The 57,752-nt window shown below is 47.8% G+C and overlaps 3 protein-coding genes and 1 long non-coding RNA gene across 8 annotated transcripts; 2 read left to right on the plus strand and 2 right to left on the minus strand.

The window, feature by feature from the left end:
* The first annotated feature begins 3,248 nt into the window (after positions 1–3,248).
* Positions 3,249–19,941, plus strand: RIN1 (Ras and Rab interactor 1). 3 transcript variants are annotated; one of them, XM_083477862.1, is made up of 7 exons: positions 3,249–4,134; positions 4,796–4,870; positions 10,279–10,459; positions 11,123–11,237; positions 11,389–11,461; positions 17,573–17,664; positions 18,811–19,941. In XM_083477862.1, the coding sequence occupies exons 2-7, from the start codon at positions 4,800–4,802 to the stop codon at positions 19,434–19,436; spliced, it is 1,158 nt and encodes a 385-aa protein (XP_083333988.1). In that variant the 5' UTR covers positions 3,249–4,134; positions 4,796–4,799; the 3' UTR covers positions 19,437–19,941. The 3 variants fall into 3 exon arrangements, with proteins under 3 accessions (XP_083333988.1, XP_083333990.1, XP_083333989.1); XM_083477864.1 differs by lacking the exon at positions 4,796–4,870 and adding an exon at positions 5,950–6,010 and having other exon boundaries at positions 3,282–4,134; XM_083477863.1 differs by lacking the exon at positions 4,796–4,870 and having other exon boundaries at positions 3,351–4,134.
* Positions 19,942–23,558: 3,617 nt separating this feature from the next.
* Positions 23,559–42,047, plus strand: LOC310694650 (uncharacterized protein). 2 transcript variants are annotated; one of them, XM_083477961.1, is made up of 12 exons: positions 23,559–23,981; positions 25,701–25,887; positions 27,808–27,963; positions 28,877–29,013; positions 30,859–31,004; positions 31,799–31,987; positions 32,757–32,846; positions 35,073–35,162; positions 37,289–37,411; positions 38,777–38,908; positions 39,885–40,001; positions 41,529–42,047. In XM_083477961.1, the coding sequence occupies exons 1-12, from the start codon at positions 23,972–23,974 to the stop codon at positions 41,640–41,642; spliced, it is 1,491 nt and encodes a 496-aa protein (XP_083334087.1). In that variant the 5' UTR covers positions 23,559–23,971; the 3' UTR covers positions 41,643–42,047. The 2 variants fall into 2 exon arrangements, with proteins under 2 accessions (XP_083334087.1, XP_083334088.1); XM_083477962.1 differs by lacking the exon at positions 23,559–23,981 and adding an exon at positions 24,459–24,571.
* On the minus strand, positions 25,449–33,733 carry LOC310694687. Of its 2 annotated transcripts, XR_014519785.1 has the most exons (4): positions 33,239–33,733; positions 30,999–31,235; positions 28,914–29,070; positions 25,449–25,613 (listed from the first exon to the last, which is right to left on the minus strand). It is a non-coding gene; the product is annotated as an uncharacterized lncRNA (long non-coding RNA). The 2 variants fall into 2 exon arrangements; XR_014519784.1 differs by lacking the exon at positions 28,914–29,070.
* Positions 42,048–43,270: 1,223 nt separating the features above from the next.
* LOC310694709 (serum amyloid P-component-like) lies at positions 43,271–46,097 on the minus strand. The gene is made up of 2 exons (XM_083478063.1): positions 45,914–46,097; positions 43,271–44,564 (listed from the first exon to the last, which is right to left on the minus strand). Exons 1-2 carry the CDS (start codon positions 45,978–45,980, stop codon positions 43,945–43,947), a joined length of 687 nt encoding a protein of 228 aa, XP_083334189.1. The 5' UTR covers positions 45,981–46,097; the 3' UTR covers positions 43,271–43,944.
* Positions 46,098–57,752: the final 11,655 nt, after the last annotated feature.

Below are 57,752 nucleotides of genomic sequence, written 5' to 3' on the forward strand. Positions count from 1 at the left end.
GAAATAAGCATGGAGCTATGGAGAGGCATTGGCTGGCTTCACGGTTTTTCCCATCTTGTGATTTTTGCCAGCGCCTCTCCTTGTGATTCTCTGCACCCCCTGCGTGAGGCAGGGGAGAGGTGAGCTGTCAGAGTTAACAGGGGCTACAGAAATTGAAGAGAAGCATTGGCTGGCTTCAAGGTTTTTCCCCACATTGTGATTTTCGCATAGCACACAGCCAAACACATTGTGATCTGTGGTATGTTGCCAGGTCAGAAATTATGAAACTGATATCACAAAATGGACTTCAAACCGGTTTTGGATATATATACTGTATTTTTCGCTCCATAAGACACACTTTTTTCTTCCTAAAAAGTAAGGGGAAATGTCTGTGCGTCTTATGCAGCAAATGCGTGGTCCCTGGAGCCGAATTGCCCAGGGGCAAAAAGCAGATCGTGCTTTTTTGGTGTTTTTTTGAAAGAGGGAAAGTGGGTGTTGAAACAAAGCTGCTAATCCGCAAGAGATCGGGGAGGGAGATAAGGGACACTAGGGATAAAAGAGGCAGCCTGGGAGGAGGGAGGTAAAAGCCCGTGGATCCTCAGTATTTTTGCATTGGGTCACCCCAAATTCACCATCAGATCACATAGCATGTCCATGGCTACAGCCGGCACCAAAAAAATCACACACCCACTCTTGTATGGGGCCACAATGGTGCAAAAACATGGTTACAAAGCACGGATCCACATGGAGTCTCAGGATTTTTGCACTGGGCTACCCCAAACTCACTGTCAAATCACATGTCTGTGGCCACAGCATGAACCACAAAAATCATACATCAACTGTTTCGTTCAGAATGTTTTTTTTTCTTTTCTTGTTTTGCTCCTCTAAAAACTAGGTTCGCCTTTTAATGTCAGGTGCGTCTTATGGAGCGAAAAATACGTTAGTTGCTCAGCCATGTGTGTGTGTGTGTGTGTGTGTGTGTGTGTGTGTGTGTGTGTGTTGGGCAACTGATATAAAAGATTAATGAAATTCATGGGGGGTGAGGGTATCCATGGCTACTAGCCATAATGACTTTGTTCTCCCTCGGCTGTCAAAGGCAACAGGCCCCTGAATTCTAGTTGCTGGGAACTGCAAGTGGGGAGAATTGTTGTTGCTCTCAGGTCCCGCTTTCAGGCTTCTCCAAAAATCTTCTGGCTGGCCACTGAGAGAACAGGATACTGCACTACACAGGTGTTTGGCCTGATCCTACAGGGCTCTCCTTAAGTTCTTAAGTTGTTTTTGCCAGGGAATTGGCCGAGGCAGCTGGAACAAGAGAAGAAAGACTCAAAGGGATTCCTGACTCCCACCAACCAACCGGATCCTTCCCCACCCCGCTCCCCCCACCCGCTCCCCGCCGTGGCTCCTTCCTTCCTTCTTTCTTCAAAGCTGGGCTAGACCTTTGTTCTGTCTCTTTCCTGCCCATTTCTCCTTTGCTCACAAGCGCTGCTTCTCAGAAAGCACAGAAACAAACGAGAAACTCTCAGGTGCTAAAACAGAAGAGATGGGAAAACTTTATTGCGGCTAAACAAGAAGAGCCAATTAAGGGTTGTGAGCAGAGGCTTTGACCAAGATGATCTTCAAGAAGACAAACAAAAAACAAAAAAACATCTGGCCAAAATGAAATATTTTGCTGAAGATGAAGAAAATTCCTTCCTGACCTCATATTAGCTGGGATGAGTGGTTCCCATTTGAACGCTGGACGGGCAACTCAAAGCAATGAGGCTGCTGTACAGGAAGCTATACAGTCATACCTCGGGTTACAGACGCTTCAGGTTGCACGTTTTCAGGATACAGACACGCCAAAACCCAGAAGTACCCATTTCTGTTCTCATCCTGAAGCAAAGTTCTTAACCTGAGGTAGTATTTCTGGGTTAGCAGAGTCTGTAACCTGAAGCGTCTGTAACCCGAGGTACCACTGTAGAACTTCTGCCTTGTTTTGAGCTCTGGGACATGAGCTATGGCACCCAGGTTCCTTTGTTCCTTTGCCCTGTAGAGATCTTCCCTTATAAAATGTGTGGGTGGCTTGGCAAGGGCAATGCAAGCTTTTCATGGAAGTTGCAACCTATATTCTTTGGTAGAGGGCGACATTCCTTCAGGGGTGACCTGTCAGGGAGCGGGGCTGCATATCGGCAGTGGGCGGAGCCACCAGCAATGGTGGGTGGAGCCAGAGAGGCAATGGAAACAGGGACTGTGTTGGGGCGGAAGATTAGGGCAGCTTCTGGACACACCAGGGGCCACACAAAATAAAGCGAGGGGCCACAGGTGACAGCTGAGCTGGCGGTTGCCCACCTGCACCCAGGATTCTGTTCAGCCCTCAGGGCCCTCCCCCAGGCGACGCCCCTCATGGACCCTGTTCCCAAGCCATCTTTAGGGGTTTTGGCCTGACTGGAATGAGTCCTTGAACTGCAATGCTTCTTACTTGCCTGGATGGGAGTATGTGGAGGGGAAGAGTACATGCACTCTTTGACCTTTTCCCTCTGGCCCCGCCCACCACTGAGCAGCGGCCCCTTGGCGGTTGTCCACAAGGGAGTGTGGCCCTCGGGCTGAAAGATGCATGCCAGAAATGTAGGTTTCTGCAATTAAAAGACATTTAAGTTCTCTGCCACCCTAGCACAATAAATCCACTTTTTAAAAAAAACCAACAACCTGACTTTTTGCTGTTTGGAAAGTGATGGGGAAATGTACTGCAAAGTGTAGGTTGAACAAATGATTAATGGGAAAGTGTATGGTCACCTCACAAGCAATTCAAGACGAATGCTCAGCAAACAGGTTGTCTGGAGGCACCACAAGTGAGACCATTTGCCCATTGGATTTAGTTTTGCCTGCACTGACAGACAGCTGCCGTCTAGGATTTCACACCGTGTCTCTTTCCCAGTCCTACCTGTTGCTGCCAGGGACTGAACCAGGGACTGTTCTGTGGCCCTTCCCCTAAAAATGACATAATAATCCTCACGATCCTGAATAAAGAGCTGGTTTAAACCACTAGCTCAGTATTGTCCCCAACTGGCAGATGTTTTCCAGGGTTCCATGTAGTGCTATTTTGCAGGCCTGTTTGGAAAGTGTTGGAAATTGAATGCTTCCTTATTACCCTAATGAAAGAAACGTTTTGCCTCTTTCAACATAATTTTAAAACTGTACTGTCAACAGAGCGCATGGCAATTTGATTCCAGTTTAGCACCTCTGGCCAGGTAGCACTCAGAGAAGATGCCTTCCTTGGCCTACCTTAGACTGTTTGGAAAGTCATTATTATTATTTCTCTCTTTTTTAGCTGTGATTCCTGCATTGCAGGGGGTTGGACTAAATGACCTTTGAAGTCCCTAACGATTCTGTGATTCTCATTACTCAGGAGCTGAACTCTGGGAACTGATTTTCCATTCTAGGGCTCCCTGACAAACCTAGAGAAGTAGCAAGAAGAAAAAAATGGGAGTGGGAATCTGAATAAACCTTCCCTGCTAAACAATAATACTTCTGGAGCAAACTTTGCCAATCTGGGACTCTCCAGATGTTTCTGGCTGCATATCCCATCATCGTGGGAGCCCTAGGTTGGTAAAAGCTATTACAGAAGGGTTTGAAACATGGAAGGCTTTCTGCACTTGCTCAGAGACTCCCCCCTTTTTGTGCTTTCTTCCCTTTTTCTATTTCCAATCAAACTGACCCAGATAGCTCAGTTGGTAAGAGCATGAGGCTCTTAACCTCAGGGGCGTGAGTTCGAGCCTCACATTGGGCAAAAAGATTCCTGCATTGCAGTGGGTTGGACTAGATGACCCCGGGGGTCCCTTCCAACTTCTAACCATTTTATGATTCTGTGAAATCTGCTGCTGCTGCTGCTGCTGCTGCTGCTGCTCCTTGGCATTTTGCAAAGCCAGCCGCCTCTTCCGTGGCAGGAGCCCTGCGGTGAGCTCAGCCTTCTCAAGATTTCAGCCCATGAAGTAAGAGTTTGTTGTTGAGAGCCAGGTGCCCACCCGCCTTCCCGGTGCCGCTTGCCCAAGCCTCGCCCCGGAGCTGGATCTCAGCCAAGACGTCTTCAGGCAGCTGAGATGAGCGCAGCCGAGAGAGAAACCGAGTGCAATAGGGGAGGCAAAGGAGCACGCCGTGGAGTTGCCGGAGAGAGGAGAGGTGAGTGAGTGGCGAGGATGGGGAGGGGGGCTTGCGTGGGGTACCCTGGATTGGGGAGGGGGGCGTTGGAGATGGGAATTCCCTCCCTTCCTCTATTGACCAAACTCGATTGCTGGGAACTGGTGCCAACGGCGCTTCCCCGCAGCAGTTGATTTCCTTGTTTGTGGACTCCTTGCTTCGGGGAGGGCAGTGCCGTCTAAAGGATACAGCTGGTCACGTGGAGGCCACCTTTGTAGTCCCGTTGCTAGAAAGTGTGCTGCGCGTGTGTTTTGTGCGGGGATGTTACACTAGGGGTGTGCTGCTGATCAGGAAGGAACTGGGAGCTGAGACTCCTGAGGTCATTTCCAGCTCTGGTTTCTCAGCCGCATGGCAGAGGTGGGAAAAGTTAAGATTCCCGTTGCTCCCCCAGGGGCTGTTGAAACCCAGCTCCCAAAAGCCGGCATGTGTGGCCAATGGTCAGGGCTGTGAAGAGCTGGATTTCAGCAAGACCTGTGGAGCAGTTGCCGGTTCCCCCATCCCTAGGGTGAAGGGACAAGCCTCCTTCTGTATCTGGCGCCAGAGGATGGGAGTCACTCTGGATTAAGTGGGTTGCTAGCGTCTGGGGGCACTGGGAAAGCTTTATTTTATTCTGCAGCATTTTATATCCTGCCTTTCCTCCAAGGGATATGATGTGGCGCACAGCACTTTCTCCTTCCCCGTTTTTTATCCTACAACAACGCTGCGAGGTAGACTTAAGGTGAGAAGTTGTGCCTGGCCCAAGGCTTCATGGCTGGGGATTTTGAACCCAAGTCTTCTAAATCGCATCCTTGACATGCTGAGCCACACTGGCCCTGATCCTACACTCTCTTAACCTGCCCCCCTACTCCAGAACTCGGTAGGGGGTTGTGCCTGAGTCAGCATGCATAGGGTTGTATCCAGCTCAGTCCTACGCTTAATAGACCCGTTGAAATCAAAACTTAAGTCAGTCGCGCAGCCATTGATTTCAAAGGGTTCTACTCTGAGGAGGACTGAGCGGGATACTTACCCATGTCCCCAGGGGGGGCATCTCACGGCTATTATATCTTAGATGGTCCCTGGGCACTAGGACTGTTGGGTTTGCAGAAACGGGCTTACTGGTGTTCACTGGTGAAAGGTGGGAGGTTTGGTTCCTGGGTTGCTGAGCTCAAGAGTGGGATGCTGGCCAGGGCATGTTCATGAACACCACAAACAAACACCCATCCCTGACCGCTGGCCTTGCTGGCAGGGGCTGATGGGAGTTTGAGTCTACTGTTTGGAGGGCACCAGGTTCCCCAGCCCAGGATTTGTGTATTATTGGCAAACAAGGCCTCCAATTGAAAGGCCCCCATCCCGGGCCCCCATTTATACAATGTCAGAAGGAAGGAAGGAAGGAAACACCATTCTTCCTCTTTCCCTCTTGCCGCATGTCTTTGCATGTGATTCTGCACCTCATCTTTGGCCTTATGTTGATGTCACTCCTGCCTCGCCCTCTGTGCATGTCAAGAGTTGTGGGGATGGATTATAGAACTGTAGAATTGGAAGAGACGTGAGGGTCACTAGTCCAACCCCCTGTACGAATGTAGGAATCTTTTTGCCCAATGTGGGGCTCAAACCCACGACCCCCGAGATCAAGAGTCTCATGCTCTACCAACTGTACTATGGGAGCCTACCCTAGATGAGCCCAGCATTTTTGGCTAACTGGCTCAAGTTCCCATCACCTGGAGTGGCTCTCTTTCCCCACCTTCCATCAACCCTGTGAGGTAGTTAGACTTCATTTTCTTTTGTTTCTTACATTTATATCCTGCTTTCCCACACTAGGAGCTCAAGGCGGCATACGTGGTTTGCCCCCCTCCCCATTTTAGCCTCACAACCAAATCAGGTAGGTCACCCACTGGGCTTTATGGGTGGCTGAGAAGAGATTAAAATCAGTCCTAGCCTGATCCATTCTAACAGATGGATCTGATAGGTTCCTCCCCACCCCCTCAAAAAAACCCCTAAATATTGTGTGAGGTGGATGTGTGTGTGTTTGGGGGTTGTGTGTCATAGCTGGGAAATGAAAGATTAACCCTTCCCTACCTGTGTGACCTTTCCCCCCCTCCCCCTCTTGTGCCACAATTAGGGTTGCAGCGGGGAGGGAAAGAAAACGCCTATTGGCTCCATTAGGAGGGTTTTTTGAGAAGAGGACATTGTAGAACTGCCAGGGCCCATGGTTTCCCCAACCACAAGCACTGCAGCTCAGGAGAGACCTTGATGACTGTTTAGTATTATTATTATTATGAATTGCCAGCTGTGAATATAGCACTTGTTGTCTCACACGCTCTGCTTGCCGCTGCTTTCATCTCATCGAATTTGTCGCTTCTGCTGCTGCTTTCTTTTGTCTCTCCTCCTGCTGGTCCATCCCCTGGAACTGCTCAAGGAGTGCTGCCATTCAGTCCTCTCACTGTTTTGACTTCAGGCACACTTTTACTCCCAGGCCTTCTCCTCTAGGAAACACAGATCTCACTTCTAACCCCCGTGTTGCTGGCAACCCCAATCTCTGTCGCGCAGGAGCAAGATTACAGGGCCCTTGGCACTTAACCAGGTTTTGTGCTCCTTTGGAATGAGGCACAGGGGAGAATGGTGTGTCTTTAAGAAATATAGTTCATTCACAAATATTTAATAATAATAATAATTTTATTATTTATACCCCGCCCATCTGGGTTTCCCCAGCTACTTTGGGCGGCTCCCAACAGAACATTAAAAACAGAATAAAAATTTAAACATTAAAAACTTCTCGAAACAGGGCTGCCTTCAGATGTCTTCTAAAAGCCAGATAGTTGTTTATTTCCGTGACATCTGATAGGAGGGTGTTCCACAGGGTGGGCACCACTGCCAAGAAGGCCCTCTGCCTGGTTCCCTGTAACCTCACTTCTTGCAGTAAGGGAACTGCTAGAAGGCCCTCAGCGCTGGATGGTCATCTGTCACGTATGATTCCTGCATCACAGTGGGTTGGGCTAGATGACCCTAGGGGTCCCTTCCAACTCTATGATTCTATATTTACATGGCCCGTTTCATTTTTTCCTTGATTTATTTTTACTATTATTTTAAAGGAGTTTTAGTGTATTTTATTGTTGCTGTTTTTATTTTCCCATGAGCTGCCAAATTAGCTAAACGAAAGCCATAAGCAAGAATATCACAGCTAGGGGGAGATTTAACCAGACTCCTTCCATCACCCTGTTCCCATGCTTGCTTTCCTCTTCCCTCCCCATTCCTTTTCCTTCTGTGTCATGCCTTTGAGATGGCTGAGCCTGCAGTCAGGAAACCGCCTTATTTTATTGTAAAAAAAATGTATTGATAGCACATGGAAAATGCCATGTGCTTTATACATGTGGTGGTGGTTAAGGAACTTGCCCTCTGCATCGGGACTGTTAGCGGGTGGGAGAGATGGCAAATGGAACAAAGGGGGGTCGTTAAGCCAAAGTGAGAAGCTTTTTCAGCTTTGTTTTGGGTTGGGGGTGAGGACAAAGGGGTTAGCTCTCCCCACCCCGGCGGGAGGCCCATTTCCACAGGCTTCTCCTTCCCCCTGTGGGGCAGGGCAGCTGCTAAGTGATCCACTCAAAGCTGTGCTCCTCCCTGTCTCCAAATTGCAGCTTCTCATGCCACGGAGCTGATTCACAGCCTGCCTTACTTTCTCGTCTCTCGCCCCCGCTGTGTTTTGTAACAGCTCGAGGATGGCTCCCGCCTTCAGCTCATGTTCGATCCAGCTGTGTCTCTGCAGAGGGTGGCAACTTTCTCCTCCCTGGCATGTTCCTGTGCTTAAAAATAAAAAAAGACCAATGCGACGGTGCTGCAGAAACTCAACAGGTATTTCCACACAAGGATAATCTGCACCTGTTGGATTTCTGCAGAGCATGAAAATAAAACGCATAGGACGGAGCTGTTTCTCCATCTAACGTAAAAAGAGGATCAGGGCCAAAGACCCATCTAAGTTCATTATCCTGTTCTCACACTAGCCAACCAGATACGTCTGGAAATCCTGAAAGCAAGATCCAAAGGAAAGAGCACTCGACCCACTTGCGATTTCCAGTAACTTCTATCATTCAGAGCCATACTGCCTCTGACAGTGGAGGAAGAAAAGGGCCATTGTGGCTGCTAGTATCCTTTGATTTTCTTGTCCTTCATGAATTGATCCAAGTTGGTGGGCTATATAATGTGGTCAGCCATGGGCACACATAGTCTGTAGGCCTTCCTTGGTGCCTGCCAGCTATCCTTCCCTCTCCCCTCCCCTTGATTTCTCTCTCTCTCTCTCTCTCTCTCTCTTTCGAGGTAGGGCTGGGGAAGACCTTTCTCTGCTGGAGAGATGCTGCCGGCCAGTGTAGGAATGGATCTACTGTACTATGAAACCAATGAAGCTTAAGCTTTAGAGACCCTCAATCCTGAAGGGGCCCCAGAAGCGACTTTTGCCCACGTTGCTTAAAAAATGTGGGTCTGGTAGACCCAATTTGAGTCGCACAATTCGAATCGACTCATTTTGTTGTTGTGGGTGGCGCTGTGGGTTAAACCACAGAGCCTACGACTTGCCGATCAGAAGGTCGGCGGTTTGAATCCCCGTGACGGGGTGAGCTCCCGTTGCTTGGTCCCTGCTCCTGCCAACCTAGCAGTTCAAAGCACATCACAGTGCAAGTAGATAAATAGGTACTACTCCGGCGGGAAGGTAAACGGCGTGTCCGTGCGCTGCTCTGGTTCGCCAGAAGCGGCTTAGTCATGCTGGCCACATGACCCAGAAGCTGTACACCGGCTCCCTCAGCCAATAAAACGAGATGATCGCCGCAACCCCAGAGTCGGTCACGACTGGACCTAATAGTCAGGGATCCCTTTACCTTTACCTTTTATATTTCAACAAGTTTGAGTCTGTAGCACCAATGTTATAAATGTGTGGTGATCTGTCATGGACAGTGGTGTAGCGTGGGGGGTGCAGGGGGGCCGGCCGCACCGGGCGCAACATCTGGGGGTTAGGGTCAGGGGGCGCAAATCCACGGGTTAGGGGGTGCAAATCCACGGGTTAGGGGGCGCAAATTACTTGCCTTGCCCCGGGTGCTGACAACCCACTCTACGCCACTGGTCATGGAACAACACCACCGAAGACGATAACAGTGGTGACCCAGACCTCGTTGCTGGTTTGAAGGGGCCCCCAAGACAGTTCAAGCTTCAGGGGCCCCAAAATGTAGGTCTGCCACTGAGTCAGCATAGACAATACTGAGCTAGGCGGACCAGCCTTTAGACGCCATGCAAGACAGCTTCCTATGCCCCAGGTATTCTGTCACATTTCAGCCACAAGTATACACTCAAAGGCTGCGTACACAGCAATACCTTTCAAGCGCATTCTTTCCCTCAGGAATTCCTGGCACTGCTATTTACCCCTCGCAGAGTTACTATTCTCAGCAATCCTTAACAGACCTACTACAGCGCCCATAATTCTCTGAGGGGGAAACATGCACTTCAAATGTGCTTCAAAAGCCATAGGCACCAAATCTATGGGCTTGCGGACACCCCTCAAAGTATGTTGGGACAGGGCTGAGCCCCCGCCAATCTTGAGGGGCCAGGCCTCGCGGAATCTCCCTGCGGTGGCAGCAGGCCTTGCAGCCTCCTCCCAACATGCGTGATGTCACAGGATAGAAATGGAATAAAGTAAGACTGGCAGATGAAATTATTAGGCTATGCAGAGATGGCAAGATTGACCAGGGATATCAGAAATCAGGAGGACCAAAACTTCAACAGAGAGTGGGGCAAATATAGACTGTATTTGAAAGACCACTGCAAACACTTGAGCTCTTTGGCAGGCTTTAAATAACTCTTGCAATGATACATAGACTTTGGATACACTGGAGGACAGTAAACTAGATGGATTTATAATACACAGTAGAAAAAGTTATTTAAAGAACCCGCAGGGGGGAGGAGGGAAGTCCTAGGATTTGGAAGAATCCTGTGTAAAATTTTAACTTTTGCAAGAATAACATTTGTGTGAATGAATTTGCAAAATCTAATTTAAAAAAATAACGGAATAAAGTAAAGTCATGCTAAGCAGGGCAGGTCCATTGGGTTGCCTGTTGTTTGCGCCCCTTTCAGTTCCTCACGCTGGACTCAGGGGAGGTTTTTGTTCCCTCTCAGGATGACTCGGAACCCGATCTACGACTATCCCGAGCCTTATGCCAACCCACGGCACGGGATGGTGGCCTCCCCCCGGAGCATCAGCCTCGTGGGACGACTGCGCATCACTCAGCCAGTTTGGCTCCAGCTGGGCATCAACTCGGCCGCTGCACTTCACATCCTTCAGCGTGAACCTCCCGGGGTGAGGATCGACAGGGTTTCATCATTAGCACCCCACTTTAGAGCACAGGAGTGATGAGAATAGTGCTTCTGAGCATACTCTGAGTGACCTCTGCCCCACTGGCTTGGGCTGCAACGTTTTTCCTTTCGACAGAGGCTCCTTTCCATTCAGGAAGCACATGAACGCCTGAAATACAGGCTGCAGTGTAGGAATGCATTTGTGAGGGAGACAGCTTCACCTGTTGGATGTCTCCATTTCCACAAAAGTGAGAAGGCAGAACTCCCAGAACGGTTTAACAGTCAATCCGTCTTCACAGGTGAATCTGGAAAATGTGGCACTGTGAGGGGAATAGGGGCCTCCTCTCAGCACCCTTAAAAAACTATAGTTCCCAGAATTCCTTGTGGCCATAGAATCAGAGTGGGCCTCACACGCCATCTACTTTAATCCCTTCGCTCATACAGGAAATTTACAACACCAGCATCCCACCTGCAAAAAAAAGGTAATCCAAATGCAGCCGTGATTTCTTGGTATATTCTTGGTATATTCTACAGATTTTGCATTTTTTTAAAAGTTAGCATTTGGAACCTCTTCCCACCTAATGATGCTGCTGTCTGTGTGTCCCTGTTATTATAGTCTACCTTAACCTGCTTTCATGCTTCTCTTCCCCCTTCTCCCCACTCCCAGACATTTTTAGTGCGGAGATCAAATACGCGGCAATGTCAAGTCCTGTGTTTACGCCTCCCCGACAATTCGTCGCCGGCTTTTGTGACGACCCATTGCTTATGCCAGGAGCGTGCAGGTGAGGGTGGCGAATGCATTTGCCTTGCAAATTCGGGGGATTATTCAAGTGTTCTGGGAATAATTTTCATGGAGGAGAGTTTTGGGGAGGAAATTCGTCCCAACTCTGGCCCGGGGTTAACTTTTCTCCATCCGTTTCTTATGTTCTCCAGTCATCTTCCTAGAGGGCTCGGATTTGACCTTCCCCAGCCTCCTGCACCTCATTGCTTCCTACTGCATAACCCCGTAAGTGGCTTGCCACCTTTGGAGACCACCATTATCCCCTATGGTGGTTCAATAACATCCAAGACTCCTGAATATATATATATATATATATATATATATATGCAGGTTTTGGTGTCTTCGGGTGTCTTCCCGTGTAAGAGTTGGGGTGTCTAGGCGACGTTTCGACGAGGTCTCACTCGTCATCTTCAGGCTGGTGCTTACGGCTTCTTGTTACTGGAACAGAGCAGGATCTCAGTGTTTGAGTTCCTATAAATACTGTGGAGGGGGTGTGGTGTATTCTGGGCAGAGAGGAAGTTCCCAGGATAGTGTGACTTTTCTTCTTTTGTTCCTTAATTACTTGAGGGATATCTTGAGTGATTTCTTGAGTGATATTCTGAGTACCACTTAGGAGGGTCATTAAGAGTGGATTAGTTGCTAAAGCTTTCGTGTCTTGACCTCTTGAGCTTGTGAAGAGTTTTTCTGAGAAGATGGCTGTACTGCACTTAGTTGTGTTCTGGCTTGGCTTCGTGTATAGGGGCGAGCTGTGGTTTTGTGCCCTGTGCCAGTCAGATCTGTGTAGGGATTGCAGGGGGGTGTAGCATCCGGAGGTGCCACTATGGTTTGGCTACTGGATGGTGTCTGTAATTTATCTGTGGAGAGGGTCTGGGTTTGGGTCTGGTGTGGTTGATTGGTGATGGTGTTCTGTGTGCCTCTGGTTCTGGTGTCGGTTTTTGTGGGGAGGGCTAATTTCCAGATGTCTGGCAGGCGGGACGTGTCGTCACGCTTGTTCATGTTGTGAGGGTGTTTCTCTATCTCGATGGCTTCCATGATTATTCTCTTGTGGTGATGTTCCATGTTAAAGAGCAATTTGGAATCTGCAAAATTAATTTCGTGTCCTGTTTCTTTCATGTGTTGGAAAAGAGAGGAGGTTTTTTCTTCTTTTTTGACGGCATTCTTGTGTTCTGCGATACGTGCATTTATTCGTCTGTTTGTTTGTCCAATGTACGTGGCTGGGCAGACTTTGCAGGGTATTTCATAGACCCCTTGGTTTTCCAACTGGATTTTATCTTTGGGGTTTCTGAGGATATTGGCTATTTTTTTGGTTGGTGCAAAAGGCTGTTTTGATATTGTGTTTATGGAGGATTTTGCTAATTTTATCTGTAGTGCCCTTGATATAAGGAAGGAGGGCCATGCCATTGTTTTCTTCTGTGTCTTGGTTTTTGGGGGGTGTTTCTTTTTGGATTAGCTTCGTAACCCTGTTTTGCTGGTATCCATTGGCGATTAACACATTTGAGAGATTCTGTAACTCAGTTGTCAAGTGGTCTTTGTCAGCCAGGCGTTTGGTTCTGGAGATGAGAGTCTTGGCTACGGAGTTTATTTGTGCAGGGTGGTGGTGTGATTGTGCATGTAAGTAGCGGTTGGTGTGTGTTTTTTTCCGGTAGATGGTGTGTCCTAGGGAGCCATCAGGTTTTTTGTAGATTAGGACGTCAAGGAAGGGAAGTTGGTTGTTGGCTTCTATTTCCATAGTGAATTGTATTTTGGGGTGTAGGCTGTTGAGATGTGTGAGGAAGCTATCTAGTTTTTCTTTCCCGTGTGGCCAAATTACAAAGGTGTCGTCAACATATCTGAGCCAAAGTTTGGGTTTGTGTTCTGACTTGTCTAAAGCATTGGTTTCAAAGTGTTCCATGTACAGATTTGCGATGACCGGTGAGAGGGGTGATCCCATAGGTGCTCCTTCTATCTGTTTGTATCTTTGTCCATTGTGGATGAAGTACGTGTTGGTTAGGCAGTGGTTGGTCAGGTCCAGGATGTATTCGGGGGGATTGTATTTGTTTTGGATGGCTGTCAAGGCTTCATTAATGGGCACTTGTGTGAAGAGAGATACAACATCGAAGCTCACAAGTAGGTCATCGGGATGTAGGTTTTGCTTCTTTATTGTTTCTATGAACTGGAAGGAGTTAGTAACGTGTGAAGCGATGGATTCTGCATAGGGCTGAAGTTGCTTAGCGAGAAATTTAGCGAGATTTTGTAGAGGTGAGCCTATGGAGCTGACTATTGGTCTGAGTGGTGTTCCTTCTTTGTGTATCTTGGGGAGACCGTAGAGTTTGGGGCATCTGGATGATTTTTCTCTGGGGATGATTCTTAGCTGGATTTCTTCACTGATAGGAGAGGCTTTTATTTTGGATTTGGTGGTTTTTTCCAGATAGGTGGTGGGATCTGTTTTTATAGGTTGGTAGGTAGGGTCTTGGAGTAGATTTGATAGTTTTGCTTGGTAGTCCGATGTGTTCATCACAACAGTGGCATTACCTTTGTCTGCTGGGAGAATGATTATGTTGTTGTCTTTCCTCAGGTTGGTGAGTGCTTTCTGTTCTTCTTTGTGTAAATTGCTTTTGGGTGGTTTGCTGGAGCAGAGGATGTTGGTGACATCAAGTCTGATTTTATTGGCTTCATCTGGGTTGATTTTGGTTAGGCTAGCTTCGACTCCGCATATGATGTTTTCCGTGGGGATGCGTCTCGGGGCGACTGCAAAGTTGAAACCTTTGGAGAGTACTTTGGTTTCAGTTGAGGTGAGGATCCTGTCTGATATGTTATGTACTGTTTGTTTCATGGGTTGTTGTGGAGGGTGGCTGGGCTTCTGGCGTTTCTCTAGTTTCTCGCAACTGCCGAGACAACAACTTAATTCCCACATGCTTCCAACTGAAATTCCACTCTAAAACCCCAGCTACCGAAAGGATCCTGAAACGAACTGAACTATCCCTAATCAGAAACGAAATACATAAGAAAAGATACCTACTAAACCAAACCAACAAAGATCTGCTCACTCTTCACCTCAAACTCTGTAACAAAATCCACCCTGCACTCTGGGACAAATGCAAACAACTAGCCGTCTGGAGAGCTGAAACTGAGACCTCACACAAGACAGACAGACACACCAACAAACTCCACAAACTAGAGAAACGCCAGAAGCCCAGCCACCCTCCACAACAACCCATGAAACAAACAGTACATAACATATCAGACAGGATCCTCACCTCAACTGAAACCAAAGTACTCTCCAAAGGTTTCAACTTTGCAGTCGCCCCGAGACGCATCCCCACGGAAAACATCATATGCGGAGTCGAAGCTAGCCTAACCAAAATCAACCCAGATGAAGCCAATAAAATCAGACTTGATGTCACCAACATCCTCTGCTCCAGCAAACCACCCAAAAGCAATTTACACAAAGAAGAACAGAAAGCACTCACCAACCTGAGGAAAGACAACAACATAATCATTCTCCCAGCAGACAAAGGTAATGCCACTGTTGTGATGAACACATCGGACTACCAAGCAAAACTATCAAATCTACTCCAAGACCCTACCTACCAACCTATAAAAACAGATCCCACCACCTATCTGGAAAAAACCACCAAATCCAAAATAAAAGCCTCTCCTATCAGTGAAGAAATCCAGCTAAGAATCATCCCCAGAGAAAAATCATCCAGATGCCCCAAACTCTACGGTCTCCCCAAGATACACAAAGAAGGAACACCACTCAGACCAATAGTCAGCTCCATAGGCTCACCTCTACAAAATCTCGCTAAATTTCTCGCTAAGCAACTTCAGCCCTATGCAGAATCCATCGCTTCACACGTTACTAACTCCTTCCAGTTCATAGAAACAATAAAGAAGCAAAACCTACATCCCGATGACCTACTTGTGAGCTTCGATGTTGTATCTCTCTTCACACAAGTGCCCATTAATGAAGCCTTGACAGCCATCCAAAACAAATACAATCCCCCCGAATACATCCTGGACCTGACCAACCACTGCCTAACCAACACGTACTTCATCCACAATGGACAAAGATACAAACAGATAGAAGGAGCACCTATGGGATCACCCCTCTCACCGGTCATCGCAAATCTGTACATGGAACACTTTGAAACCAATGCTTTAGACAAGTCAGAACACAAACCCAAACTTTGGCTCAGATATGTTGACGACACCTTTGTAATTTGGCCACACGGGAAAGAAAAACTAGATAGCTTCCTCACACATCTCAACAGCCTACACCCCAAAATACAATTCACTATGGAAATAGAAGCCAACAACCAACTTCCCTTCCTTGACGTCCTAATCTACAAAAAACCTGATGGCTCCCTAGGACACACCATCTACCGGAAAAAAACACACACCAACCGCTACTTACATGCACAATCACACCACCACCCTGCACAAATAAACTCCGTAGCCAAGACTCTCATCTCCAGAACCAAACGCCTGGCTGACAAAGACCACTTGACAACTGAGTTACAGAATCTCTCAAATGTGTTAATCGCCAATGGATACCAGCAAAACAGGGTTACGAAGCTAATCCAAAAAGAAACACCCCCCAAAAACCAAGACACAGAAGAAAACAATGGCATGGCCCTCCTTCCTTATATCAAGGGCACTACAGATAAAATTAGCAAAATCCTCCATAAACACAATATCAAAACAGCCTTTTGCACCAACCAAAAAATAGCCAATATCCTCAGAAACCCCAAAGATAAAATCCAGTTGGAAAACCAAGGGGTCTATGAAATACCCTGCAAAGTCTGCCCAGCCACGTACATTGGACAAACAAACAGACGAATAAATGCACGTATCGCAGAACACAAGAATGCCGTCAAAAAAGAAGAAAAAACCTCCTCTCTTTTCCAACACATGAAAGAAACAGGACACGAAATTAATTTTGCAGATTCCAAATTGCTCTTTAACATGGAACATCACCACAAGAGAATAATCATGGAAGCCATCGAGATAGAGAAACACCCTCACAACATGAACAAGCGTGACGACACGTCCCGCCTGCCAGACATCTGGAAATTAGCCCTCCCCACAAAAACCGACACCAGAACCAGAGGCACACAGAACACCATCACCAATCAACCACACCAGACCCAAACCCAGACCCTCTCCACAGATAAATTACAGACACCATCCAGTAGCCAAACCATAGTGGCACCTCCGGATGCTACACCCCCCTGCAATCCCTACACAGATCTGACTGGCACAGGGCACAAAACCACAGCTCGCCCCTATACACGAAGCCAAGCCAGAACACAACTAAGTGCAGTACAGCCATCTTCTCAGAAAAACTCTTCACAAGCTCAAGAGGTCAAGACACGAAAGCTTTAGCAACTAATCCACTCTTAATGACCCTCCTAAGTGGTACTCAGAATATCACTCAAGAAATCACTCAAGATATCCCTCAAGTAATTAAGGAACAAAAGAAGAAAAGTCACACTATCCTGGGAACTTCCTCTCTGCCCAGAATACACCACACCCCCTCCACAGTATTTATAGGAACTCAAACACTGAGATCCTGCTCTGTTCCAGTAACAAGAAGCCGTAAGCACCAGCCTGAAGATGACGAGTGAGACCTCGTCGAAACGTCGCCTAGACACCCCAACTCTTACACGGGAAGACACCCGAAGACACCAAAACCTGCATTCCTGTACCCGTGAAAATCTACGAAAGCAAATATATATATATATATATATATATATGGAGAAGGTCCTTGAGTGAATTGTCTAGTGCTCCTATCTGACCATCTTCTTTTAAAATGTCAGCTTTTGGGGGAAGTGTCATGGCAAAGGGGTTGAGCACAATCACTGTAGGTATGGCCAGGTGTGACTGTGAAAGACACCACCTGAAACTCTGGAATGCTGGTCAGTGTAGCCCAGGGATGGGGAACTTGTGACCCTCCAGGTGTTGGGAGTGACTCTCCAGATGTTAATCTCAGGGTTGTGGGTTCGAGCCCCAGTCACTGGTGTAGCCAAGGGGGGCCAGGGAGAAGCTGCCCCCCCATCAAGTAAAAGAATAGAAAAAACTAACTGACCAATCACATCAGTTCTGCGCCCCTGACAAAAATCCTGTCTACACCCACGGCCCCATGTTGGATGAAAGATTTCTGCATTGCAGGAGGTTGGACTAGATTACTCTTGTGGTTCCTTCCAAATCTATGATTCTATGATTTCCCGCTTAGAAAAAGATATAAATTGAATGTTCTGGTTTCTGGTTTCCAAGTGCATTGTTTTTTCTTCAAAGTTCTGGCTGAGTTTTGACAGACTTTCTCTTCTTCCCTCCCCCTGCCCACTGCCTCAGGGACATCCTCCCTCTCTCTCTGCGCCTTCCTCTGCTCATCTGGGAGGCCTCATCCTGCCAGCAGCTGGAGGCCATCGCTCACTTGGGGCTTGGTGAGTGGCTCAGTGTTGACTCAGTGGTAGAAATCTCCATCCAGCACCAAACCCCTGAACAGCAACCCCACTTCAGCACCCCACACTCACCTGCCTGGCTTTTAACCTCCCAGGCTCCTTGACAGGGGTGGGGATACACAGCTCAGTGACAGGGGGTGTCAGGGGTGGAGAACCTTCTCCATCTCACGGGCTGCATTATTTCCTGAGGTCCACTTACCAAAAGTGGGCGGGGCCAGTGGGAAAAGTGGGTGGGGCAACTAATCCTACAGTTGGCTAAGTTTCCAGAGACACCTCCCCTCCCTGACTTTTATCCAAGCAAGAGCTCTAGGGCAGATTTTCAGCCAGGCAAAAGACACTCAAGGGGGCTGCGAGGCAGGGCAAGTCAGAGGCAAGGCCTGGGGGAATCCCAAAGGCCAAACAGAGAGGTCTGGGAGGCCACATCCAGCCAGATGATCCCCCAAGAAACATTACAGTGGCACCTCAGGTTACAGACGCTTCAGGTTACAGACTCCGCTAACCCAGAAATAGTACCTCGGGTTAAGAACTTTGCTTCAGGACAAGAACAGAAATTGCGTCACGGCGGTGCTGGGAGGCCCCATTAGCTAAAGTGGTACCTCAGGTTAAGAACAGTTTCAGGTTAAGAACGGACCTCCAGAACGAATTAAGTTATTAACCTGAGGTAACACTGTACTGATCAAGGCCACTTCTGCACTGAAAGCCGTATTATGCCTCTTTAACAGTCGTCGCTTCCCCCAAAGAATCCTGGGAACTGCAGTTTGTTGAATGCAGCTTTTTGAGGGGAAGAAGGGCGGGGGTCTCTCAATATCTTTCAGCAGCCATAAACTACAGTTTCCCAGGATTCTTTGAGGGGAAGCCATGACTGTTTCAAGCAGTACAGTACAACTCTTAAATATAAAGGTGCAGATGTGGCTCAAGTATAAAACTGCTTCCTAACAATATTAGTCACTGATGGATGCAGATTGCTCCCAGTGGTTGCCTAGCAACCACAACCAATGCATCTCCACCTTCTTCTTTTTTCTGGCCTGACAAAGATAATCATAGCCAGGCTAGAGCTTTGAGCACCCAGCAAACGCTCTTTTAACACAGTTTGTTCTCTCTCTTTTCATCCTCATTGCCCACCTCCAGAATTTTGGAGCTCATCCCTGAACACTAAGGATTTCAGCAGGCCTATTCCGCCGGTGCCTCTTTCCGGCCCGGACAAGGGCCCCACGAGCGACACCCAGGTGGGGAGCTGTGCAAAGCTGGTTTGCGGACAACCTGCCAGATCCCATGATATTCCAACCCCCCCGCCGGCTGACGGAACACTGCACAAGGATGTGGGCACCCGGCGCCAGCGCTTCAAGAACAACGTCAAGGTCCAAGTGTCCACAGAGGCTGTCAGCCCCCTGTCCCCCCCGGCGGTCCCACCGCCCCCCATTCCCATTGGGAAAAAGAAGAAAAAGAACCTGCCCCACCCTCCTGTCCCCGGTGGGAGAAGCCAGTTACCCAACCGCAACCCTTTCCCTCAAGATTCCCCACAGGCTCCGGCGAGGTTGGAAACTTACAGCATACCCCAGAGCAAGAAGGAGGAGCTTATGGGTCAAGCTGGGCGCCCTTTAACCCCTGGTCCTTCTTCACAGCAGCCGCTGCATGTTACAGAAGAGGACCAGTCAGGGTTATCTTGCCCGGGTCACTTTTTCCAGGAACAAGAAAGGGGCAGGTTCGGCAACGGAGTAAAAGGCTGCCTTCTTCCGTCTTCCGAGCCTTCTTGAGAGCCGATTCCTGGAGCTGGGCTTTTGGGGGAACTTTGATGACGCAAACGGGGCCAGGAGGTGTTCCCAAAGAAGGCAAGGATGTCAAAATTATTAGAGCAAGTGGGTGAATGGGTCCTACCCTAGATTTTGAATGGGCATCTGGAGCCAGGGAGCGACACTCTAGCCTTCAGTGCTTAGGAGAGGTAGGAGAGAGAGAGAGAGAAGAAAATGTAATGGAAGGACGGGGAGGGTTGGAGCTCTGGCTTTCCATTTGCCAGCAGGGTGGATGGGATTTGTAGTTTCACAACATCTGGAAGGCTACAGGCTCCCCACCCAAAATATAATTGCATCCAATAAGCTACTGGAACTTTTCTTGTGTTTTTCCCCCTTGCACCTATAGTTTTTTTAAACTAAACTTGTTGCTGTTTGATGTCCTCTCTCCTAGAGGGGGAAGAGTGTTACACCATTGCTGAGTCATGTTTTGCTGTTAATAAATATAAACTACAATTTCTTAACACAGAAATACTTTGTTTATTGGTCAAATGCATATAAATAACACCAGTATAGACAGACAAAGACCCTGTAAAATGTTGGAGGGTGTGGAGATATGCAACCCCTGAGCCAAGGAGATAAGTAACTATACAACCTTTAGAAGACATCTGAAAGCAGCCCTACACAGGGATTTTTTTTCTTTAAAAATGTTTACTGTTTTGTTATGTTTTATCTATGTTGGAAGCTGCCCAGAGTGCCTGGGGCAACCCAGTCAGATAGGCAGGATATAAATAATAAATCATCATCATCATCATCATGAAATAAGATGTCCCAATTTTCATTGGGAAAATGTTGGAGGGTATGCAGTAATGCTTCTGAATGCCAGTTGCTGGAAACCATAGCAGGGAGAGCACTCTTGTTCTTGGGTTCTGCTTGCAAGTTTCCCATCAGCGCATCTGAGCGGCCACTGCGCAAACAGGAAGCTGGACTAGATGGGCCACTGTAGTAGTAGCCAGCATGCTCCTCATAGGCTCTTTCTCAGCCTGAGGGCTGCATTCCCTGCTAGGCCACATACCAGTGATGAGTGGGGCCAGAGGCAAGAGATGAGTGCAAATTCTACCTTGCTATAGTAGGCTAGTTTCTAAACACTCTTCTCTAGCCTCCTTCCAGGCAAGCAAAGAGCATTATTAGAGTGCAGTGCCAGCGTTGCGTGTGGAGAGAGTTACGAGGGGCCAGATGGAGACTTCTGGAGGGCCACACTGGGCCTCTGGGCCGGAGTTTTCCCATCCCTGCCCTACAGTGTGGGGGTGACTTGTTTTTAGACCAAGCCTTCTAAGAAGGAGCCCATCTGTAGTAGCTGCCTCATATTGATGCTCACTCCTCAAAGGCTACCTAGAGCATCTCTCCTTGCAAAACACCCCTTATCTTATCGTTAACTTATCACTGTCTTTGCATCCTGACTCCCCCACAATGCATCTTCTTTTTTCCTTTGGTTGTTCAAATTCCTGGTGCATTTTTCTGCCTATAACTTGTTATCTTCTCAGTTCTAAGGCAAGCTTAGCATTAGCTTGTCGAAATCTAGCCTTCCTTTCTTGGCATGCTGTTGATTTTTATTTATTTGGCAAGCAAGTTTGAGTAAGGAGCATCTTCTCCTGGGTACATTTCTCTCCGCCCCTGGATGTTTGCCTTAATTGCATTTTAAACTCCCCCTTGCCTTCCCACCTTGCTCAGAGCAGTGTATGTGCATTATAATTAATAGCATTTGTTCCCCCCCCCCCTCTGCTTCCAAAACAGCTTACATAACATTCAGCTAAAACAAGACAGCCCCTGCCCACAAGCTTACAATCTAAAAGGCACAACACAAAAGGAAAAATTCTTAGGAGAAGCGCCCAGGGTGGCGAAGGAATGTAATCTTGGATCCTAAGTAGGCCCTCTTTTAATCCATTGGTGGTACTGAGACACAGTGCGGGGATCCTGCTAGCAAAAGGCCGAGGGAGGTGATTTTTGCCAATTTCTGCTGCAGCCACTTGACCTGCCTCCCATGCCGCCTTTGGTGGAAAGAGTTCCCCAATCCAGCAGGGATTTCTGGGGAGTACAAACTCCAGAGGCTGCAGGGGGAGTTGGGGGTGATCACCTTCTGCAAGCAGAAGCCCAACTAGGATCCAAGACATTGCCTTACGCCCTTTGTCCTCACAACAATCCCATGAGTTAGGTTCACTAGGCTAGGAGACAGAGAGAGTACAGTACAGCTAATCCTACCTAACCCAGTGGGAATTTGAATCTGGTCTCTGGTGTATCCCTCCCAGAAATATAGAAGAATTGGAAGGGACCACGAGGATCATCTAGTTCAACCCCCTGCAATGGAGGAATTTCTCAAAGCTAATAATAATAAATAATAATACATTTTTATTTATATCCCGCCCTCCCAGGCCAGAGCCGGGCTCAGGGCGGCTAACACCAATAAAATAAAATCTCAGTAAAAACATAATAGGGGGAAAAGAGAGGGAGAAAAAAACCCAATTTAAAATACAGTTTAAAATGCAATTTAAAATGCAGCCTCATTTTAAAATAGCTGATAAATCAAGACCACAAGGGGAGGGAAACATAAGGGTCAGACCGAGTCCAAACCAAAGGCCAGGTGGAACAGCTCTGTCTTGCAGGCCCTGCAGAAAGATGTCAAGTCCCACAGGGCCCTAGTCTCTTGTGACAGAGCATTCCACCACGTCGGGGCCAGTGCTGAAAAGGCCCTGGCCCTAGTTGAAACCAATCTCCAGGCACGCCTGGAAGAAGCGGACCATTTGGATCCCTTCCAGTCGGGATTCAGGCCTCATCATGGGACTGAAACTGCCTTGGTCGCACTGGTTGATGATCTCCGGCGGGCTAGGGACAAAGGTGAGAGCTGTTTCCTAGTTCTGCTGGATCTCTCAGCGGCGTTTGATACCATCGACCATAGCATCCTTCTGGACCGTCTTGAGGGGCTGGGAGCTGGGGGCACTGTTATACAGTGGTTCCGCTCCTTCCTCCTGGGCCGTGTTCAGAAAGTGGTGGTGGGGGATGAGTGTTCAGACCCCTGGGCTCTCTCTTGTGGGGTGCCCCAGGGTTCTGTCCTCTCCCCCATGCTTTTCAACATTTACATGCGGCCGCTGGGAGAGATCATCAGGAGGTTTGGGCTGGGTGTTCATCAGTATGCGGATGATACCCAGCTCTACCTCTCTTTTAAATCAGAACCAGTGAAGGCGGTGAAGGTCCTGTGTGAGTGTCTGGAGGCGGTTGGAGGACGGATGGCGGCTAACAGATTGAGGTTGAATCCTGACAAGACAGAAGTACTGTTTTTGGGGGACAGGAGGCGGGCAGGTGTGGAGGATTCCCTGGTCCTGAATGGGGTAACTGTGCCCCTGAAGGACCTGGTGCGCAGCCTGGGAGTCATTTTGGACTCACAGCTGTCCATGGAGGCACAGGTCAAATCTGTGTCCAGGGCAGCTGTTTACCAGCTCCATCTGGTACGTAGGCTGAGACCCTATCTGCCTGCGGACTGTCTCGCCAGAGTGGTGCATGCTCTGGTTATCTCCCGCTTGGACTACTGCAATGCACTCTACGTGGGGCTACCTTTGAAGGTGACTCGGAAACTACAACTAATCCAGAATGCGGCAGCTAGACTGGTGACTGGGAGCAGCCGCCGAGACCATATAACACCGGTCTTGAAAGACCTGCATTGGCTCCCAGTACGTTTCCGAGCACAATTCAAAGTGTTGGTGCTGACCTTTAAAGCCCTAAACGGCCTCGGTCCAGTATACCTGAAGGAGCGTCTCCACCCCCATCATTCTGCCCGGACGCTGAGGTCCAGCGCCGAGGGCCTTCTGGCGGTTCCCTCATTGCGAGAAGCAAAGCTACAGGGAACCAGGCAGAGGTCCTTCTCGGTAGTGGCGCCCGCCCTGTGGAACGCCCTTCCAGCAGATGTCAAAGCGATAAACAACTACCTGACATCCAGGAGACATCTTAAGGCAGCCCTGTTCAGGGAAGTTTTTAACGTGTGATATTTTATTGTATTTTTGGTTTTTATGGAAGCCGCCTAGAGTGGCTGGGGAGGCCCAGCCAGATGGGCGGGGTATAAATAATAAATTATTATTATTATATTATTATTATAATCTAACCTCCTTGAGGCTCAGGACCACCAAAGTGTTGTTATTTGTGGACCTTAAGGTCAGTGGTAGAGCATCTTCCTGTGGGGCATAAAAGGTCTCAGGTTCAGCCTGAAAACAGGCCTGCCTGAAATCCAGGGGAGCTGCTGCAGGTCTGTGTTGGCAGTACTAAGCTAGATGCGCTCATGGCCTGGTTCTCCAACTGCTCTTTCTAAGGCAGGTTAAATGCGGCAATTAATTTGGAGTGGGGGAAATTCCACAGGGATTCTTTCCCATTTTTTTCCTGGATGATAGGCAGGGTCAGGTGGATTGAACTGGTGATACTGTCGATTGCCTGCCCGCCCCATTATCAGGGCAATTGTCAATTAATGATTAATCAGAACGCTGGGCCCAGGGAACATTCAGAAGGAGCAAGCTGACCCCATGGCAGGACGTGAGTGGGGCTGCTGTGGGTGGGCAGATTTTGGGAGTTGGGGGGTGGGTGGGAGAAATGACAATGATGGGAAGGGAACAGTTCCTAAGCCAAGCAATGGAAATAAGAGTCCAGGAGCAAATACTATTTTTAGGGTGGATGGAAATTAGTGGGGTTTCTTTCCTGGCTTCCCAAAGACACAGAAGGCAGAGAGAAGCCTGGAATATGGCAACAGGACGCACTGTCACCCACACCCCAAATACTTCACAAAAGAAACTGAGGTCTCAGGAGGGTCGTCTGAAGTCCCCTTGGCAGACACTTGGTTGTCTCTTGTTTGAACTATTTTCTCCTCTTTGCTGTTTCAACCTCTCACCTCAATCCTCTCTCCTCTGTCCAGCCGTCTGCTGCCAAAGTCCTCTGGCCTCTGGCATCAAAGGGACGCTCCTCTTTCAATCTCAGCACTGTTTTCTTTTGTCTTCTTCCCAAATACAGCACAGACTCCTTGTTCTTGCCTTGGGTTCTTAGCCATTGCACGACACGCGGGCACATCGCTGGTGCATCCTTTCCTGTGAACTTTCTCCTGCAGCATCACCACCATCTACCACCCAAAGGTCTCCTGCCTCCTCAAATGTTGCACACACACACTTTCTCCCTTGCTAACTCATAAGCTTGCCATTGCTCCCCCACCCCACCCCCAAAATAAAATCAAGTAAATAAATAAAAACACTTAACTAAAACTATGAACGATCAGACTGTTTGAAACTGAAATGCTTGCTGAGGTCACATGGAAGATGTTGCGGCGCATTCTGGCGAGGCAACTGGCGAACTGACCAATCGCGTTGCAGGTCGCTCGGTTCTGGAACAGGACAGGTGGACGTGTCCAGCCACCCCCACCCCAACATAAATCCTGGCTATGTTCTTGGAGCAGTGGCAGAACTCCCTAGCTCCCATGCTGTTTACCAAACCTGGGAGAACCCTCATTGGCACTCATGTTGGGGAGGGTTTTTATGTGGGATATAAACAGTGCTTTTTTCTGGGGGGGGGGTGAGAGGGGTATGCATACCCCTAAACATTTTGTGAGTCTAATGGGAGAAGAAACTAAAAAAAAAAAATTTAGTATCTTCTCTAGCACAGTGAATAGTCAGTTCCTTTGCTACCCCCGATGGTGGCCTTTTGTCCATTTACTGTATTTATTTCCCGATTTGAACTATAAAATGAGGTTTTCTTGAGTCAAAATGAGAGTACCCCTAAACATTTTTTTTAGAAAAAAAGCACTGGATATAATGGGGAGGGGCTAAACCATTTATATGCCCCCCTTGAGGTGCTTGGAAGAAAGGAGGGATTTAATAATCTTTTGTAATGCTTTTCTTAGTTGTTGTTTTTGCAAGCAGTGTATACATTTTATGAAATATATAATATAATGGCCATCCGTCACAGATACCTTAGCTGAGATTCCTTGGCGTCCCTTCCAACTCTACAATTCTACGGTTCTGTGATAATATAATATATTCTTGCCATTTTTCTCTTTCTGTTAAGTCAAGAGAATATCCTCTTTAGGAGATCCAGGTACAAATCCTCACTCCGCCATGAAGCTCACTGGCTGATTCTCTTCCTCTCCTGCTCTCCTCCTCTCAGGGCTGTTGGGAGAATGAACTGTTGGGGGTGGGGGTGGGACAGAAAAGGGAGGAGATAAAATTGGGGGAAATAAATGAGCCACTGCTTTCTTACCTGCTCCCACAGCAGCAGAAACTTCGCCTCGTCTGAGGATGCGGAAGTTCTGGGAAGAACATTCGCAAAACTCCTCAGTGCGGGAGATGATGCTGGATTCGGGGGCCCAGCAACTCACACAGGAAGACACCCCAGAGATCATTGCCCTCTTGCCTTGCCTGAAAGGACAGGACGTGTTGGAACTGGGAGCAGGCATAGGGTGAGTCTTAGTGCAGGGAGCAGGTGATGACCCTACTTCTCAAAGGCCAAAGTCTGGCCAAGCCATCTCGCTCTCCCCCTTTCACACACAATGCCTCATTTTCCTTTCTACAGATAAAGCTGTAATAATGCAATAAAGCCCCAAGGATTTCTACTGTCCTTCCAGGGCCAGAGGGGAACCCAGGAGTCCTGCAGTCTCCCTCCCCCCTTCAGCTATGCAAATCCTGTTGTTTCATTTCCAGCAGAACCAGCTCTACCATCGGGCAGAGGGAGGAAGCTGCCTCAGCCAGCAGATAGGGAGAGTCCTTTGCTTCAGGCGGCCAACTGTCTTGGCAAGACTTTGATTTCACCCCACCTCCCAAAAAAACAAGTAGCTGACAGCAGATTGCCTGCCTGAAGGTTTTGCCCCCAGTGCTTGTTGGCTATGCTGTTCACTAGGAAGAGGGGGGAAAGCATTTTGTACATGTTCAGAGGCATTCAGAGCTGGCCTAGGATCATTTGTGGCTTCAGGAGAAGGATAGTCCACCCCCAATTTACATATTTACACTGAAACCAACCAGAGAATCTTATTGAAGTACGGTGGTACCTCGGGTTAAGTAATTAATTGGTTCCGGACGTCTGTTCTTAACCTGAAACTGTTCTTAACCTGAAGCACCACTTTAGCTAATGGGGCCTCCTGCTGCTGCCACGCTGCCGGAGCACGATTTCTGTTCTCATCCTGAAGCAAAGTTCTTAACCCGAGGTACTATTTCTGGGTTAGTGGAGTCTGTAACCTGAAGCGTATGTAACCCGAGGTACCACTGTACAAGTGAGGGGACATTGCCCTCCCACACACCCAAGGGTGGCAAACAGCTTAGGGGGCACAGGGCAGACCGCAGAACACACCCATCTTGTGGGAGGAAAATAGAATCCCTGTGATCCACATGTGTAGGGTAAATAATGAAAGAACCGGCTGGGTGCCTGGATTAAAAACGTGCGGCTTAATTCATTCTCCAGCAGGAGAGGGGCCCCGGTAGCAGGGTTTAAATTCACAAAAGCAAGCAATAGAATAGCGTTAGGAATACAGGCTGCTAGAGCCTTTTATCCCATTAAGTCCACTTGCATACAGCACTCCTCTAGCATTGAACAGACCAAACATTGTTAAGTCATTGTTAAATAACATCTGTGACAGTTGCTTCACTCTAATGCAAAGATGGGGAAGCTTCTTCTAGCTTGAGGGCCACATTCCCTTCTAAGCAACACTCCAAGGGCCACATCCCTGTGGTGGGCAGGGCCCTTGGGGAGAATCCCAGCAGACAGAGAGCTCTGTAGGGCCGCATCTGGCCTCTGGGCCTGAAGTTCTCCACCTCTTGGAAGCAGCTGGAAACTGCTATGTCAAATCCAGCAACTTTGCACATCCTAGAGCCCCTTTCCTTGCGCTCACCCCTGGGGGAACCCCAGATGCCTTGGAAAATGCACTGCCAATGAAATGAAGAAGAAGAGTTTGGATTTGATATCCCGCTTTATCACTACCCGAAGGAGTCTCAAAGCGGCTAACAATCTCCTTTCCCTTCCTCCCACACAACAAACACTCTGTGAGGTGTGTGGGGCTGAGAGATTTCATAGAAGTGTGACTACCCCAAGGTCACCCAGCAGCTGCATGTGGAGGAGCGGGGAAGCGAACCCAGTTCACCAGATTACGAGTCCACCGCTCTTAACCACTACAGCACACTAGCTCTCAAAACAGTCTCAAATGAGGCAAAAACAGGCCCTCTGAGCCCGGCTTCGGCTGGGAAGGGCGGGATATAACTAAATTATTATTATTATTATTATTATTATTATTATTATTATTACCCATTTCAGGGACGAGGGGAAGAGTAGAGGAGAAATGTGCTTGTTGGGTTTGAGGCCTAAGACCTCCCTCTCCCTGCTTTTCTGTCAGCCGGTTCACAGCAGCTCTTGCGAAGTTGGCACACCATGTCACAGCTGTGGATTTCATGGAGAGCTTCCTGGCGCACAACCGACAAGAGAACGGACACCAGCCAAACGTGGATTTCCTACAGGCCGACGTTACCAGCCTGCAGTTGCCAAGCCAGAGGTAGAAACAGATTTTATTGTTGATTTCAGTGGCGATTTATTATACTTTTTCTCTCTCTTTTGGGGGGCCTTGTGAGCCAAATGGAAAGAGCTGGTGGGTCTAATCAGGCCCATGGGGTGAAGGACCCCCCACCTGAAGGTCTCTAGACACCCTGAGCTTCAGATGCAATGGTCCAATGCTGGGGTGACAAGTCAATAATCACACCAGAGTGGGGGTAAAAGAAAATATTTCTTCAGACTGGAGAAAAAAGGCACCAAGTTCCAAATCCTGCTCATCTTTTTGCACAATTTATACAGTTAACTCCACATGTTAATACTTGCTACGCTTCTATTGTCATTTAGTGCAAGCGATCCCCATGGCAACCTAAAATCATTTTAACATTTCAAAACTTGACTTCCTTCCCCCTCTTCCTGCGGTCCCTTAAATTTATTTTTAATATATTCTACATATCCAAATTAACTTAATTTGCTCATTTAATCATCTACTTTCAATATATACTCTTATGAAACTGCAGGTTATTACAATAACCCTGACAATGTTCTTATCTGTTTACAATCTGTTTACAATTTACAATCTTGAAATATCCAACAAACCATTTCCATTCTTTTATAAAAAAAGTTTGTTATCTTGATTTCTTATTGTTCCGGTAATTTTTGCCATTTCTGCATATTCCATAAGTTTTTTTGTATCCATTCTTCCTTTGCTGGGACTTCTGCTTCTTTCTGTTTTGAGGCGAGTAATATTCTTGCTACTATACATGAATAAGTTTCTACACAGTTTAGGTAGTTCTGTCCCTAAAAAAAGCTTCTGGGTTGTTGTTTGTATACAAACATTGTTTTAAACATCCTTTTCAATTCATTATATATCACCTCCCAGAAAGCTTTAGCCTTTCTCTCTTCTCCTCCCCCCGTAGCTTCGACCTCATATTCTCCAACTGGCTTTTCATGTACCTGTCGGATACCGAAGTGAGTGACGTGGCCCAGAAGATGCTTCTCTGGCTGCGTCCAGGAGGGCAACTTTTCTTCCGGGAATCCTGCTTCTACCAGTCTGGTCAGTAGTTCCAATAGGTGAGGGGGCAGAGCAAAGGAGACCAGTTCCCAAGAGACCCTGGAAGGTCCATAAGTGGAGTTGACATTCAGTGGGCGGTGCAGTTAAGAAATGCCCCAGTAGCAAAATTAACCTTTGAGGCTGAGGGAAATCTCCATTCGGCAGTGAGAAAACAAAGGGTGTTTATTGCTAGCAATAATGGCTCAGGGGGATCACTCTCCTGTTGCGTTCTGAAGGCAAAGGAAAGGACTGGACCCTGATTACCGTATTTTTTGCTCTATAAGACGCACCAGACCACAAGACGAACCTAGTTTTTGGAGGAGGAAAACAAGAAAAAAAATACTCTGAATCTCAGAAGCCAGAACAGCAAGAGGGATCACTGCACAGTGAAAGCAGCAATCCCTCTTGCTGTTCTGGCTTCCGGGATAGCTGCGCAGCCTGCATTCGCTCCATAAGATGCACACACATTTCCCCTTACTTTTTAGGAGGGAAAAAGTGAGTCTTATAGAGCAAAAAATACGGTAATAAAATAGACACAAGGCTTTGCCAGCAAGACTCTGGGAGGAAGTGTGAATAGCCACTCCCTTGTCCAGGCCGTTTTTATTAACAAAAGAACTCTTACACAGTGTTTGTAAGAACCAATCAGATTTCCTCTGAGGAATCCTTTTAACTACAAAGAACTACAGTGGTACCTCGGGTTACATACGCTTCAGGTTACATACACTTCAGGTTACAGACTCTGCTAACCCAGAAATAGTGCTTCAGGTTAAGAAATTTGCTTCAGGATGAGAACAGGAATCGTGCTCCGGTGGCACGGCAGCAGCAGGAGGCCCCATTAGCTAAAGCGGTGCTTCAGGTTAAGAACAGTTTCAGGTTAAGTACGGATCTCCGGAACGAATTAAGTACTTAACCCGAGGTACCACTGTACTTGAGCATGCATACAAGTTTTAGGCTAAATAAACAGGCATCAAGGAGGAATGCATTTAACAAACCTGGAGGTCATAAACAGGCTCTCTCCAAAAGCTGAGCAAGCCAAAATGGGTGGGGCCTGCTTAACATAGGTAGCTGTATTAGGTATTAAGCAATATATATGCATAAACTTCCTCCAATCTAAAGTTACAACACAACACAACTAATTATACCATGTATGGTCTTTCCTTCATTACCTATTCATTAGGCAAGGAAACAAAGGCCTCTATTTTGTCAAATGTAGACACTTAGGGATGTTGTTTACAACCTTGGGACTAAAGCTGCTCCTAGCACAAAGAAAGGCACAAGGCCTCTAGCCTGGCTAGCTAGCTGAGCTTATAGGTCTCTATGTGCATCACCCCATCACTGAGCAAGGGCCTCTCCCCGACCACTTTGCCCAGCCCTGAACTCTGAATCCATTGCAGAGGTTAGATTCAGTGCTGGATTTACGTATAAGCTCAACAAGCTATAGCTTAGGCCCCTGCTCTTCTGGGCCCCCCCCCAAAAAAACCCGCTGGATGTACATTTCCAAAATATAAGATCAAAAACAAATAAAATAAAACTTACATACAGCAACAGTGTTTTGTGTAGGCTCCTATGATGTAAGAAATGGGCCCCGCCTGCTAGCCTGGTCCCTAAAATATCACTGGTTTGCTCATTGTGCAAATGGCTTTAGATACCTATTAGGTCCTATAAATTACCATATAGCATATGTTCAACACAAAAAACAGCAACAATTTGTTGTTGACAAAGGACAGCTGGACATATTAAAGGGCGCCATTACTTTTAGTAGCTTAGGGCCTCATCAAACCTAAATCCGGCCCTGGTTGGTTGCCTAGAATCAAGCTCCCAATCCTATTAGCATCTTTTCCCCCGCAGGAGACCAGCCAAGGGCCTTCAACCCCACTCTTTATCGAACACCTGCAGAATACAATCACCTCTTCACTTCAGCCCATCAGACGTGCGGGGACGAGCTCTATGGATTTGAGATAGTCATGTCCCGATCGGTGCAAACTTACATCAAGGTAACCGCCTCTTCCCTTCCCGCCCTTCTGCTCTGAAGCTGCGCCACATGCGGAGGAGCACAGGAGCACGTGCCGAGGGCCTTCCATGCAACCACAGCCACCTCTGCATAGGATGTCATCGGGCAGCGATGGCATCTGGTGCCCGTTGGAACTGGCGGGATGGGAAGCTGAGGACACCCATAGCTGGTGGAGGCAGCACCAACGCCAGTTGGTTTTAGTTCTGCCTCCGCCCTGTTGAGTTCTACAAGAGCAGCAGCATTGAGACTCAGGAGAAGGAAGTTGACAGGCAGTGACAGTCCCTGGACAGGATGGAAGTAAGGAGGCAAACAGGTAGGGGCTGGCTGAGGGCAGGCTATGGTTTGGGGGGCAATACCCTGCTTGCCCAACGATAGGGCAGGGCCCCCAAATCGAAGGGTGTGGCTTCTTTGCCACTTAATTTTTATTTAGTTTCATTTTTAAAAATATAAATTAACATCAGATTTAATACATAATTTATAAGTTGACCTCCCACCCTTCTTTCACGGTGTTGTTGTTCCCACCCTTCTATTCTTCCTTATGCTTATTATTTATTCCACAGTACTTTCGTTACTATTATTTTTAATTTTCCATCCGCTGCTCAGAATTTAATCCTTCCCAGCGCTTTACTTCTTAGGCCGCGGGCTCTACCCTGGCAGCTTGGTCAGGGGCTCTCGCAGTTTGCCAGGATCTTGGGGACTAGAAACTTGTTTTAAAATTCAAAAAGCGAAAATGAGATGATGGGAATGCCCGTTTCTGGCTTACGCTCCTTTTCACAGAGGAAGCAAAACCGCAACCAGGTGTGCTGGCTTCTCCAGAAAGTCCCCCGAAACCCCGAGGCCACCTGGGGATACGACACCTTCCAGAAGTTTCTAGACAGCGAGCAGTATGCCACCCGCAACATCCGGCGCTACGAGTGGGTCTTTGGGCCTGGGTTCGTCAGCACCGGAGGCCTCACGACCACCAAGGTATCTGGAGCTGGGGAAGGAAGTGGCAGGCCGGTCCAAGACCTCAGGCTTTGGGGAAACAGGCTAAAGATGCCAGAAATTATTAACATAGGAGAACAGGTTCCCTCAGACTGGTGCCTTCTGGACGTTTTGCACTACAACTCCCATCATCCTTCACCACTGGTCATGTGGGCTGGGCCTGGTGGGAGCTGGACTCTTAGCAACATTCTGAGGGCACCAGGTTGGGGAAGTCTGCAGAGATACTTGCCAAGGGCATCAGTTGCTGGGGAGAAATTCTATTCATAGAAATCGCATAATTGTAGAGTTGGAAGGTATCCTAAAGATCATCCAGTCCAACCCCCTGCAATGCCCTATAATACAGGAATACACAGCTGTCCCATACGGGGATCGAACCTGCAACCTTGGCCTTACCAGCAGCATGCTCTAAGCAAATGAGCTATATTAGGAAATTATAATAACATTCCCTTCGAAATATGCTCAACATTCCCTTCGAAATAAAGTAAGTTTCTAGTCCACATGGTCTTGAATAAAGGACTGGCTTATATAGGAATCTGTCTTATACTGAGTCAGACCATTGGTCAATGCAGCTCAGCACTGTCTACATTGGCTGGCAGTGGCTCTCCAGGGTTTGAGGCAGGGGTCTATCCCACCCCTACTTGGGATTGAACCTGGGAGCTCCTGCTGCACACAAGGCCAACGCTTTCCCACTCAGCTACTGCCCTTGCCCTCCTGCCAGAGATCCGCCTACCCCTTCCCCATCTCTCTACAGGAGCTGGTACGTATGCTGGATTTGAAACAGGGCCAACGAGTGCTGGATGTTGGCTGCGGACTCGGCGGGAGCGACTTCTACATGGCTAAGGTACAAGCGCAAATAAACCTTTGAATAAGAATGGTGACAGGACGCGGGTGGCGCTGTGGGTTAAACCACAGGGCCTAGGACTTGCCCATCAGAAGGTCAGCAGTTCGAATCCCCACAACGGGGTGAGCTCCCGTTGCTCAGTCCCTGCTGCTGCCAACCTAGCAGTTCAAAAGCACCTCAAAGTGAAAGTAGATAAATAGGTACCGCTCCAGCGGGAAGGTAAACGGCGTTTCCGTGCGCTGCTCTGGTTCACCAGAAGCGGCTTAGTCATGCTGGCCACATGACCCGGAAACTGTACGCCGGCTCCCTCGGCCAATAAAGCGAGATGAGCGCCGCAACCCCAGAGTCGGTCACGACTGGACCTAATGGTCAGGAGTCCCTTTACCCTTTACCTTTAAGAATGGTGACGGCGGTTGGCTCTGGCAGCGTCGCATGGTGCTTCCACAGAGTACAAGAGGACTGGTCTCTACTCCCAAGGAGCTTACACAACTAAAATCCAACACAAGGGGGAAGGGGCTGGCTGGAGCTGATGGACGTTAGCTTCCCCACAGCTTCTGGAGGGCCACAGATTCCCCACCCCAGGTTTACAGAGCAGCGGACAAGAAGGAACGATGCAAGAGTGCAACTTGTGACGTCACAGTATTGCATCATCAGCCACCATTCCATCTTCTATCAGACTGTATGGCCTTTTTGACATGCATGCCATCCATGTCCCTTATCCCAGAAAACATGGGTTGACTGTGAGCATAAGAAAAGCCTGTCTGCTGGATCAGGCCCAAAGTCCATTTAGTCCAGCATCCTGTTCTCACGGTGACCCCCAGATGTCTGTAGGAAGCCCCCAAACAGGAGAAGTGCTGCTGCAACTCTCTTCAGCTGCAATTTCCAGCAACTGGTATTCAGAGGCTGGAACACAGCCATCCCAGCTAGTAGATACTGATAGCTGTATCTTCCATGAAGTCTATTTAAGGTTTTATAGGTCAAAACCAGCACTTTGACTTGGGCCTGGAAACTGACTGCTGGCTAGTGCAGTTGGGCCGAGATCGGTGTAATATGCTCAAACCGCCTTGCCCCAGTGAGCAACCTGGCCACTGAATTCTGCACCAGCTGAACCGTCTTCACAGGCAGCCCCACGTCTAACACCTTGCAGTCATCTAACCTAGACATCAGATTACTGCAATGAGTAGGGCTGACTTAAGACTCTAGTGCTGGCAGTGGTGTAGCGTGGGGTGGTTGGCCCGGGCACACAATTGTTAGGGGCGCAAAATTTCAACACCTGGTTCTCCCTCAATGCAGCTAAGCGCTTCCATCGCTGGGCTCTGTTGAAAACAGCTTCTCCATGCGAACTAATAATAATAATAATAATAATAATAATAATAATAATAATAATAATAATTTTATTATTTATACCCCGCCCATCTGGCTGGGTTTCCCCAGCCACTTTGGGTGGCTCCCAACAGAGGACTAAAAACAGAATAAAACTTCAAACATTAAAAACTTCTCTAAAGAGGGCTGCCTTCAGATGTCTTCTAAAAGTCAGATAGTTGTTTATTTCCTTGACATCTGATGGGAGGGCGTTCCACAGGGCGGGCGCCACTACCAAGAAGGCCTTCTGCCTGGTTCCCTGTAACCTCACTTCTCGCAGTGAGAACTAGGGAGTGACCTCTCCAGACAATGGAGCGACTCTTCTTATCTCTGTGGCTGTGATCTCCTGGGTGGCGCGGATACTGTTAGACAGCTGAATGCGCATTCATTCTCCATCTGTTTCCCTCTCTCCCACCACCTCCTCTGGGCAGCCCTGGGCACTGGCAACTCACGCTATGCCACTGAGTGCTGGAAGCTCCTGTTTTCTTCCATGATGGCCCCATATTTTTTTTACGGGGAGGGATTTTTTAATGGTCTTTTCAGCAGTGACAACATAAAAATATGACAGCAAGGATATAGCAAAAGAGGAGAGCAGAAAGGAAAAAGGAAGGAAGGAAGGAAGGAAGGAAGGAAGGAAGGAAGGAAGGAAGGAAGGAAGGAAGGAAGGAAGGAAACCATACAAAACAGGATTAAACGATCTCCCATTGGAAGTACATTATAAATCTCAAAGCATTAAACCTCCAGACCACCACATTTTAAGTAAACCTAAAAGAAAATGAGTTCACGGACAGCCTATGATTATGGTCCCATCTTTGAGTTATCATCTAGCCTTGAGGTGGCCTGACTCTTTCCTTTCCTCCCAAGGAGTTTGGCGTGGAAGTCCTGGGCATGGATCTTTCCCACAACATGGTGGAGTTGGCTTTGGAGCGAGCGCAAAAGGAGACGGGATCCTTGGTAATGATGAGGGGAAAGGGAGGGGGAACCAAAGGAAGATGCCCTATTATACTAGTTACACCTGTTTCAGGTCCACCTGACCGATAGGGGGCTCTCTGGGGTTTCAGGTAGGGTAGACATTCCCAGCCCTACCTGGAGATGCTAGGATTGAACCTGGGACCTTCTGCACGCATTGCTGATGTTCCACCACTGAGCTACAGCCCTTCCGAATTAATTAAAGGGAATTAAAGGGGCATCTAGACTGTAGCAAACTGGCTCAATCTCATGTCAGCAAATTCATGCTAAGCAGTTAAAGCTGATTTGGTGCTTTGGGGCAACAAAGAGATGGGGAGAGATTCGTTTTTGTTTGCATTTAAACGAGAAACTACCCAACTTGCACTTTTCGAATCGATACACAAACCAGAATACAGCTGTCCTTCACAAATGCTCACTTCTCTGAGTTTTGAGTTGCAGTTCTCCAACCAAAAACTGTGTACAAGCATGCACGCATCAGTAGCAAGTGTGCATAGAATGCGCATATTCATGCAAGCAACAAATATATTTTATATTAATTACGTGCAAAAATATGTACAAAACTGAATGCAAAAATGTGTGTATTAGGAAGAAATTTGCACTAAAATACTGATGAATTTTCATCAAGATTTTTTAATGTTTTTAAAAAATCTCAAATTGCTACGTAATTCATCAATATATATACTGTATATATATATATATATATTTAAATCCATAAATTGATATGGAATTCATCAAGACTTTAAATTGTTTTTTAAAAATCACAAATTGCTATGGAAATTCGGAGAACTGAATTTAAAATTGGAAGAATGAGAAACTGAGACAAACTGAAATTAACAGATTCCTTCATCCCTAACTGCTTCCCCTTCCCCAAACTGGACTTTTTGCATTAAGGAAAGTTACAGGAAAAAGCACTGTAAAGTGTGGGATAATTCTAGTTTCGAAGAAACATCACTTAACCTCCCCGAAAGCAGAACAGAAATGAATGCTCATTCAATAGCCAATATTGTTGAATCTCCCTGCAAAGATATCAGGATAAACAGGTCATCTGGAAGCAGCTAAGCAAGTGAAGGCGGTGTACACACCATACATTTAAAAGTACCATATTTTTTGCTCCATAACACTCACTTTTTTCCTCCTAGAAAGTAAGGGGAAATGTCTGTGTGTGTTATGGAGGGAATGCCTACGGATGGCGGGGGGATCTGCTGCAGTCGTGAGCAGAGGATCCATGGTTCCCCTTCCTTCCCTCCTCCGTGGCTCTCTTTGCTCGCTTTGAAACAGCAAAGTGGGAGAAGAGCTGCTTAGGGGGGAGAATAGAGGTACAGAGAGCCTGGTTACAATGCACGGATCCACATGGATCCTCAGGATTTTTGCACTGGGTCACCCCAAATTCACCATCAGATCACATAGCATGTCCATGGCTACAGCTTGCACCAAAAAAATCACACATCCACTGTTGCCTGGGGCCACAGTGGTGCAAAAACATGGTTACAAAGCATGGATCCACATGGATCCTCAGGATTTTTGCATTGGGCTACCCCAAACTCACCGTCAGATCACATGTCTGTGGCCACAGCATGAACCACAAAAATCATACATCCACTGTTTCGTTTAGAATATTTTTTTCTTGTTTTCCTCCTCTAAAAACTATGTGTGTGTTATGGTCGGGTGCGTGTTATAGAGCGAAAAATACGGTACATCACACACACCCTCCGCAAAAAAATAATATTCTATGAACTATAGTTGGTTAAGGGTGCTGGGAATTGTAGCTCTGTGAGGTCTAAACAGCAATTCCCAGGATTCGGGGGGGGGAGAGCTAAAAATGTATGTTGTGTAGCTCTCTAAGTCAGCCATCTAAAAGGGCAGATCTCCTGTTCATTTCATGGGAGCTTGGGTGAAAACACTTCCTAGGTCAGGGGTGTCCAAACTTTTTTCAAAGAGGGCCAGATTCGATGAAGTGAACATGCGTGAGAGCTGACCAGAGTTGCTGGGCTTTTTTTAGGATTGAATTTAGACATGCCTGTCCTAGGTGGATCAGCTGCAATGCTACTTAGTAGGAGAGGCTGCTGTTTGGATTTCACTCCGAAACATTCTTGTGCCGGCTCTGCTTCTAGGTGCAGTTTGAAATTGGCAATGCCACGCGAAGGACGTTCCCAGAGAACACCTTTGATGTCATCTACAGCCGGGACACTCTCCTGCATGTGCCAGGCAAGAGTGCTCTCTTTGCAAAGTTCTTGGTGAGTCTCCTGCCTCTTAACGTGCAGAAAAATACAAGCAATACAACCAATTCAGCCTCGCATAATTGGGGGCAGCCCTCTGGCGGAATCCAAAAACTGTGTTTTCCCCCAGTGCCCTAAAATGAAGCAGCGCTCAGAGTACATGGGAAACAGCAGTACTTTATTTTATCAATGCCCTTAACAAGCGGTTCGTGCCCAATGAGTTTGGTAGGGCCAGGCTTGCCATGTGTCAGGAGAAACCCTGACCTGTCCTGGTTTTCAGGTGTGAGGGGGGAAACCCGGATGTATGGCAACACGATGGAAAAAGCAGCAGAAACAGCTCCCAAAGCTCAACAATTTTGGGTTCTTCCTTAAAAAAAAAAAGCTCACCAACTTTGCAGGTGTTAGGAATTTTCCTTTTTGAAATATGGCAACCCCAGGCAGGGCAGAAGGCAGGGAGGCTGCCATTAGGTGGCGATAGAGCCAGTCACATTCTGGTTTTGCCCCTATCTTCCTTCCTGCTGAGTTCTGTGAGGAAACACACACAAACAGGAAGCAACCTTTGGTGTAAACAAAACAGAGGGCTTATTCACACTTACGCTTGTCCAGCTGCTTTCCCCAGGAAAAACTGCTCTTTAGTGTTCAGTTGGAGCAAACAGCAATCCATATTTTCCCCAGATCCATGTTTGTTCCAATTTAGCACTAAAGAGCGGGTTTTTCCCAGGCAAGGATCAGGGCACGGGGGAAACCACTTTGACTTGTGCTTTCCAGGCACACCTCAGATGCGTCATCATCACCTTTTGTTGTGCTAATGCCTCTCTCCCAGGTGAGACCTTAGCTTGGAAAGAAAGCTTAGTCTATATTTTTCCAGTGGCCACCACACTGGCCACAGAGCCAGTGTGGTGTAGTGGTTAAGAGCAGTGGACTCATAATCTGGTGAACCGGGTTCGCTTTTCCGCTCCTCCACATGCAGCTGCTGGGTGACCTTGGGCTAGTCACACTTCTCTGAAGTCTCTCAGCTCCACTCACCTCACAGAGTGTTTGTTGTGGGGGAGGAAGGGAAAGGAGAATGTTAGCTGCTTTGAGACTCCTTCGGGTAGTGATAAAGCGGGATATCAAATCCAAACTCAATCTTCCTTTCAGTACTCCAAGCAATCAAAATCCTACCATTTAGCAACTTCTAGGGTTTAAAGAGTTCCCCCCTTCCCTGCAAATCTATAACACCATGCTGTGAAGCTCCCTGAGATCTATGGATAAAGAGTGAAGAATAAGAATAAATAAATAAATAAATAATATTATAATTATAATAATGGTATTCTGGATTCTGTCCCACCAGCGCCCTCTGCCCTCAGATCTTACCCAGCCATCTCTCTCTCTCCTCTCTAGTCGTGGCTGAAGCCAGGCGGGCAGCTTCTCATCTCTGATTATTGCTGTGGGCCTCGCCCCTGGTCGAAAGCTTTCACGGAGTACGTCAGACGGAGGGGCTACAGCCTTCTCACGCCCTGGGAATATGGCCAGGTATGGGGGTGTGTGTGTGTTTGTGAAAGAAGGCAGGCAAGTAAGAAGGCCATAGCAGGTGTTTTATTTAGATTAAGGCTGCATACCCTATTTGTAGCCCCAAAACATAGCTTTTCTCAATCCAGAATCGTTCCTGATCATCCTTAACGTGCTGCTTTCAATCTAGGGCAGGGGTTTTCAACCTTTTTGAGTCCAAGGCTCCCTTGACCCACTGCATTCTTTCTGTGGCACCCCTGTGGGGCTCAGGAGACCAGTTATGTCACCCCTTGCCTGCAGAGCCCACAGCCTCTCACCCTTTTCCGAACACCCTCCCTTGTGTTTAGGGTTCCCTCAGCCTCATTTCCTCTCCCCTCTCCTTGGGAGTCCTTTGGCCAGCCGCTGCTGCCACTCCTGGTCTCTGAGCTGCTCCCCACCCCCGCCCCAAAGAGAGGTGTCTCCTCACACTGCCCCACAAGGGCCTGGGACTTGTCTGTCCATTCCCAACAGCAAGGGCTGGAGGGCTTGCTTGCTTGCTTGCTTACTCCGAGGCCACCTCAGCTCCTGGCAACCAGCACCCCTTGGCCAGCGCCAGAGGCACCATTCGCCTGGGGAGCTTGTAGCCAGGGCTGCTGCAACAAACAGCTGTGCAGCCTTTGGGAGGCAGAGACTTGAGAGGGCATCAGAGGGAGGGAGGGAAAGAAGGAGGGACAGAGGCCAGTGTTGCCCAAGGCACCCCTGAGCACCATTCAAGGCACCCTAAGGCATAGCTGTCAACTTTTCCCTTCTCTTGTGAGGAATCCTATTCAGAATAAGGGAATTTCCCTTTAAAAAAAGGGGAAAGTTGACATCTATGCCCTAGGGTGCCACAGCACACTGGTTGAAAACCACTGCAGGCTCCCGAAAGGCCGGGTGTGGTAGGGGTGGGAGCCATTGATTCTGGCAGAGCTGAATTCAGAAAGGTCCCTCACCTCTCATCCTCATTGCCAACACCTTCCAGGTGCTGCAGGAGGCTGGATTCAGGCAGGTCCAGGCGTTGGACTATACAGAGCGGATGCTGTCAGCCTTGACTCAAGAGCTGCAAGAGCTGGAAAGAAGTCGGCAGCAATTTGTCCAGGTGGGTTGGCAGATTGGAGATGAAGCAGCCTAGAGCTGAGCTTCTCTCTCTCCCTGTGTGGCTGCACACACACACACACACACACACACACACACACACCCCTACCTGTTGAAAACTGACAGACTTGGACCACAGGCAGGAGCAGCCTGTCCTGTTTCGTCACCCCTCTGCCAAAGCCTCGCTTACCAGGGTCACACGGCTTTGGCTTCCAGCTTCCGGGGAGATCTCGCCGAAACCTGGAAGCCGGAGTCGCTTCTCCGGTGGCTGGGAAAAAGCGAGCAGAAGCAGTGGTAAGATGTCGCCGGAAGCTGCCTCTGCCGCTTCTCACTTTTCTGGTGGCAGGAGCAGAGAACTGCCCTGGGATTCCACCGCCCGAGGCAGCTGCTTCAGTCTGCCTCATGGGTGGGCTGGCCCTGACCAATGACAGCACCACGAAAACAAATACTGAGAGAGAGCAAGGACATTTCGGGGGACTGGGCAAGCAGTTGAAAAGGGCCGAAGTAGAACCAGTGACCTAGGCTGGGGTACAATCTGTCCTTTTTATCATGTGGCATTATGGCCACTCAAAGTAAATAATGCTGTGGTGGTCATCTTTGGCAGAGGCGAGGCAGGATTTGTCCTTTTTATCAAAATGCAGGAGAAGCACTTTTAGAATATGATGTTTTAAGCTTTAGAACTTGTCTCTCTTTTTTTTTACAGTTGTAAGTTGCTTCGAGACCTTTTATGAGCAACAAATAGGTGTAATTAATTGTAATAATCCTTCCCGCCCCCCCCCCAAATCGAGCAGCAGGCGGGAGCTCCAGGCAAGCAGATTTCAGACAAACATTAGGCAAAACTTCCAAGGGAGCGGAGAGCGGGCAGTATAAATATTTCTACTGCACCATGAGGACATTGACAATTCCTTCTTGTTCTCTGTTTATTTACAGCATTTATATTGTGCATAATCATAGCATTTCTGAGCAGCGTAAATAAAAACAAACCATACGGTGATAGGGGTGGGGGGGGACACAACATGATTCAGTTTGAATTTAAAGACGAACCTACCTAATTTGCACTAACTAGAACAATATGTGAACTGAAACAGAGCTATTCTTGGAAATTTGCACTTCTCTGGATTTTGCAAAGCAGTTTCTAACCAAGCAACATGTACAAAAATGCAAAGATGAAGGTAAGGTGTGCATAAAAATGCACACCTTGGTGAAAGGAAGCATAAAAAATGCATTTTGAGGGGAAATATAAATATATGGGGAAAGACGCTTTGCAAAAATGCAAAAGGCAAAAATACTTAAGAAAATGTGTATGTTGGGAGAAATTTGTACTGAAATGCTGATGGATTTTCACGAGGACTTTAAAAATAAGTCCCCAAACTGATGTGCAAATGGAAACAACTGAACTTAGGCTTGGAAAAATGAGAAACTGGAAGAAACCTCAATTGACAGATCTGTCCCCTCCCTAGACAGAGAACAAAACAATAAATTTCACCCCACCAGGGATTGTGAGTGACTCTTCTCTTTCTTCTCTGCCTAGGAATTCTCAGAGAGCGAGTTTGAGTCCTTGGCCTCTGGATGGAGGGAGAAGCTGCAGCGCTGTGCAGATGGGGACCAGCGCTGGGGGGTCTTCTATGCTCTGAAGCCGCAGTAGCTGCTGCCCCACCCCAAACAGCCTGGGGCGGTGAACTCCTGTCCAGGTCCAGGAGCTTTCTGGCCCAGCAAGCTTTTAATAGCATTTGCTTGTGTTTTCTTTCTACTGCTGCCTGGTCAGGTTTCAAGTCTGGATCCACTGCAAGAGTTTGTAAGAAACTTTGCCTTGCAATCTGGATTTTTGCTGGCCTTTCAGTCAGATTACTTGGCTTTGCACTATTCCAGGTCTGGCTAGAAGTGTGGAAGGATTTCTCTCTCTCTCTCTCTCTCTCTCTCTCTCTCTCTCTCTCTCTGTTTCTTTCCTTCTTCTCTCCTTCTTTCCCTCTTCCTGGAACGATCCCCTCCTCTCCCTCCGCATCTCTGTTCCATCTGTTTCGGTTATTAAAAACTTACTACATTTTCTTTATTTCCTTGTTTATACTACATTTGTGGGGAACCTCCCATCCCTGCAAAACCATGCTGTTACGGGAACCAACCCAGGTTGTCACGTTGAAGTCCTATAAACCCACCAGCAGGGGGCAGCAGCTCTCCATCTGATCAATAAATCAGTGCCGTGCTGCCGCAGTCATACAGTATTTGGAAACGGCAGGACATCTCTGAAACTCATGGCTCATGCCACCTGCCTGAACTGTCTGAGAGCTGATGGGTCCCCGTGTTGGGGAGAGGGCTGAACCTGGAGGGCTGTGGGCTGGGACAGGGTGAGCTCTCTATCCTAGACCTTACTGTTCAAAGGGTCTGGGGTGTGGGTGGGTCTGTGGATGCCGTAGCCTCCAGCATTTCTCCGATGAAGATAGGGACATCCTAAGGAAAAGCAGGACATTCCGGGTTCAAATCAGAAACCGAAACGGCTTCTCTAAATCACGGGCGTCCCTGGAAAATAAGGATACTTGGGAGGGTCTGGGATGGCTGCTGTAGTTGAGATTTTTGTATAGCAGGGGGTTGAACTAGATCAGGGGTCAGCAAACTTTTTCAGCAGGGGGCCAGTCCACTGTCCCTCAGACCTTGTGGGGGGCCGGACTGTATTTTGGGGAAAAAACAATGAACGAATTCCTGTGCCCCACAAATAACCCAGAGACGCATTTTAAATAAAAGGACACATTCTACTCATGTAAAAACACACTGATTCCCGGACCATCCATGGGCTGGATTTAGAAGGTGATTGGGCCGGATCCAGCCCCCGGGCCTTAGTTTGCCTACCCATGAACTAGATGACCCAAGGGGGAAACCTTCCAACTACAATTCTATAATTCTATGCTGCTTTGCATGTTGTAGAGTATTGATTTTTTTTAAAAAAAACCACAACCAGTAAGTGAAACGGAGCTGGATAGACAAATGATGGCAACTTTCATACACTAATATTTGGAGACAGGCCATAGTTCAGTGGTGGAGGGCCTGCTTTGTAGGCAGAGCTGTCTGGTTCATTCCCTGGTACCCTTTCCAAAACCCTGGACAGCCGCTGCCAGTCAGTGTGAGTAACACTGAGCTAGATGAACCAAAGGTCGTAACCAAGTACTTTCTTGTTCCCCTGTCCCTCTCACGGGATTTGTCAGCATATAACCATGAGGAAGAAGTGCTCTCTTGGTAACTCTGTGCTGCTTCGCCGTGGACAGAACACATTGTTGTAGAGGCTTGTAAAATGCAATATTTTATTTGGAGGAAACGGCAGGAATCAGCCCAGAGGCCATATCTACTGAACAACCAAGACATTTCCCTTTTTATATTCTTTACTGAAAGATTAAAAAGTACATAATTGCAAGTGCACAGTGTTAGATAAGACACAAAAGAAGAAGAAAAGATAGGACCCATGTAGAAAACAAACAAACAAAGTTGTGGTTAACCAGACCTTAGCCTAATACAGTATTTATAAAAATGAATTCCAAATATCATTGAATTTGTCCATGGCAAGTCTACGTTTAGGATGAGCTAAGCCGTGTAGCATGTAACAAGGATAACGCTTCTCTAAAACATATGTTTTCTACAATATTGATAAGTTTTGGGCAGAAGGTAGTAGGGACGATCAAAATGACTGTACAGAATGATCTCAAATTTGCAGAGGGAAATATGCTTTTGGATTATACATGGAACCTAACAAAGGGACAATATGAGTGGAATCTCTGTGCCTTTACTATGGCAAAAAGACAGGTTATTGATGAACTGGAAGAATAAAAGTGGAGCTCCCTTCAACGATTGGATTGAAGATACGTACAAACTCACTGCACATCAACGAGTTGTGTACAAACATGAACAACCAAGACATTTTAAAGAATAATGGCACGCCCACTTTCTAGAACATGCTCTTGTGTTTAAGGTGACCATGCGCGCTCAATAATAACACCACCCTTTGCTTCATAATTGACTGTTTCCCAATCAAACATGGCGTTTCCAGGAATATTGTCGTCAAGCAGGGTGCGCTTCATTTCCTCCTGGGACAGCACCCTCTCCCACATCCTCACGTCCAGCAGCTCTCCGACATAGGAGTCGTTGATGTCAAAGCCGCCCCCCATGTTGTCTTGATCTTGACCGAGCACAATCGATGAGTCTGCGCTGATGGAGTATCCTTTCTTCAGGCTCCTGGGCGGCAGACGTTTTCCGTTCACCCACAACCTCGCCAGCCCTGTGGCAGAATCCCAAGATGCACACAAAGTCTCTCTTTCAAGCGACTGTTTTTCTGGGGTCAAGAAGGTCACTGCTTCACCTCCCACGTAGAAGCTGTATTGGTTGGGTTTGTGCTTGTAGATGATGATATCGTTGTGGCTGTTCCGGGTGGCATAAGAGAAAAGGCTGTAAGCGCGGGTCAGGTCCGTGTAATGTTTCAGGCACACGGTGAAGGCGGTCAACGGCTGCTTCGGGGAGGCCTTCAAAACCACATGGGCAGTATTCGATGCTTGCGTGAAAACGACTTGCTTCCCAGAGAGGCCTGAACCTGAAGGAAGAGGGAGGAGGAAGAGAGAATGTCGCAGCTTTCTTCAAAACTTATTTTTTATTAACAATTTCAACATAACAAATTATCAAAACAAATCATCTTCATTATTCCCCTCTTTTTCCCCTCCCACCTCCCCAGCAAAACCTCCTTCCCTCAGCTCCTCTCTCTGATTTCTCAACCTATGTTAACCTCTGCATATTGTAAAATTGTATACATCCTTACATTATATATCTAATATATTATCCCTCAGTAAATTTGTGTATGTTTATTCAAAACCTGCCAAGGAGTCCAGTTCATTTTGTTGTCTTTTTAGATAATTTATAAAAGGCTCCCGTTCTTCCTTAAAGTCACAGTTGTCTTTGTCTTGCAGTTTGCATGTCAATTTTGCCAGTTCTGCATAGTTCATCAATTTTTCTTGCCACTGTTCTTTTGTCGGGGTTTCCTCATTCTTCCATCCTTGTGCAATCAAGACTCTTGCCACTGTTGTCGCATACATAAATAAATTCTTTATAGCTTTCTTCAAAACTTTTCACCTGAGCAGGTGTGACAAAGGGGAGATGCTCAATAGAGCCTCTCACTTCTCCTTCGTTGCTCAGCTGCAACACAACAGCCCTGCAGTGCTGCCAGTGGGTTTTCTTCTCCGGTAGTTGCTGCTGCGACCCTCCTTGCTCTTGCAGACCCAGATGGGAGGGGACTTGGCATGCACCGGGGCAATGACATGTAAAAAGGTTCTGAGCCAGTGCCCCAGCGCTCCTCAGGTCAAACCCCCCTCCACCCAATGCTTATGTGGCTTATGTGTGTTTTCCAAGTGAAATGGTCCAGGCCCTGCTCCTTCCCACCCCACTGTCAGAGACTGTGCTGAGGAGGGCTGCACTGAGGAAGGAAAGTGGGAGCCACTCCCTCCCCCTGATCCTGAATCTTCCCAGGAGCAGGAGGACAGTATAGGTTTGGAACAGCGGTGTGCAGAGGGGCACAGTTCAGAAGGCAGAAGCTGGGAAATACTGGATAGGGAACAGCTAGCAGAAGAAACACTGGAAGAGAGAGAGTTAACAGATTCAGTCTCTGAACAGCATTCATCCCCCACCCCCCAGAAAGTGTCCGAACAGAAAGGGCAGAGGGTACAAACTCAGATTACAAGACGTAGGAATGACATAGATTAATAGGGACCGGGGGGTAACCCTTAATTGGGAGCACTGCCATTTCTAGGAGACGTGTTCTTTGATCTCTCGCTGTGATTATTAAAGATTCTAACTGGTAAGACGTTCCTTTCGTTTGATCTTCTTATCTGCTGCCATCGGGGGAGGAAGTCAATTCCCCAAAGCTTGACACCCACCTCCCTGGTCACCTACCTTGCTGGCCAAAAGACTGACAGACATTGAGGAGGAGGAGGAAGAAGAAGAAGAGAAGCATCTTCATCTTGGCCGTCTGCAGAATGAACCAAGGCAAGGCAGAACAGGTGTCAAGAAATGGACTTAGGATGGTCTCTCGCTCTGGAAGAGGAAGAATCTTGCTTGAGAGCTTCAGGCTCCACGCAAAATATACCCTCGAGCTGCGAGGGGTGTGGAAGCATGTTTAGGAAACTCCTTTCCCAGGAAAGATTGCCTAATAGTTGCATCTGATGCTTCCTCCTTTAAAATTCTTCAGAAAAAGAGGTTATAAAGCGAATTGCACATAAGATAAAAAGTAACTGTCAGGGAACTGCCATTGGAGCTAGAGGCGGAGGGAAGGCTCCAAAGGGATGCAGGAGAGGGTCCCAGTAGGGAGAGAGGCAGCCCATCTGCTGGGGAAGGAAATCAGCGTAACACCAGTGGAGAAGGGGGGCAGGTGGGGGAATCGGGGAGGAGGCTCCAAGACTCTTCGCTGGAGACCAGCAGAGAGAGTACGGGTCCTCCGCTGCCCACACCCTCCCTGCGCAGAAGACTTCCGTGCAGGGAGAGTAGGAGGAGACTTGGCGTCAAACAACTTTTATGCTGGAAAAGGTTTAAGAAACGCCCACTGACGGATTCTGCCAGCGACTGAGACAGTCATGATGCTGGAGGCTGCTCAGTCAGAAAGGGTTAACCAGGTAACATAGCCAGGAGTGGCGGCAACTTACGCACAAGCAACCCCTAAACCCATTACAGTAACTGAGCCTGTAGCAGGTGGGGCCCTTTCTGGAGATAGTAGAAATGGCCACACTTGCACACTTAGCGTATTTTTCGCTCTATAAGAGGCACCAGACCATAAGACGCACCTAGTTTTTGGAGGAGGAAAACAAGAAAAAAAATATTCTGAATCCCAGAAGCCAGAACAGCAAGAGGGATCTCTGCTTTTGCTGCGCAGCGATCCCTCTTGCTGTTCTGGCTTCTGGGACAGCTGTGCAGCCTGCATTCGTTCCATAAGACGCACACACATTTCCCCTTACTTTTTAGAAAGGGGGAAAGTGTGTCTTATAGAGCAAAAAATACGGTACATTGCTGAAACACAGTCTATGTGAAGGTTGTTGAATCTTCTGCAAGCCCTGGGGTTCTCCTCCTGTTTCTCAGATTATTATTTTTTTTAAAAAAAATTTACTATACTGCTTTATATTTTTAATAAAAATCTCAAAGCGGTTTACAGCATATTAAAACAATTAAGGAGCCTTTTTGTAGGGCTGGTGAGTTTGGGTCCTGCCCCCTAGGCCAGGTGGAAAGGGCCTTGCAGGAAGCGACCTTCACGCCTCACAGCTGGGCGATTTTGCCCCCATTTTCTGTCAAACCTCACTGCATGAGTTTGATATTAGATGGAAACGACACAGTGACATATGAAGTCAAAAGCTGAAAAGGGGGGTGTTGTAGGGGGGGGGGAAGGGTCGTGAATAAGGAGAAGCATGGGCAGCATTTTTTAAAAAATAAGCATATATATTTTATTGATTTTTACTATGCTCGGTCCTTGCTCCTGCCAACCTAGCAGTTCGAAAGCTCGCTAAAAAGTGCAAGTAGATTAATAGGTACCGCTCCAGCGGGAAGGTAAACGGCGTTTCCGTGCACTGTTCTTGTTCGCCAGAAGCGGCTTTGTCATGCTGGCCACATGACCCGGAAGCTGTACACTGGCTCCCTCGGCCAATAAAGCGAGATGAGCGCCACAACCGCAGAGTTGTCCACGACTGGACCTAATGGTCAGGGGTCCCTTTACCTTTATACCTCCTCACATATCACGATGTTGAAAACCAAATATTGCTCAGCCCTGCTCTATATCATAAGGATGAAGTGCTTACCCTGAGATAGATGAACTCACTGTGAACTTGATTCTTCTCCAAAGAAGCAATTGGGCAATTGTCGATAAAATATATCACGGTCACATTTGATTTCAAAAGAGGAACGCCCCCCCCCCTGAACAAAATGATTGGTGAAAAGGAACTAGAAAGGCAAAGGGTCGTATCACTCCAAAATGCTTGGGTGTTGCTTCAAAACACAACATGGTGTCAGAAGTTCAAGTGTATACTGCAGATTAGGAAAGGTACCATGAGGGCCAAAAGGACACTGGCATGGTGAAGAAGCAGAGTCAAAGAAGCTATTAGAGGCAAGAAGACTTGTCCAAATGAAGAGAACATAAAGGAATGCAACTTTGGCAGAAAGAACTGGGAAAGATATCTATAACTTGTCCCTCAGCACTGTGTGGATGGGGACCAGCGCTGGGGGGTCTTCTATGCTCTGAAGCTGCAGTAGCCACCCCCAGCTCCTCACAACAACCTGGAACAATGAACTCCTGCCCAGGAGCTTTGTGGCCCAGCAAGCTTTTAATAGCATTTGCTTGTGTTTTCTTCCTACTGCTGCCTGGTCAGCTTTCAAGTCTGGATCCATTGCAAGAGTTTGCAAGAAACTTTGCCTTCCAATCTGGATTTTTGCTGGCCTTTCAGTCAGATTACTTGGCTTTGCACTATTCCAGGTCTGGCTAGAAGTGTGGAAGGATTTCTCTCTCTCTCTCTCTCTCTCTTTCTGTTTCTTTCCTTCTTCCTTCCCTCTTTCTTTGCTTTCTTTCCCTCTTACTGGAATGATCCCCTCCTCTCCCTCCGCATCTCTGTTCCATCTGTTTTGGTTATTAAAATCTCCTTTCCTTTCCTTTCCTTTCCTTTCCTTTCCTTTCCTTTCCTTTCCTTTCCTTTCCTTTCCTTTCCTTTCCTTTCCTTGTTTATATCACATTTGTTTAGTTCAGAGGTGGGGAAGCTTTGTGACCCTGTGTGGAAACTGCAGTACAAAATGTAAAATGCCCATCTATCACTCTGCCCACTTTTAAAACCTCTGGTTCCGCCCACCAGCTAGGAAGTTTGCCCAAAAGGGAATGTGGTGCTCAGGCTGAAAAAGGTTCCTGACTCAGTTTAGTTATTCATTCTGGGGGAATAGAAGAGTGGCTGTGATCACCTCTCCTGTAACAGAGGAAGGAATGTACTCCGGAATGAGTAACAAATGTGTACAGAATGGAATGCCAAGAAATAATACCCACTCCTTACTTGGGATGCGGGATGCGGGTGGCGCTGTGGGTTAAACCACAGAGCCTAGGGCTTGCCGATCAGAAGGTCGGCAGTTCGAATCCCCGCGACAGGGTGAGCTCCCGTTGCTTGGTCCCTGCTCCTGCCAACCTAGCCGTTCGAAAGCATGTCAAAGTGCAAGTAGATAAATAGGTACCCCTCTGGCGGGAAGGTAAACGGCGTTTCCGTGCGCTGCTCTGGTTCACCAGAAGCGGCTTAGTCCTGCTGGCCACATGACCCGGAAGCTGTACGCCTGCTCCCTCGGCCAGAAAAGCGAGATGAGCGCCACAACCCCAGAGTCGGCCACGACTGGACCTAACTGTCAGGGGTCCCTTTACCTTCACCTTACTTGTAATAAAAAATAAAACTGAATGGGCGCCATCTTACATCGGGGCCCTCCAGATATTGCTGAGCTACATCTCCCCCCTGCTAGCATGGTTGGTAGTCCAAGCTGATGGGATCTGCAGTCAAATCCCAAAGGTTCCCCAGTCTTTGTATACACTTAGTCCCTTCTATCACCAAAATGGTACCATTTACAGCCAAGGGGGAAATATCAGCAGCATGGCCGGATTTAGGTTTGATGAGGCCCTAAGCTACTGAAGGTAATGGGGCCTTTTATATGTCCAGCTGTCCTTTGTCAACAACAAATTGTCACTGTCTTTTGTGTTGAATATATGCTATATGGTAATTTATGGACCTAATAGGTATCTAAAGCCATTTGCACATGTTCCCATGCAACCAGTCCATGCAGAATGTAGGCTCCCTATGTATAGAGATGAGCAAACCAGTGATATCTTAGGGAGCAGGCTAGCAGGTGGGGCTCATTACTTACATCATAGGAGCTTACACAACACAAAACACTGTTGCTGTATGTAGGTTTTATTTTATTTGTTTTTTATCTTATATTTTGGAAATGTACATGGTTGTTTTTTCCTTTAAATTTTTTTGGGCGGCCCAAAAGAGTGGGACCATAAGCTATAGCTTGTTTAGCTTATACATAAATCCGGCACTGATCAGCAGGCTTACAGAGCCCCAAAATTTGGAGAAGTCCCCCCCCCCAAACCCTCTTAGGAAACCTCTCATTTCTGCAGACACTCGCAAGCCTCTCTCCTCCCTGCAGGTCAGGCAGGAGTCATTATCAAGAGTTCAAGGATTCAGCATCAAAAATGCTCCAGGAGGACCGGGGGGGGGGGCTGGAGAGTATTCCAAGGGCCAGAGAGAGAGAGAGAGAGAGAGAGAGAGAGAGAGAGAGAGAGAGAGAGACCTGGTCGCATTTGGCCCACGGCCCTGGTTTCTGACCCCTGCTGTACGTCATGTGATGCAGCAAAGGCTCAGCCAAGATCGATGGCAGCAATGGAGTGGGGGGAGATAATAAAGAGTGTGTCTAACGAAGCATATATTTAGAGATGTTCAAATCCCTATCCCTGCCTCTTAAATCCCTCCTGTTAGATAGCAACCCAGGTTGTCATGTTGAAGTCCTCTATATATCCACCAGCAGGGGGCAGCACTTCTCCATCTGATCTCTAGATTGGTGCCATGCTGCCACAGTCATACATGGAACCCCAAAAGCTTTGCTGAAACTCAAGGGGGGGGGGTATTTCTCCATGAAGGGGGGGTCTTGCATCACTTGGCAATGTTGAAATCACATGGCATGTCATCTGCACATAACAGGCTAATGGGAGTAAGCTCAATTAAACACAAAAAGACCTCTGAACAGACGTGGACTATTGTCACGTATGTTAATTGCACATTAAATTCTTATTTACCGTATTTTTCACTCTATAAGACACACCCAGCCATAAGACGCACCTAGTTTTTAGAGGAGGAAAACAAGAAAAAAAATATTCTGAATCAAATGTTGAAGAGGCTTCACGTGGCTAAGCCAGAACAGCGAGAGGGAGTGCTGCGCAGCGATCCCTCTTGCTGTTCTGGCTCCAGCGATAGCTGCGCAGCCTGCATTCACTCCATAAGATGCACACACATTTCCCCTTAATGTTAGGAGGGGAAAAGGGCATCTTATAGAGTGAAAAATACGGTAAGTGTCTGGACTCTTGGTCCTGTAAAGCAGGAGACATTCTGAAGTCTGTCTACAACATGCTGAGTTTCCATTTGCCTTTTTGTTTAGTGGGGGTGGGATTTCTGCAACACACACACACACATTTACCGTGAATCTGCAGAAAATAATGTTACTTGCCACCCCAATCTCTGATAGGTGAGGGACTTCGGGGACTCCTGTATTTACCCAGGTTTGGCTTCCTTGGAATGAAGGTCAACAGAGACTGTGGTGTCTTTAGGATATACGATTTTATTTACACATATATACAACCTAAGAATCAGACAGACCTTGCTTTGTATTTAGGTTTTCCAGGGGTGACATGTCTCTGTGTGCCCCACCTTCTAACTCTCACACACAATTCAGTCTATTGTTATTCTCCCTATAAGCCAAGTGAGAGGCTGGGGGGAAAGGCCCACCCATTATTTTTTTTTATGGCACAGGGCAACTTCTTTGGATATGCTGAATTGTGGTACTTAAGCCAGCCAGCCAAAGCCCAATCCTTACCTTGCACATTCCACTCTCGCAAATACAGGATGGCAGATTTGGAAGGGGACCCTGAGTTTCATCTAGACTGAAACTCCTGCAACTCAAAAAAAAACTTGTACGTGATTGCAAAGTGCGATTCCATGAGCCAGAAAGGAAGGTATGAGGGAGGGGGAAAGAGCCTCTGCCAACCTGCCTGGGGTCTGGTGGTCCAAAGGCACGAGCAAATCTTCAGAATGAATAATCATCAACACACCTACTGTACATTATCCATCAACTGCTCCCCCTTCTTTGGCTGGCTGTATGTGTGACACAAACACATTCCAGGTTTCCTTACAATGAGAGGATTTTACTTCCAAAAAGATTTGGGCACTGTTTGTTTGGGATTCCTCAACAGAGCTGAGTGCAGTACTGGGTCTGAGGATTTACAAAAAGCCTTTATAGCCATTGGCAAAGAAAAGTCAGGGTTGTGCTTGAGAGAAGCAGCTATGTCTGCACTTTCCTTCCTTTGTGAGACTTGGAGGGATTTGGGGGATCAACTGAAAGAAAGGTACTTGGGTTACGCTGTGCCTAATGTATATTCTGCAATCCAGACCCTTCCTCTAAGAATATTCCCTTGGTAACATAGTTTTCTTCCCCTATCCTATCACTGAGTATGCTCTCTGGCTCAGAGCCAGGCGTTTTGAATGATATTTCTGCCAATTGTTTATATGGGCAACGCTGCATGTAAGGATTACAACGTAAGCTCCCAAAAGGCTACAGTAATCTCCATAAAACATACAAGGACATCAGTGAACTTTGGTACGAGTGCCAGAGATGGGAGGGGGCCAATCTCTGCAAAAGACTTGCTGCCACCAGCAAATCCTTTTCCCTTGAAGCAGAGGTGCTGCCGAATTCTGGTGCTGGAGGAGACTCTTGAGAGTCCCATGGCCTGCAAGAAGATCAAACCTCTCCATTCTGAAGGAAATCAGCCCTGAGTGCTCACTGGAAGGACAGATCCTGAAGCTGAGGCTCCAATACATTGGCCACCTCATGAGAAGAGAAGAGAAAAGATGGGAAAGATAGAGGGCACAAGGAGAAGGGGACGACAGAGGAGGAGATGGTTGGACGGACAGTGCTCTCGAAGCTACTAATATGTGTTTGACCAAACTGCGGGAGGCAGTGGAAGACAGGAGTGCCTGGCGTGCTCTGGTCCATGGGGTCACGAAGAGTCGGACATGACTAAAAACAACAACAAATATATGAGAGAGAGAGAATGAAATGTCCTGGACAAATCAATTGCCACCATGCACAAAGCAACCATTAATGGTAGCCAGGTTTTAAATTTGAGCACACCTGTTAAACTTCGATTCTCATTCACCCACAGACAATGACTGTGAAGATGATGCTTCTCCTTCAGTGGTCTAGAGTGTTGGCTACCTCCCTTCATCCCACCTTGACCTGCAAAAAAGAATTAGAGAAGCCCATGTGGTCAACCCTGAGCTTTTCAGCGCTACATGTCAGCTTCATCAGCTGCGCATGCCAATGTCAAGCAATCCAATTAAGAATCGGGGAATTCCAGATGTGAAGTGTGAAGTGCATTTATGTTTTGCAAAGCATCAATGAAATTGGTATTTAAATACTGTGACCATCGCCTGAGGCCTTTCTTCATGTGCCACCTCTGCAAGAGGTCCAGAGGCTGGCAACTCGAGAAAGGGATTATTATCTGGTGGCTCCCCATTTGTAGAATGTTCTCCCCCGGGAGGCTTGCCTGGTGCCCTCGTTAAATATCTTTAGACACCGGGCAAAAACATTCCTTTTCTCCCAGCCCTTTGCCTGATTCAGTCATCTGTGGCCTTTTAAACTGGGGCGGCAGAGAGTGGGGGTATTCTTTCTGTTTGTTACTATGGCATGTATTTTTGCGTTTTTATATTGTAAACCATCCTGTGATTCTTGGATGAAGGGCGGCATAGAAATTTAATTAATAATTTAATTATAATACTACTAATATAATAACAAAAAATTAAATTTAATTCAAATTTAACAATGTTAATAAGTTTAATAATAATAATAATAATAATAATAATAATAATAATAATAATAATGTAAAAACTTACTTTTTCCAAATGAACCATGTGTTCTCTGCTCATGTGTTCCAATATAATTGGTGGCAGGTGCCGTGATTTTTCCTTTTCCTTCTTTCTTGCGGGTGGTCTAGTCTTTATCATCCTCCTTTCCTTCACAGATCTTACTGCATTAATAACATCGCAGAAATTGTCTCTTGATGGTTTCTATAAATCCAGGACTGTCCCTGGGAAATAGGAGCACTTGGAAGGTCTGTCACTGCTTCCAGTGGGAGTGAGTTCCGCAGCTTAATTATGCGTTGAGTGAATAAGGACTCCCCCCCCCCCCGTCTGTCCCAAATCTTCCAACATTCAGCTTCAATGGCCGTCCTGCAGTTCTAGAGTTACTAAAAGGTAAAGGGACCCCTGACTGTTAAGTCCAGTCGTGGATGACTCTGGGGTTGCGGCACTCATCTCGCTTTACAGGCCAAAGGAGCCGGCGTTTGTCCACAGACAGCTTCTGGGTCATGTGGCCAGCATGACTAAGCCGCTTCTGGCGAACCAGAGCAGCGCACGGAAATGCTGTTTACCTTCCCGCTGGAGTGGTACCTATTTATCTACTTGCACTTTGATGTGCTTTCAAACTGGTAGGTTGGCAGGAGCAGGGACTGAGCAATGGGAGCTCACCCTGTCACAGGGATTCGAACCACCAACCTTCTGATCAGCAAGTCCTAGGCCCAATCGCCTTCTAAATCTGGCCTGCAGACAGTCCGGGAATCAGCATGTTTTCACATGAGTAAAATGTGTCCTTCTATTTAAAATGCATCTCTGGCTTATTTGTGGGGCACAGGAATTTGTTCATTCCCCCCCCCCTAAAATAAAGTCCAGCTCCCCCACAAGGTCTGAGGGACAGTGGACCAGCCCACAGCTTAAAAAGGCTGCTGACTCCTGCCCTAGGCTCTGCGGTTTAGACCACAGCGCCACCCACGTCCCAGTTTCTAGAGTTATGGTACTAGAGAGGGACTAAATATTTTCTCTATCTGCTTTCTCCCTGCCATGCACAATTTTATAAACGTCTATCATGTCTCCTCTCACTCGCCTTTCTCTCGAAACTAGAATGTCCCCAACGCTGCAGCCTTCCTTTCACAGGGGAATCCCTCCAATCCCCCCAGTTAATTTTGGATCCCCTTTTCTGAAGCTTTCCCAGCTCTACAGTATCTGTTTTGAGGGGAGGCGACCAGAACTTTTTCACTCCCTGCTCAGGTCTTTCCTTTCTTGGCTGGTAACTGAAAATCGAAAGAGCATATGGGAGAATTAGCCAAGAGGCCTTGGAGATGCTGACTCTGCCAGACAGGCCAAGGACAGACAGTGGAAGAATCCCTGGCCAAGATCATTTGGGAACACCTCCAGGTTTTCTTCCCTGTCCTCTCCAGCATGGTCACGGGAAACCTCCCTGGGCCCATGCAAAGAAAGGAAAGGAAAAGGCTCACATCCCAGTCCTGTATCCCAGAGAGGTCTAGCATTGCAAAGCCGGTTCGTTTGGACTAAGAGAGCAGCTGCATGTTGCAGGTGACCCAAACACGGCCGGTCACCCACCCACCCACTGCAAGGGCCTGCCCTGCCTCTGGGCCCCTCAATCATCTCTCTGTGTGGGTGTCGCAATTGCACAGGGATCTAACGCACACAGAAATCCGAGGCCGGGAGGCCCAGAACAGATTGTGTGGTCAAATCCCAGGTTTTATGGGAGATAACGACTGCCCAGTTTGAGCCTACACGTACTGGATTTCAGTTGCTGAGCCGTTGCCAGGAACTCCTGACCCCGAAAAAGACGAAAGAAAATGCAAACTTGCCTAAAGTGCACAGGGGTTAATTTGCGCATGACTTGCACGTGTTGGTTTATAGCTGCAGATTTAGAAATAATTGTGTAAGTTAAAGTAGATATGCAATACATCTCGCCACAGTGTGGAAGACGTTGTGACCTTAAGCAACCAACTTGAACAAAATATTGGGAGGGGGCGCCTGTCCACCCACACTTCTCCCCCTCTCCCCACACTTCTGCAGAGCGCACCTTCCTCTGCCGTGCACCACTGGGTGCAGGCCTGCTGTACATTTAATGCACATGTCTGTCCCCAAAGAATCCTGGGAACCATAGTTTAAGGGTGCTGGGAATGGGGATAAACTACAGTTCCCAGGAAAATCGGGGGGGGGGTTAAAGGGAAGGTCGCCATGTGCCTCAAATGAAGGGTGTGTACACAGCCTGTCTTTGGGTCCCAGCGAAGCCACATCTGGTCTAGGAAGAGCACAGCAGCTCCTTTGCAACACAGGAGGTTGTGGCCAGGCTCTCTCCCAATGTTTGGCGCTGCCAGAGATTTGCACCAAAGCAGGCCCCTTTCATGGCGCTGCCTGCGACCCAGAGGTGCGCTGCGGAACGAACACTCTGCTCAGACGCTGGGTCTCTGAGGAGGGAAGCAGGCAGAGCATGTGAGTACAAAGGACAAGGGATCGTTTTTCCATTTGACACCCCCCCCTTAAAGAAAAGTCTCCTTTGGTCCCTGCTGAGCATGGGGGTGGGAGACCAAGAACTGAGAGGACATCTTCCTTCTCTCCCTGGCCCTGCTCCAGCCACAGAGGCCCAGCTGCACCCCCCGCCCTCACTTCCGCGGCATCCTTTGACCACCCTGCCCCCGTGCCCCACAGCTGCCGTGGGGACGAGGTCCCAAGGGAGGGAGGATCCGGCCTGGCCTGCCCTCCCTTAGCCTTCCGCACATCTTATCCCTGGGAGAACAGGAAGTGAGACAGGGATGGAAGAGGCTGGGAACTGGGGAGCAGCTCAGCTGGGCTTCCAGCACCAGCCATGGGAGAGAAAGAGACAGCCTTTGCCAAGGAACAGGGAGAGGGACCTGTGTCCCCCTGGATCTCCCATCGGCCTCAGGTGGCACGGCCAGGAGTGGGGACAGGCTGGTCTGGAGGTCTGACTTTCTGGGGTAGCAGTGAGAAAAGAGGATGAATCAGTCTGCCTGCCCCATTCTGATCCCAGCCATTGCTGCTCAGTCAGCAGAGCAGGAGACTTCTAATCTCAGGGTCAAGGATTCCTGCATTGCAGGCGGTTGTACTAGATGATTGTTTGTGGTCCCTTCCAACTCTATCCTTCTAGACTCTCCTAGAACGAGCATCATTTTGCTGTCTTCAGGTCCCTCTGTTTCAAACAAGAGCCATAGCCCAATGTCTGAGCACCTGCCTTACAATGCAAGTGGACTTCAGTTCAAACCTTGGCATGCCTGGGAATGTCCCCATCCCAAATCTATAGGGAGCTTCTGCCAGTTAGTGTAGACCTGGGAACGGAGAAACAATGTCGTATATTTAATCCAGAGGTCAGCCGGTCCACTGTCCCTCAAACCTTCTGGGGGGCCAAACTATATTTTGAAGGGGGGGGAGAAAAAATTCCTATGCCCCACAAATAACCCAGAAATGCATTTTAAATAAAAGGAGACATTCTACTCATGTAAAAACACACTGATTCCCGGACCGTTCGCAGGTTGGATTTAGAAGGCGATTGGGCCGGATCTGGCCCCCGGGCCTTAGTTTGCCTACCCATGACTTAATCAGATCATTGGTTAGCTTAGTATTGCCAACACAGACTGGCAGAGAATCTCCAGGGTTTCAGGCACTGGTCTCTCTCATCCTTATTGGAGATGCTGAGGATTGAACCCAAGACCTTCTGCTTGCAAAGCAGACGCCCTGCCACTGAGCTACGCCCCTTTGCCAGGATGATATGGAGCTAGAGGAACTGGTGGTCTAATTCCTCGTCGTCAAAGCCCCATCTTCAGGAGGGGACCCACTGCCTCTCCCCGGAGCCTCCTAACTCCATTTCCCCTCGCTGCTTCTGTCTGTCTGTCTGCCCTCTCCAAGTGCTCCACAGGAAGTGAGCTTGTGTGCAGTTCCGGAAAGGCAGTGGGCCCCTAGTGGTTAGAGCCAGCCAGGGCAATGCTCCTGAGCCAGAGGTGGGAAGGTGCATGGGAGTCCTCAGCGCACACAGAGACTCGGGTCAATGACAGCTCGTAACCCTGGCCACGCCGAAAGTTCTCCAGGCAGGCTGGACCCGAGCACCGCGGAAAGAGAGC

The sequence above is a fragment of the Podarcis liolepis genome, assembly GCF_965112155.1.
Source record: "Podarcis liolepis genome assembly, chromosome: 15".
NCBI lineage: Eukaryota > Metazoa > Chordata > Lepidosauria > Squamata > Lacertidae > Podarcis > Podarcis liolepis.

Bases quoted from the DNA above. Each gene is read 5' to 3' on its own strand.
- RIN1 (XM_083477862.1), top strand. From the start codon at position 4,800: ATGATGTGGCGCACAGCACTTTCTCCTTCCCCGTTTTTTATCCTACAA. The intron at 4,871-10,278 runs GTGAGAAGTTGT...GTTCCCTCTCAG, and splicing joins CGCTGCGAGGTAGACTTAAG to GATGACTCGGAACCCGATCT. The intron at 11,238-11,388 runs GTGAGGGTGGCG...TATGTTCTCCAG, and splicing joins CTTATGCCAGGAGCGTGCAG to TCATCTTCCTAGAGGGCTCG.
- LOC310694650 (XM_083477961.1), top strand. The intron at 27,964-28,876 runs GTAGAAACAGAT...CTCCCCCCGTAG, and splicing joins CTGCAGTTGCCAAGCCAGAG to CTTCGACCTCATATTCTCCA. The intron at 37,412-38,776 runs GTGAGTCTCCTG...TCTCCTCTCTAG, and splicing joins CTCTCTTTGCAAAGTTCTTG to TCGTGGCTGAAGCCAGGCGG.
- LOC310694709 (XM_083478063.1), bottom strand. From the start codon at position 45,980: ATGAAGATGCTTCTCTTCTTCTTCTTCCTCCTCCTCCTCAATGTCTGT. The intron at 44,565-45,913 runs GTAGGTGACCAG...CTCTTCCTTCAG, and splicing joins TCAGTCTTTTGGCCAGCAAG to GTTCAGGCCTCTCTGGGAAG.